This window comes from Centruroides vittatus, unplaced genomic scaffold, assembly GCF_030686945.1.
Source record: "Centruroides vittatus isolate TY-2023 unplaced genomic scaffold, ASM3068694v2 scaffold_576, whole genome shotgun sequence".
In the NCBI taxonomy this organism is placed as follows: Eukaryota; Metazoa; Arthropoda; class Arachnida; order Scorpiones; family Buthidae; genus Centruroides; species Centruroides vittatus.
The window spans coordinates 3,516,683-3,588,771 of NW_027122713.1; the positions used below are offsets into that span (position 1 = coordinate 3,516,683).

At 36.0% G+C, this 72,089-nt stretch overlaps 2 protein-coding genes across 2 annotated transcripts; one reads left to right on the plus strand and one right to left on the minus strand.

Annotated features, from left to right (window-relative positions):
• The first annotated feature begins 5,643 nt into the window (after positions 1–5,643).
• On the plus strand, positions 5,644–16,692 carry LOC136989462 (cholesterol 7-desaturase nvd-like). The gene is made up of 4 exons (XM_067287615.1): positions 5,644–5,842; positions 13,112–13,300; positions 16,201–16,379; positions 16,447–16,692. Exons 1-4 carry the CDS (start codon positions 5,644–5,646, stop codon positions 16,690–16,692), a joined length of 813 nt encoding a protein of 270 aa, XP_067143716.1.
• A 16,831-nt stretch (positions 16,693–33,523) lies between these two features.
• Positions 33,524–46,263, minus strand: LOC136989470 (cilia- and flagella-associated protein 45-like). Its single transcript, XM_067287624.1, has 11 exons — positions 46,149–46,263; positions 45,937–46,028; positions 44,747–44,891; positions 43,249–43,413; positions 42,993–43,171; positions 39,402–39,570; positions 39,209–39,316; positions 37,094–37,207; positions 34,063–34,256; positions 33,761–33,985; positions 33,524–33,694 (listed from the first exon to the last, which is right to left on the minus strand). Exons 1-11 carry the CDS (start codon positions 46,149–46,151, stop codon positions 33,604–33,606), a joined length of 1,485 nt encoding a protein of 494 aa, XP_067143725.1. The 5' UTR covers positions 46,152–46,263; the 3' UTR covers positions 33,524–33,603.
• Between the last annotated feature and the right edge of the window lie 25,826 nt (positions 46,264–72,089).

Below are 72,089 nucleotides of genomic sequence, written 5' to 3' on the forward strand. Positions count from 1 at the left end.
AATAACCGTACTGTACCATAAAAAATGAAAATGGAGTAGTCACCAATTATGCTGGGTAGTCAGATAATGTGAGGAGGTGAAGGAACACTTTCTTCAAACATTGATACAGACACACACTTTTTACACATTGCAGCGGGTCTCTTTTTATTGTTTTTTATTCGGAGTCAGATTCAGGAGAGGCTACCGGGGCTTGCAGGGTCAACTTCTCTTGTTCCATCCTTTGTTTTTTGCAGCTGTCTTCTTGAAAAATATGTCCAAGATGGTCTGTTTCTCTCTTTTTTTAACACCTGTTTTCCAAAATACCTACATCAAGAAGCTTTTCTGAGAAGCCAAGAAGAGAAAAACATCTAAATATAGTAGATTGTCAACGACAAGGGCAAAAGAGTGGAAAAATCATTCGCACTTGATCGCAGAAAGTCCGTTGATCGCCGCACGTAACTGTCGAACGGAAAGTCCGTTGTTTGCAGCCAGTCCGTTGCTCGAGTCACGTAACGGCCAAACAGAAAGTCCGCTGTTCGCAGCGTACGTTATACGCGGCACTACTGTATTTCCGTTACATCCATAAATTAGAAAGTTTAAGAAAATTCGTAAATATATCGACAGTAATATAAAATATTCTTTTTCAATAAATAATTTTTTTGATAAATTTTCAATAAAAAGTAATTTTTTAAAAAAAAATTTGAAAAGATTTTGTAGAATTCATTTTTTTTTATTTCGAGATAGAAACGTGTGTGGTACTTTAACATTATCAAAATTTAAGAATAAGGATTGTTAATGCAAAGTTTTTTTGACAGTAATTCATCAATAAGAGATAATTTAAGTAATAATACAATTTAATTAAAGAGTATTTTACATTTTCAGTAATGAATTCGAATATAAACTTTATGATAGAATAATTAACATTAAATCTTGTGTGTAAGTTTTCGATATACGAGATTGAACTAGGCTATGCCCTTGTTTAGATGTAGATCAGCGATATTTCTAAATATTTATTCTGATAAATATAATCTAAATATTATCTTGAATAACCTGATGATTTATATATAATTTTAATGTACACAAAATATTCAAGAGTTTTATTTTTTCTTGATATAATTGACCGTTTCTAAACGAGTTTTATTAATAAAAAATGTTTTATATTAATTTAAGTTTGTAATTTAAGACTTGACTTAAAATTGAAGTAATATTTCTAGATTTGTCTTTTTTCTTTCTCGTTTTCTTTTAATAATTTCACATTTAATATAGAATTATAATAAATGGATGCTTTTTTTTCTCAAGTGTGGTTTTTTTCCTCATAAACTGTATTTTTCTAGGTGTTTGTTTTCCTGTGTGATTAATTTATATTTTAGTTAATTCAACTTATAATTTCTGTAATTAATTTTTAATGTTTATTAAAATAAATGATTGGAATTTTCGAAAATAGTATTTGTGTTACAATAAAAGAAATGCCTTTCAATCTTTCATGCGATTTCTCAGTAAATTAATAGATCTTTTTGAATAGTATTGTTATACTCATTTCGTGTTTTCCGTTATCGTAAAAATGTCTAAAAGTTACCAAGTGTAATTTAATCCAGGAACAAGTCGTGTAACTTTACTGGCTGCCATGACTTTTTATTTAAAAAACTTTTATATTATTAAGCGAAATAAATAAAACGATGTGTAGCGCCATCTATTATGCAATTTTCTTATAAATTTTTATATTTTTAATTTTATAAAATGGCAAAAACGCTTAATTTTAGAGTAGGGTCGAATTTTTACAAAAAAAGTACAAATGTTAATAACGAATAAAATCTTTATTAAGTCTTATTTTTCTCGAGATATGACCACTTCTTTTTATCTCCCCACTGCTTCGTCCTTTAACCAACAAAATATAATAGTATGATATTCTAGAGGGGTTAATTAAGTAATTAAATTAATTACTTAAATAGTTAAGAGAAGTGGAAAAACCCTGCTTCCTTTTTCTCACCCCCAAGCGATATTAGAATAGATAAAACCAACCAAAATTTGATTTGTGTACACAATTGTTGTTTGTGTTTGCGGTCAGAAATTAGAAGAAAACATTCATATGCAAACCGAAAATCGTTGTTTTGATTTTTACCACTGACAAAAAATTCAGCAACGAGTTCCTTTACCTTCCTGACAACAATTATAACTGCGTGTAGTGGCATCTCCACTGTATCTTATTTTAAAATCATTTTTATATTTCTAAATATTATAAAATGGCAAAAAGCTTAATTTTGAAAGTAGTGTCGGATACTATAAGAAGTCGTGAATGCTAAGACAAAATAAAATCATTATTACGTTTGACCATACTGGAGATACACGCGACCTCCTTTATCTCGTCACTTCTTCGACCTTTAATTAACCAACAAAATTTAACAACATCAATCCCACTAATAAGGATATACCTCCTTACAAATTTTCAGAAAAGCTCGATAAAATGCACAAGAGTTCTTAAGCTTTCAACAGGATGAACAAAATCGTACACAAAAATGTAAATAACTTCGGAGATCAGTTTTTGTCCGATCGCCATACACACCCTCTTTTATTCATAATAGATAGAGAATAGTAAAATCACTGAAATACCTTATGAAGATCAAACTTTTATATCTTATTAAAGTATAAATCTGCACGGCCGACATAAATCTAAGCATTCCGCAGACAAAATATTTTATCGATATAAAAAACAACTTTGTTGATATACAAATCTACGTTCTACACTAGGTTCATGTTCCAATTCCTTGAATATTTATATTAAATTATTACGCGTGGAGTTTACGCACGTTATACTAATCGTTACCATTGAAACAGTGAAGTCAAACTGCATTAATGCTAATGTATTAAAATAATCATTTATAATAACCATTTATCAGCGTTTAATTAATCAAAGCTAACAAATTATTAAACAGTATACAGTAGAGAGTCGTTTGTCCGAATCAATTGGGGACTGGGATTGTTCGGATAACTGATTTGTTCGGATAACCGATTGTGTACGAAAAATATCCCTTCTATGATCGCCTGGCTTTTGTGGTGGTTATTTTCGTGGCATTTTCCCTAAAATTTTTCAAAAAATTTCAAAAAATTTAAGTTCTCCAATCTTTTCGAACTGCAAAAAGTATAATAAATAACATTTTTATTGCGCGCCGAGTTTACTCAGAAAAAAATTCCAAAAAGTGCCGGCTTCTAACAAGCTTCCACGCGACTATGCGCAGTAGTAAAAAATCAAGAAAAAAACGAGTTCGGGATAATCGCTATCGTCATCGCGAGCATCGTTTTCGCTATCAATTCTTTTCTCTCAACAATTTTATTTTTTTTCACTAGATAGATTCATTTTAGCCTGATTTTGAACCGAGATATCGAGATTTATTACTAAACTCAGCGATGTCTTATTATACTCTGCGAGAAATCGCGTTTGTCCGCGCGAGAAATAACAGCGACCAAAATTTTCAAAATTAATATCTTTAATACAAATTGCGCTAATTGTACAATTTTTTTTCTTGCGTAAGAATTTCATATAGATATTGTTGCAAATGCATTTTTTGGTGAAATTTCGAGAATATTTTTAGTTATAAATAGATGAACGCATTTGACATCATGTCGTAAATTGCCGAATTTTCGATGTTCCACACATTATTTTTTTGATTGCTTCATTTCATGCACAGAAAACATTTATATCTATACTATCAACAAAGAATTTTGAAGGATTGAATAATATTTTGAGCGATGTCAAGTTTTTTATTAGATGATCGAGTTAAGCCTAACACACGACTATATCATATTCAAAATTAAAAATAAAATTCATGTGTAGAAATATAAAGAAAATATCTGTTAAATCTTAAATACAACATTCATATGAGTAAAACAAAATAATAACTTTGTCAATTGGAGGATTTACAAGTCAGAAAGAAGCATTTGAAAATACGGTCATAAAACAATCAACGTTTATTGACTTTCGCAATAGGGGGTATAGCAAGGTATATTGGCAAATTTTTTCGCAGTAGTACGAAATTTTTACTGACTTCACTTGAAAGTGTTATATTTCTTCCCCATTTACAAACAAACCCGACGGCGATCGGTGAAACATGAGAGAAAGTACGGCGAGTTGAAATTTTATATGTTTATTTTTTGCGTTTTACGTATCAAATTACATTAAATTCGACACAAATAAAGCATTTGTGTCAATCTATATATATATAATCGAGACGAGTTGATGATGATGATGATGATGATGATGATGATGATGATGATGATGATGATGATGATGATGATAATAATAATAATAATAATAATAATAATAATCAGCGCAGAGCCCAGACGGTTAGAAGTTGAAAGTTGAAATTTGGTACATAGTTAGGGTACGTCACGAGAACGCACTCTAAGAAGGGATTTTTCGAAATTCCTCTTCACGGGGGAGGGACAGAATTAAAGTTTCTATATACATTATCGAGACGTGTCCGAACGGTTAGGAGTTGAAAATTGAAATTTGGTACACAGGGTACAAAATTTAAGCAATTGTGTTACACCAAAGTTTTAAGTAACAATGGAGAACTATAGAAAGCGACGTGCAAGATTTATGGGCGCTAGAGAAAAGAAAAGAAAGAAAGAAAAAAAGTAATATGTTAGAACATATTCGATTTTTAAATTTAAACAGATTAGTTCGGTTTTTTCGACCCTTCTTCTTTAGAACATTCGATGAAAATCGAACGATATAATCCAAACACGTCGTGAAAATCGAACAACATTAGAACATTCGATTTTCAAGTTCGACCTTTCTTTAGAAATACTTAGTTCGTTGATGAAATTACTCTTTTTCTTTTGTGACTATAACGTAATAATCTTAATCTTAATCTTCGCTATCGTTACTTTTGCCCGAGCAACGCCGGGCCTACCTTCTAGTAAGAAAATATTTTACACTGTTTAAAAGTAGAAAAAATAAAGAAAACAAAGATGTAATAATAATTTTTGAAGCGAAGTCGAAAATTTTACAATTTAAAGTTAAAAAATGGATTCTGTTAGAAGCCGCGCGATAAAGGGAGGCTGACATAATCACGTGACTATAGAAGTGATATATTAATCTGTCCGATGTTCAAATTTTTCTCCGTTGCGTGTCGCTTCGTGTTGAATTTTCGTCGATTTTAAGCCTAACGAAAATTTTTATAATAATCATCGAGGCTATTGTATTGTTGAAAATTATTTCTTTATTTTGTACAAACAAAATAAATATATTGAAGAATATAAAAACATAAAAATTATACTTTAGAAGTAAATCTAGTATCAAAAACGTTCGATTCAGCACGACACAGTCCGACTGAAAAGCGTTCGGATAAACGACTCTCTACTGTAATTGAATTTTTCATTTCAGACGTTTTCAAGAGTATAATTCGAGCAAATATGTTCACCTTTATATACGGCAGTCTAGCAGAGGAATTTTGGAAATATTCCTGGTTTCTGAATACGTTTAAATGCATCAGTACGACGTTTGTAAATAAATCGTGTCTACTGATTTTATTTTCTGTTGTTATTCTGGTCATGTATTTTCCATTATCAACTTATAAAAGAGTCATTGTAAGTAGAATTAGACAAATGTTGGTAGATTGAAAAATATTATTTTCATCTCAACAGTAATGTCTATAAATGCAGGACATGACAGATATTGGTTATGACGATGGAAGAACAAATGCGAAAAAATTACGAAGAAAACGAATGCAGTTATTAAAAGAAACAAATATTAATAGATTAAGAAGGTCGAAAGAATATCCTCCCGTATATCCAAATGGCTGGATACCTTTGTTAGAATCTAGAGATCTTCCTGTTGGGAAGTGCAAGCCTGTTACTGCTCTAGGTAAGATATTAAAACATTATATTAATCTATAGTGATTAAGAGTAAAAGAGAGCAGGGTAAAGCGGCCACTCTAAGCTAAAATGATTTTTTACTCATATTTTCTAATTCGAACAAGTGAAACGGCAAGGCCGTATTTGGGATAAGATTATGTCTCGGAGACACTACTAAGCAGGAACACTTCGACGCTCACGGCAGATCTCGTTCTCATTCTCCAATCATTTTTGGTAGCGCTGGTTTTGGGCGCGATCATTCAAACTTCGCCGGCCACAGCCAGCACCACGAGGTCTTCCACGATGCATTTTCATTAAAATTAACCTATCGAATGTTGAAATTGCTCTCTGTTGCATGACGCCCCAGGTTAAATTTTTGTCAATGCGAAAATTTCCCGTTTTTGAAAAAAATAATGGTGGCTATTGTATCGTTCGCAATTATTTTTTTATTTTGCACAAACGAAATATATATATATATATATATATATATTAATAAATGTAAAAGATAATTCTATTTCGGAAGTTAGTTTTAATATAAAATTATAACGACGCGCCATCTAGTTTCAAAAAGTTCCAATGATGAAACTAGATATTTCCGGTCAATCGGTCAAGATTAGCACGTGGCAACCAGAAATATATGGGGAATAACACGGACAGGTAAATGGGTTTTTTTCAACGATTCGTTTGTCAAAATTCGATTTAGCAACATTCGCTTTTCGAACTTCCCAACGCACGTGTTTGTCAAAATTCGATTTCACAATATTCGTATTTCCAACTTACCAACCAGCAACGCATGCGCAAATCTCGCACTACTGCCAGTTTGTATTTTATTGTGTTTCGGTTCTCGGTTTCCTGACTACCTACGAGTCTGTTTTTTTTATACGCGCATGATTTGAGCACCTAATACTCTGTGCCAAATTTCAACTCCTGACATGTACTCCTTCATACTTCTAAGCTGATAAGACAGCAGAACGTACGATTTTATAAACAAGACATAGTCTTGTCATAAAACGATTAACCTAGTTCTGTATAAACTGCATGTAGTGTAAAAGCAAGAAACTTTATTTGCATTAGCACAACATGGATTTTTTTTTCTTTTAATTTTTACAAATTTTTATACGAGAATGGCCACTTTATCCAACCTCGTTGGGTAAAGTGTCCATTACAGTATTGCGAGGTACAGTACATTAAAATTCTTTGCTGCTATAGTATATGAATTTTTATCATTTTGTACAGCATTAATAGCTTGCTGCATGGCATGAGAATCCCAGCCATGTTGTTTGTATTTGTCTGTAATTGTATGGTATTGCGTCATCTACGTGTAAAATATAATTTTCTGTAGGTAACCTTTAGTAATCTTTAATTCTTAGGCTTTAGATTAAATTAGATTTAATCTTTATTATATTTTAAATTACTATATGGATTTATTACAGTTTTATTGATAAAACAATGTAATATAGTTTTTCGGACCAAGTTGCCAGGAAGGTGGTCACTTTGCCCTCTTGGATGCCATTACACAAAATCGTGTCTAGACTAAAAACTGTTCAAGCTACTTCATTCTATTCTACAAGGTTTTAAAGCAAAAACGCTTTGAATGAGTTTAAATTAAATAATTATAAACTTATTACTATCTATATATATAAAATTACTTGTCTTGTTTGACTTGACTGATTGATTCATCATTACCCAGAGCAAACCGCTGAACCTAAAGACGTGAAATTTGGTACATAGTTAAATAAGAAAAGGGTCCGAAAAAATACAAATGAATATGTTTTAAATTTTCATAAATGATAAAAAGTTTAAAAAAGAATTTTAAAACAGTTATAAACTCTCGCATCAATATAGAAATTTGACATAATAATAATAATAATAATAATGTCCTATATATAAATACTAAAATGATAGGAAGAAAAAATTGTATTACACTGCGAAGGAGAACTAATTTGTAAATATAATGAAAACGTCAACAGCATGGTAATCAAAGAGATAACTATTTTTTATTATGTTATAAAAATAGAAAAATTCAGTTAATGGAAAGGCTACAAATTACTGACCACGTTTTCCGTGTATGTAGCCTATGTGTTGTGTAATGTTACAGAAGCAATTATCTCGATTGCAAAAACTATGTATTATATTAGAACTAGTAGCCAGGGACGCTCCCTAGTAGGCATTCTAGCAGCAGCAGTGTCATTCCGTGGTATAAATAATAAATTCATATCAATAATAAATTCCTATCACAAATAACAATAATAATATACTGAATTTATCATGGCGTACACTACTAAAATGCAGTCAAAAACGCAAAAGCACCACATTTATTGTTATTTTAATATTGTTACGCAAAAAAATATTGCTTGGGGTGCCCCTAGTCGCCGTTGTAGGCATACCTTTACAGATAAACTGATGGCTTATATTATTAGATTTATTGTGAATGTTTGCATTATATTTTTCAAGAGAGTTAAATTTTTTATTCCTGCAACTAGTAATCTCTCCAAAACAAAATCTCTAATGACGAAACATAAAAATAATTTCTCATCGAAATTTTTCACAGTAAAAGCCAGATCATTTACAACGAAAACATATAACAAAATTCTTTTTCATTTAAACGAACATTTAATTACTAAACTTCTAATTTTCAATCTTCTTTATAAATGGTTTCGTTTTTGGTTGTCACAATATCCTGTTTTCGACAATGTCTTGCCTATTTGTATGCATGCCGGACGTTTAAAATTGTCACAAAATATATTTCGAAAACATCGATTTTTTTCTTTTGCTGTATTCTTCCAAAGGAGTTTATATTTATGCAGCAATAATATACATAATTATGTACTGTACACTAGTGTTGCAACGAATACTATATTCGGCTTCAGGCCGAATACCGAATATTCGGCCAGGAGCGTGGCCGAATAGCCGAATATTCGGCTAAGCTATTCGACTTGATTAACGCACGTACGAAAATTGGCGTGCAAACCGCATTATGGCAAGGACCCTGCTCTCTATTGGCCCACTGCGCATCGCCAATCGTGTTAATTCTTGACAGTTGTAGCGGACAGACAAGCGCGTCATGGCAGTATGTGATAATTGATGATATCAAATGTGGATAACAATGAAATGACCTACACATGTAAATAACGGAAAAAGAACAGAGAAGAAACGCGAAGTGAAAATGTGAAAATAAATATGAAATTGAGTTCATAACATAATCGAACAAGTCGAGGCATCTTATTGGCGCGAAATTCGCGGCCCTCAATGCCAAATAATTGTTCTCATAGACTTCAGAAGGTAAATGCTTGTAATGAAAGTCAAGCTTAGTTCACATTGAACGAATAGCGAAAGCGAATAAGAAAAGCGAAAAACGAGTTTTATTCGCTTAGCGAAATTGACCCATACAACCAAAGGCGAAAAGCGATTGCGAATTTTAAGGAGTCAATCATTTGCAAGCGAGAGAAAACGTCATCTGGAAAAAAAATAATGGCTGCTTCCCATATTCCTCGTTAACCTCGTTTGTTTATATATTGAAAAAGAAAGTTACGTCAAAAAGAAAACTATGCTGGGTGAGAGAAATATTAAAAATCCGTAATTATAAAATTTACTCTATTGCGTGAGAAGTTTCTGTAGCCATCTTGAAAACAACAAGAACCACGTGACAACTAACGGCAATACGATTGGTGGCGAAATTTTTTCGCTAGCGAATAAGCTCGACGGTTCCGAACATCGAAGCGATTTGCAAAATGGTAAAATTCGACGGAAACGACGTCATGTCTGACGTGTTATTCGCTCTGTTTTTCGCTTTCGCCAGCGAATCGCGCTCAGTGTGAACTAAGCTTCACTTAGCGTGCATGGGCGAAAGCCTGGGGTCGTTCAGGCTACCAAGCTGTCTCGAATCTGTGAAATCATAACTGTGACTTATACCGACGTCCTATCTGTCTCTTTTCTCCGTTATCAGCAGGCTATGAGTCACGTAATTGTAAAATGGGAAATCTATGACGGAAAAGTGACGAATCGAAAGTATCGTGCACACACATTATGATATGTGCATAGGCATACGTGGACTAGAGCGATAGAGGAAAGAGAAAGGGAAAAGAAAAGACGAGCGCTTAAAAAGAAGGATAGGCAGGGTCAGACCCTAAGATGTGCGACGATTCTCGAACGAATAGATGTGTACGTGTGCTGATCTTTGTAATTATAATTTGTGAATACATGTAACTAATATTATTTTGTTTTTTATTTTGTGCAGGTTATAAGTTATAAATAAATATAAACAAACAACACTAACCCGATTACATTAAATCTAAATACCAAAAGGATTAATTTACTGTGTTTTTGTTATTTCTTACGCCTGTTTTTAGGTATTCGGTGTATCGAACAGTGATTAAATATTCGGTATTCGGCCTAATAGCGAAAAATAGGCCGAATAGGCCGAATTCCGAATAGTAACCGAATATTCGTTGCATCACTACCGCACACACTTCCCAGCATTCAAACACTAGAAAGCCAATCGATTTCGTACAAAATGCGAAAATGTCCTTCACTTCTAACCAACAAACTACTCAACCATTAATACAAAAGTAATAGTGTGTATTTGGAACAATGGAAGTAACGGAAGTGTTACAAAGACAAAACACCGATTTATATTTTAAAATCTAGCAAATTATTATAAACTTACAGTATATTTTTAGGTTATTTAAAACTTATTTATAGTTTCTTATCAACGTTTTCAAAGTAGTAAAAAGTACCATTCTGGTTGTAACGTAATAATTTTTATAAGGTTGCTATGAAATTTATGTCTGGACTATTCGCTTGGCCGTTCGAAAAGTTGACGTTTAATTCTAGCAATATTATTCTATCACATTCGCAGTATGGAAAACACATAATATGTACAGTACAAAGGTTCGTGTTTTCCGGAAAGTAAATGATTTTCAAAAAATAAAGGTCCGATACTAATAAGCATTGTGACTGGCAATTTGATTCTCCTTCAAAAAAGCAATTTGTGTTTCGCCGCCACACAAATTGTACAGAAACCCTCCTCCTTCCCATTAGCTGGCTCCACGCAGTTTTAGGATGTTTGTTTAAAACGGGCTAAGAACATTTAATGTCGTCTGGACCATTCGAAATAAATTTATTTACATTCGATAATAAACAGGATTTTAATCTATGGCTTTGTTTACTTCCGCGAATGGTTTTTAGCTACTATATAACTGTTCTAAACTTTGATTTTGAATTCAGACTTTCCTATTTATGTTCTAATCATAAACGTACCTTTTCACTATACATACACTAACAGAACGTTCGTAATTAAAAGTCAACTTGCAGATAATTCACGTTTAAGAACATGTAAATAGCCTTTTAGCTTTACTTATAAACATTGCTGATCACTAAGTTCTTCTTCCCTAATCCGTAGGACCTCTTATTATTTTATTTACATTTCTGTTTCTTTCTATAAAGACTACATTCTTACTTTATGTGTTTATTTGGGATGTAAAACAAAATCTATAAGACTTTATACTTTTCACAATCTATCAGCTTTTCAAATTGTTTATTTCATTCACTTAGGTCAACTTAGCATGAATAAAATTCTCTTTTTCGTGTTCGTGCTTTGTAATTAATTACTTATCAATATATGAATTGTTTGTTTTTTCTGAGTGAAAATTCTTATTTGAAATACAATACGCATTGACATATTGAAATTAGTACAGTAGAGCATCGATTATCCGACTTAATTGGGGACTGGGGTTTGTCGGATAACTGAAAAGTCGGATAACCGAAAAGTATGAAAAAATACATTATTAGTTTAGTACAAGCATGGGCAAATGCGGCTCTTTTTGAGTTACGTGCGGCTCTTGCTGAAAGTGTTAATTTCTGTTTTTTACTATTACTTTTACAATTTTATTTTTATAATTTTGTGAAAATATGTTTATTAAAAAATTCAATATTTGTTTTATATTATATTTATATTATATAATAAAATCGCGCACATTACCATACTATCCACCACAACAGTACAGAACTGCGGCTCCCATGCATTTTGCAAAACGTACATTGCGGCTCCCACTCCAACTCTTTCCGCCCTGTGGGCACTAAGAGGGCCTCTTTTAGTAGGCCCATTATGGTTCGGCCAGACCCACAATGGGGCGACCGGGTGGTGAGGGACGGGGCCCGAACATATCCGAACGGACCACCCCCCGAAAAATTCCTGGGGATTATTCGACCCGTTCGGATTCGATCCCGGGTCCCCCAGAGCGGTAGGCTGCCACCTTTACCGCTCGGCCATCCGGCCTTATTGCCCACCCCTGGTATAGTATATTAGTATATCGCTATTAACCTACCCCATGTTGAAATTTTTCACCGTTGTGCGTCGCTTTGCTTGGAATTTTTAACGATGTTAAGCATATCAAAAAGTTTTTTAAAAATAATAATCGTCGCTATTGTATCGTGAAAAATTATTTCTTTATTTTGCACAAAATAAATACAGAAATAAATAAAAAATAGAAAATTAAGCCTGGTTTAAATACTGGCCTCCTTTTCATGGTCGAGCGAGTGTTTCCAGCTAAAACACGCAAAAATTTAACAAAAATAATATTAAAGTATCCATGACAGCCAAATATTATAGCGCCACATCACTAGCGGACATTTGAATTTGCCGACTAGAACGCGGTCGGTTAACCGATAAGTCAGTTAATCGGGGTCGGATAATCGATGCTCTACTGTATTGACATTTGGTAGACATCTGATGCTTGATTTTAGTAAAAACAGGTAATAATTTCTGTATGTATATTATGTGTCTGTTTTCCCTCTAATCAGCAATTGCTTTAGTATAAATTTCACACATATTTATAGGCATACAGCGTCAAGGGCGTCGCTAAGGGGGGCAGGGGGGCAGGGGGCAGGGGGGCCGCTGCCCTCTCCTAGAAATTCGAAAAAAATTATTTAAATACTATGTTTTAATTAAAATAATCTTCATAGGCTTCTTGTAAGTTAAAAAAATGTTTTAATTAAGATATTTCTTTTCCGGTACATAGTAAATGATTAAAACTTTATGAATCGTTTTTATTTTATCTACATACAATTCATATCCTTTATCAATTTAAATCATCTTTCCCCCTGGCCCATTAGCTGGCGTCGTCCTTGTACAGCGTACTTATTAAACTGTATGTTAATAAATGAGCAAATACAGTCATTGTAAAGATACACGATCTGTATTTACGCGAGATACATTTATAAATCAATAATAATAAATTCGAAAAATTTATGATTAGATATAGTTTTAATTACTTTACAGGTCAGCAATTCGTTATATTTCGTGGAAAAACAGGAACATGTTTTGTTTTAGATGCTTATTGCCCTCATTTGGGCGCTCATTTAGGAACTGATGGTAAAGTTCACGAGGATTGCATCGAATGTCCTTTCCACGGATGGCGATTTGCTGGACAGGATGGTTCTTGCGTGAAAATACCTTACGCCGAAAAAAGTGAGGACTACTAAAAATATATATACTTAGTATATTTATTTTGATTCATACTCAAAATGAATTTTCTTAGCATTGCAGCTAAATAAAAAAGGGGTGCATTAGTTTCACTGCAATGATAATGGTTAAATTGATTTTCTTAAACAAAAGTATCTGTGCAATTAATGCAGTTATTTTGCGGCAGTTTTCTAAGGTCATTATGCAATGTAATATTTTAATATGACAAATCACATAGCATCCGACATTGCCAACATTGCTATTAAACTGGCCGCATTAAATAGTCTGCAAATTGTAGCGCACTATGACCATGTCTTATACGCATGGAATAGATTGCGAAATGATTGATTGGGCTACATGGGAAAACAAGATAAAAAGCACGAGAAGCAGCATATAGTTTCCACAAGCACTTTATAACTACACCAACACCATGAGTTACATGTGACGAATCTCAATGTAAGAAGTTTCTATACTAAAATAAATAGCACAGTCGAGGTCGGACTGATCTTTATTTTAAAATATAGTCATACTTCTAGGTATGTGAGAAAAAAACTACATCATAGACAAACACATGAAAGATTAAGACAAATACATAACAGGCACCTGTTCAACTGCTACTTGCAACAGTCACATGTAGGATTCATGAACTGTGATTACATTGTTGCAATATAGTGATGAATTTACGCCAGGTTACACCAAGTTATGAAGAATATTTACGGATTAACTAGGCACTTACAGTATTTTTAAAATCGTGAACTGACATAATGTGTACTACTGGGAAGTGCGTCACACGTACGCGAAATACACGCTTTAGGTAAGATTTACATTAAAAGATTGGTGTGTTATCTCGGGTGAGAAGCTTGATAGTCTTTTATTGATTGACGTATGATTATTAAACATATATCTTTGACAGTTTGCAAATGGCTGTGTGAGAATCCAGAAATGGATTAATTTAATTTCGTTAAGAAATTGCTAAAATATTAAATTGATGTCAAAATTAACACATTTCTGTCAAATTCGTGGGAAGAGAAATAAAACTTCCTTTGGGAGAGATGTTATCACACATCTCCGACGAACATCTGTCCATTTGCGTCAGAAATAATATCCCGTCAGATGTTACGAATACTAAAACCCAATTTGAGAGGATTTTAGAATTAAAGGTACTAAAAACGCAAACTCAGGGCAGCGGCCGAAGGTTACAGAGACTGCCTTAGAGAAAGGCAACAATCGGGGAAAAAACGAACACTGCCACATGAAAGAATGGATGCCATAAACAGTATATAGTCCCTCTCCGGATCTTCGTCATCTGTCTCCCATTCTTCAGCCAACTCCATATCAGAAGAGAAGATCTACACATCGACTAGACTAAATATACTAGTCTGACAAAGGTATTATTATTATGAGGTGTATTATGGGACCGCATTAAAAAACGCATTAATAATAATCGCACGAAACTTCACGAGTGGCTATAAAAAATAGTTTTTCACAACACAATTAAAAAATATTTTTTTTTATGTGGACAATAGGGACTGCATAAAAAAAGTCTCACATAGAAAATAACTCAAAACCGTACGAAATAGAATTTATTGACAACAGATGTCAGCACTTGACTGCATCGTCTGGTCTATCGTCTGTTTTACATATTTTTGTCCAGGTGGTGTTTTGTTGACGTTAAAAGTAAATTATTTCATTTTTCGCATATTCATGCAATAATATTACTATAATAAGTGCATTTATGCTATAATAAGTTTATTTAGCTATAATAAGTCAACGTGAGACATGACGAATCGCACGAGACTAGTCGCCAACTATACCGCACAAATAAAAATTCGCATTAAAAAATCCGCACATACAAAATCGCACATAAAAAGAGCGCATCTAAACATCGACTAGACTAAATATACTAGTCTGACAAAGGTATTATTATTATATTTATTATTGTAAACTTTCTCTCGGTAGTAAGCAGTTAGAGGTGTATTTAGTTAGGCCATCGACCTAGATATTGTCAGTTGTATTTGTCCTTTGTTTCCCTTAGTTTGTTAAACATTTTATTATTTGTTAATTGGAAGTTGAGAGTTATGCATTACCTTAAGATCGGACACCTATTGACGAACACATCGACACCTCCCCACTCGACATAGATACCCTCCTATTAAGCCATCCACTGATCCTAGTGAGTATGACTAACCGTTCTAAGGACTAGAGGGTTTACCCTTGCCCGTATTCTCACAGCTGTATAACATGCTACAACAAACTGCGGCATGTTTCCGACCAGCTCATTCACATTCAGCTGTGCGTCAATGACTTAAACAGCTGTTCGATAGGCAATTGAATAAAAATACAACCCTGTTCCATGGCCACTATTTTTGATTTGACATCGATGACTTATTCCAGCAGGTTTACCAAAATACTTTAGTGTAGCAGCTCGGTTGCTGTCATACACATTCGTCTTGCGTTGTGTTGACATACTGAGTAGGAAAATTGAAATCGAAGATGCTAGATATGCTATCTGCCATTTAGATTAGAAATTTCAATCGTCTACGTAGTTTTTTTTTTTTTCTTTCTTTTTACTGGTGATGGCAGTCCCTTTAAACATGTACTACAGCAAACTAAAGTTAACGATTTTTGTATTAAATTATGCAATGATTTTATATTTTATAATCAAACTCGTTTTACGTTGTGCTAAATCTTATAATAATTTTTCCTGTTACCTTTGCGATTGACAGAGATAGAAAGTTTTAAATATTGATGCGATGAGTCTTAGTAAACGAATTAATTAATTTTACTCTAAACGTTGCACTGGAACCAATGCACCATACGCTTATATTATTTCAATGCTGAAAACATATCTTTTGCTTTTGGAGTAATATTAAATAGAACACAGTAAAAAATGCATTTAAATTTAGTTCCAGAAGTGGCTAAAATGAAAAGTTGGGAAACCATCGAACAAAACGGATTTATTTACGTGTGGCATCATGCAGAAAGCAAACCTCCTTTGTGGAAACCGCCAGTTATACCAGAAATAGAGAATCAACTAATGCTGTACAGAGGTCGTGGTGAACACATAGTAAATTGCCATATTCAGGTATTTATAACTGACACCATGCCAAATAAGTAAATGTATTATTTACGATTTTATTTATATTCTGTAGGAAATTATGGAAAATGCAGCAGATTTTGCTCATTTTAATTGCGTTCACGGTTTTGGCCTATCGTCAAAAATTAATCTTCATCCAGAAAATTGGTCGAGATTTCTTCACTTCACAACCAACATATCCCGCTCTCCAGTATGCGAAGAAACTTTTTACTGTGACATATATAAAGGCATTGTCACTTTTAAATTGTTCGGAATATCTGTACTACGTTCATCACTTGAAGTTCAACAGGTAATTAATTAATAACAAAATATACGTGTTTACTTTAACACTACGGTCCAGAATGTTTTACGGTATGTAAGAGCGGTATTAAAGAGGAAGAGAGAATCTCTTAATTAACTTATTTGGTTCATGTCAAGTGATATACGAACAAAAATGTTTTGTACTAGGAGAAGAGTTCGAGTATAATCATTTGAAAAATGAAGACATGTCAAAAATTACTTTATTTAAGATTTTCTTTTTCTTCTCTAAATCTTTAGAATTTTTGTGATAATTTATTACTATTTTATTTAATAGTAATAAATTGTATAACATTGTATAACCAAATTTTTCTCCTTATTGTAACAAATAAATTTAAATCAATAAATAAAATAAAGAAATAAAAATTATCAAATATATTCAATTTTTCAGATTGGCCCAGCAATAAAACATTTTTATTTCAAAGGTATATTAGGAAATGGGATGATGGTATTTGGAATTATACCGGAAGGTCCTGTTCGACAGAGAGTCATCCGACATTATTACTCTCCTTCTCGATTTGCAGCCATAATTGATTATATTTTGTTCCTTTTTGAATGTTGTATGGTGAGATTGTATCTTTCGAATCACTGAAATTTCAAAGTATACGTGAAATATGTGTATTAATAATTGGAAATATTTATTTTAATAGTTTGAGCGAGACATTCGCATATGGAATTACAAAATGTTTTTGAAGAATCCAGTTTACGTGGCAGGAGACAAACAAATTGCGAAATTTAGAAAATGGTACTCTCAGTTTTACAGCGAAAACAGCCCGAGGGTTGAAGAACAAGATCTTAATTGGTGACTGGAAGTAATGTTTCTGTGGCAATGCATCCACAAAGGCTGGAAAACCACGCCAACGGATGAAATGGACAGTAGAAATGAACGAGTTTATCATTCGTAATTATTACATTATCACAAAACTCGAAACAAACATGACAGCATACAGACAACAACTACACCATAAATTCACACAACAATATCCTCACCTCACTGTTACCGAACAAAGGGTTGTTGATCAAAAAGGAACAATTATACACAACAACCTTATCTCACAAACAACACTTGAACTTTTCAAACAACAGGTTGTTGATCAAATACATCAACAGACAGAAACATCTAACATTAATGAAGATCACGTAACCTGTCAGGATAATCCAGTAACAAGCATTGATAATAACACACATACAACAATTAGCACTAATGATACTACAGACACTTCCTCATCCATCACTGATAACATAGACATGGATTTAGTTAATACGCTCTCACTTATATTTCAGGAAACACTCACTAAATATACAGGCACAGATCCCACACAAAGACCACGAATACCAAAAATCAACACGTCGAAGGAAGTAGGAAAAACACTAAATTATGTAAACACTCGCTTACTACCACACTACATTCATTCAATTTCTACACTCGCAGACATTCATACATTAGTTTATGCTGGGGCAGTCACAGTAGTGACACACCATGGACTGAAAGTACAATCACAGACAAATACACAGAAAACACAATTCTATCACAAGCCTGCCTGGCAGAGAAGAATAGAAACACAAATAAATGACATTAGACAGCAATTAGGCAGGCTGACACAATACACAAAAAACAACATAACACCCAAATTAAGGAAACAGCTCAAAAACATTTTCAAGAAAATAAAAACACACACAAAACACGAACATCACAACACACGCATTACAGAATACATTGATACACTAAAACAAAAACTTGCTGCCAAAGCACGTAGACTCAAACGATACAAAACATGTACACTACGAAAACAACAAAATAAATTATTTACAAACAATGAAAAACTCTTTTACAGACAAATTAATAACAAAGCAAACACTGATACACAGCACAGTGGCACACCAACAGAAGAAGAACTCACAACTTATTGGTCTTCTCTTTGGTCCAGTGCTGTCACGCACAATGCTGATGCAGGCTGGATCGAGGAGGAGAACAGAAACTTGCACAACATACCAACTATGCCCTGTGCTGAAATAAACATACATGATTTCCAATACACTGTTAACAGAACACACAACTGGAAGACACCTGGTGTAGACAACATTCACAATTTCTGGTACAAAAAGTTCACATCACTGCACCAGGAACTAGCTAAACACCTAACACACATCATCATCAATCCACAAGACATGCCAAATTTTCTTACTCAGGGCATCACCTACATGAAACCTAAAAACAACAATACCACAGACCCCACACAATACAGACCAATTACATGTCTTCCAACACTCTACAAATTATTGACGTCCTGTATCACAAACAAAATATACAAACATATTGAAAAACACGACATTCTAACGGAACAACAAAAAGGTTGCCGTAGAAATCACAGGGGATGCAAAGAACAGTTACTCATAGATTCAGTCATTCTACGGCAAGCACACAAACAACAAACATACACATGGCATATATAGACTACAGAAAAGCATTCGACAGTGTTCCACACAGTTGGCTGCTACATATTTTACACATGTACAAAATACATCCATCACTCATTGCATTCTTTCAAAACACTATGCACCACTGGAGAACAACACTACATCTCAGGGCCCATAACACTTCCATACAAACAAACCAAATTTTTATTAGGCAAGGAATATTTCAAGGAGATTCCTTGAGTCCTCTCTGGTTCTGCTTAGCCCTGAACCCATTATCCAACATGTTAAACAGCACGCAATATGGTTACAATATCAGACATGAAAAAACAACACAGTTTACACTGTCACATCTCATGTACATGGATGACATAAAACTTTATGCATCCACACAAAAACAACTTCATCAACTCCTACAAATCACACATTCATACACCAAGGACATACAAATGGAATTTGGCCTAGATAAATGCAAAACAGTTCACATAGAAAAAGGAATCCTGAAGAAAGAAGATTTTGCGCTTGGAAATGGAGACGTTATTGAATCCATGGAAGAGGGCGAGTTCTACAAGTATTTAGGATTCCAACAGGCCAAACTAACAGAACATACACAAATAAAGCAAAGATTAATTAAAGAATACCAAAGTAGGTTAAATGCTATTCTCAGAACACAGTTAAATGCAAAACATACAGTCAAAGCAATAAACACATATGTCATCCAGTACTTACATATTCTTTTGGAGTTATATATTGCACTCACACAAATCTTGAGCAACTCCAAAGGAAAACAAGAACTACACTTACTAAGCATAAACAACATCATCCTAAATCTGCCACAGAAAGATTAACCCTTCCACGTAAAGATGGCAGACGTAACCTGATTGACATAGTTAACCTTCACTACAAACAAATACAGTCACTGCGAGAGTTTTTCTACAATAAACAAGAAACATCACAATTACATAAAGCAGTAACTCTAGCAGACTCAAATAACACACCATTAAACTTACACTTACATCATATGGACACAACACAACATATAAAAAGCATAGACACCATTAAGCAATCGTGGGCTCGAAAGGCACTCCATGGCAGGCAACCTTATGATCTGGCCCAGGATTTTGTTGACAAAACTGCGTCAAACAGTTGGTTAGCTCGGGGTTGCCTGTTTGAGGAGACGGAAGGATTCATGATCGCCATACAGGATCAGGTCATAAATACTAAAAACTACAGAAAACACATACTCAAAGATGCAACACTCACAAATGACACATGCAGAAAATGTGACATCATGCCAGAAACTATACAACACATCACTTCCGGTTGCAAGCTCTTGGCACAGACAGTTTATCTACACAGACATAATCAAGTAGCAAATATAATACACCAAGAACTTGCAAAGAAACACAAATTAGTAGAGATACACGAACCATACTACAAATACATTCCACAGACAGTATTGGAAAACCACACGCACAAAATGTACTACGACAGAGCCATAATCACAGATAAAACAATTTACCACAACAGACCAGATATTACACTTATTGACAAACACAGTAAAATCACATACATTATAGACATATTCATTCCAAACACTCACAATATACAAAATGCATGCACTGAAAAAATTAGCAAGTACACAGAACTCGCCCAGGAAATAAGGCATCTGTGGAGGATGAATAGGGTGCTTATTGTACCTGTTGTTCTCTCTTCTACAGGTGTCATACCACACACACTGCACAAAAGCCTGGGCACATTACAATTGAATAGAAACACATACATCACACTACAGAAGGCCACTATATCAAATACAAGTCATATTGTGAGAAAATTCTTGAATACACGCTGATACACTTCTTTAATTTATGTTTTGGTTACTATGCCTTGACTCTGGTCCGGCATAGTACATAGCCACCGGTGTTAACCGAGTATATCTCACTTAACCCAACATAATAATAATAATAAATTTCAAAAGTCGCTATTTTTGGCTGATCTGTTTTCAGTCGCCGCTACGTTGCTACGTCCCTCTAAAAGTCGCTATTGTGGCGACAAGTCGCCACGGTTGGGAACACTGGGATAATCCCTTCTGACCACTTACAGGCACAGGTTAAAACCCGACCTCGGAGTCGTTTGGATGGCTGAATTTCGAGTGGCGAGAGGGTGAGGAAGTCGACAGACGTCTCGCGAGCAATAAGAGGCAGGTTCAGGTTAAACAAACAAAGTGTTTATTATATACTTAATCTAACATACAAGAATATACATAAAGAATTTAACGATTAAATGCGGTTAACACATAAGTTAAAGGAATTGGCGATCAATCGCTATGCCGCGTGCCTAACCTTTAGAACGGGAGAGAGAGAGTTTACAAAGGTTTCGACCATAAATTATACCTCTATTTGCTGCCGGATGACTGCATGCGACGATCGTGCGGGAACATGGAAGATGGAACAGTCCTATGTCTTCTACCGTTCTCTTCACGGACAGGACTGGGATGTACTGTACCAAGAATAACTTCTGGGTGATCGCCCTTCCGGGGGCTCGAGCTTTTATCAGATTGTCGTGGGAAAGGCGTCACGTGATCGTCTATGTTGACGATGACAATGCATTTTCTGACACCTATGTGTCAACTTTCCCATTTGATTGCTGACAATCGGGCAGTGCCAGATTTAACAATCAGGGGGCCCTGGGCACAAATACGGTGGGGGTCCCCTTTTAAGAGTAAGCAAATTTGATGATTTAGAAAATTTACACAAAATACTGCACTTTCAAATAGATTTCAACTAGGAAGTTGTAAATTTCATTTAAAAATAAAGTTATTGTAAACATACATATATTTTATTGTGTAAAACTAATTATTTTAATTTAACTAAAAAATACCTATGTGAAATTTTTCCCCGAAATTTTCCGATGTTTCATAGGTTTTTTCCCGGGTTTGGTTTTCTCTGCCTGTGGCCCTCATGATTAGGCCACACTAGACTGTCGCGGTAATAGAAAAAAAAATTATGTTTAAATATAATTTTTTTTTTAGTTTTGTGGGGGCCCCTATTTTGTGGGCGCCCTGGGCACAGGCCCCAAATGCCCTTATGTAAATCCGGCCCTGCAATCGGGGTGAAATCCGATCCAAATCTATTTGATAGTTTTTCTATCGGCGGATGTTTTCAACTCTTCCAAAAAACTCTCGTCAAATTTCTCTCGAAAATACGCGGATTTCACAACTTATTATCTATTGAAATGCACATAGAAATGAGCAATTATTCATTGTGACATCGTCAGACTGCCGGGTTGCAATTTTTTATCATAATTTTGATTTATTTTATCTAAAATTTATGCTCTTTACCTCAAATTAGTAATGGCTTGCCCTGTACATCATAGTTTTCCTTTAACAACACAGTTTTGTCGGTCATCTATCGAACACTTTTTGGAAAAACCTTTTGAATTAAAGTAACATGACTTCTGGCTTTCATCGCAAGTTCTATAGTTAATCTGAGATTCGTGCCCCTAAGCATTCCATATCTGGTCTTGGATCTCGAGATTAAGGAAAGACAGGGCAAACGAGAACGGAAATTTATAAATCTACAAATTTTTACCTATTTTTTATTTATTTAGAGTTCAAAGATTTCACTTTTTAATTCCCAAATTAATTACAAAATTTTACTATCAACAATAATTATAGCCAATTTTGTTTTCTGATTTTCTCACATTTGTGCAAATTCGTGTGTCACTTACTTTTGAATATTAGTTTGTCTGTAAAACAAAGAGAACTGAATTTTTGCATTTAAAAAGTTGTTAAAGTATGATTGCATAGTTCACTATGAACTTGTCGCAATTAATTTAAATATCTTTTTAATGGGTAATTAACAATGCCTTGCCGTCCTTATTTGTAAATTTTAGTTTTTACTGTCTACTTGGACAATGATTATTAGTAGGACGTTAACTGGTGTTTAATATTTGATACAAAACTGACAGTTAGATCAGAAAACAGAACTTTTATTAAATTCACCTGCAGTAGTAATTTTACCTTTGTAATGGTTTCTTACCTGTAGATTTATTTTGATTTTACGCGGACTTTTGAATGCAGCGCCACTAAAATATACAAATTCCTGTCGACAATACAAACCATTCCAAGTGTAAAACTTATTTGTTAGGTAACAGTGTCACTCGGGTATTCCTACAAATGCAATTAAAATTAAACTGGCAACGAGTTGCTCAACTGTTTTTTTAAGATAAAAGATAGTGCCACAAAAATTTTATATCATATTTTATTAAAAAATTTAATATCTTTAACTATTATACTAGCAGATGAACCCTGCGTTGCCTGAGCAAAAAAACAACAACAAAGGTTAAGATTATTAGATTATTTTGTACTTCTAATGTTTCTATTATATTATATTATAGTATTTCATTTATATTTACAAAGGTTTATCGCACCAAGTGACCAATCTAACACATTTTAAAAGTTTTTAAATTGTTACAGTAGACTAATAAAGAACCCTTACATAAGATAATCTTGTAGTTATATAAATCAAACACTATAATATAACAAACATTAAAACAAAAACTATATAAAGAGTTTTGTTATTTTAGCCTACCATTGTCATGTTTATCGCGATACTTAGACAGTAAGAAATGGCACAATTTCATTGGTCAAGTAGACACCAATTGAAAATATACCTTAACCGTAATAAATCCGTAGCACAGTGGTTTTTAACTTTAGCGGCTGATTTTTATTTTATCGTGTATAGTATATCAAGCACCTACAAGTAGTTAGACCTTTAGCACTTTTTAGCAAAACAAAAGAAACAAATTTGTATTATTCTCCATATATTTTCCTTTGAAAGTTTTTAAGTATGAAAGTTAAATTTCTAGGAAAACTTATAGAACTAATATTGTTCGGCATTAAAAATCGTAAATAAAAATGTTTCGAGGCTACAATCCATATTTTAAAGTTAAGCCTAAATGCATTTGGTTTTTATATTTGTGCGATAGAGATAAAAAAATTAAACTATAAACATATTTAACAATCTACTATATAAAACTGAAAAACTGAGCAGCTGTGTCACGGTATGCCAAAAACGGCCAATTGGAGCGCCTCTAGTTACTATTTAAATTAACACTAAATTCAGTTTTTTGCGTTTTTGACTGCGTTTTAGTAAGATATGCATGAGAATGCACATTAAGAAGGGATTTTTTAAAATTCCATCCACGGGAGGAAAGAGATAAGGATTACCCTGAAGAACTCGGCTTCTGCTGTACTATTTTAGATGTGAATTTATATTAAAAATACTTCTGATATATTATTCGCTTGTTTTCTTCGAAATAGGAGCTGTTACTGGCTGTTTTGTATAAAATTCACTCGTGTTTTAATACAAAAATTCTCAAATATTTCGATTTTTCTGACGTATTGATTTTATCTGAACTTGAGGAAATTAGACTGTATTTGCGCGAGAACTATACAAAGACAATACTCTTAATTATAGTCATTATTAACAATTGACTTAAAAAAAACACAACGCCTAAGGTACTTTTGCCTTTTCAGACTTAAATAGTTTTTTGCGTTTTTGACTGCGTTTTAGTAGGGTACGCCATGAGAAATTCAGTATATTATTATATTATTATTTTCATTTCTAATATGAATTTATTATTTATGTCACGGAATGACATCGCTGCTTCTAGAACGCCACTAAGGGGCGTCTCGGGCTACTAGTAATTACATAAGTCTGAAAAGGCGGAAATACCTTAGGCGTTGTGTTTTTTTAAAAAATCGATTGTTAATAATGATTATGATTAAGAGTACAGTCAAACCTGTTTTTATGCGGGGGATAGGGACCGCATTAAAAAAAATCGCACGAAACTTCACGAATGGCTGTAAAAAATAGTTTTCGCAACACAATTAAAAAAATATTTTTTTATGCGGTCAACAGGGACCGCATAAAAAAAGTCTCACATAGAAAATAACTCAAAACCGTACGAAATAGAATTTATTGACAACAGATGTCAGCACTTGACTGCATCGTCTGGTCTATCGTCTGTTTTACATATTTTTGTCCAGGTGGTGTTTTGTTGACTTAAAAAGCAAATTATTTCATTTTTCGCATATTCATGCAATAATATTACTATAATAAGTGCATTTATGCTATAATAAGTTTATTTAGCTATAATAAGTCAACGTGAGCCATGACGAATCGCACGAGACTAGTCGCCAACTATACCGCACAAATAAAAAATCGCACAAAAAAACCGCACAAATTAAAAATTCGCATAAAAAATCGCACATAAAATGACCGCATAAAAACAGGTTTGACTGTATTGTCTTTGTATGGTTCTCGCGCAATTACAGTCTAATTTCCTCAATTTGAAATAAAATCAATACGTCAAAAAAATCGAAATATTTGAAAATTTTTGTATTAAAACATGAGTGAAATTTATAAAAAACAGCCAGTAACAGCTTTTTGTATTTCGAAGAAAACAAAGCGAATAATACATCAAAAGTATTTTTAATACAAATTCGTTTCAATTATTAAAAAGTCGTGTATTATCAATAATTATGCGAACAAATTCAATCGAACAAGAAATTCTGATTATGAGCACAAAATATTTAAAACTGTGTGCACGATATCACCTTCCGGAATAAATAACATTTCTATCTCTGATAACTACAAGCAAAATAACTACTAACAAAGTATACATAGATTACGTCTACCTATTAAATCTAAGTATACTGTATGCACTTGAAATTCTCGGTTACATCGAACCGCGGGAGAAATAATGGAAGCACTTCCGGTTTGCTGTAGACTGAGATTGACGGACTATAGATCACGTGTCGTAAATATGAATCTGACCTGCAATTTTCGATGCTTATTCTTTTACAGGGATGTATATAAGATATACTGTATATATGTTATGGACTAAATGATTAATCTGGACATTACTCATAATGTTCGGTCATTAAAAATAATTGTTTCTACGTCGAAAAAGCAAAAACCATGTCAAATGAAATTGACAAATTCGGAGCAAAACTGTGCTAAGAAAAAAGTCCAGTAACCAGTTTCTTAACTTTGCCGGCAAAATTTCGTGGCGCCATCTGGTATAATATTTTATTTAAAATGCTTTTAATTCCTAACAATTATAAAATGGCAAAATGCTTAATTTTGAGGGTAGGTTTCATAAAAAGAAATTTTTATGCTAATAACGAGTAAAATTGTCATTAAATCTGAATACTGCTGAACACGACCCCCACTATCTTTCCACCCCCGACCTTTAATCACCAAAATTTAATAGCACCAATCCATCTAACAGACAAACGTCCCTGCTAAATTTTAGAAATTTTCAAAAAAATCACAGAGGAATTTCAATGAGGGTGAACAAAATCGTACTCTCTTATACACACACAAATACACTAACATCCCATACATACAGAAAAACTTTTCCCTGAATTTATTTTCGCATTTTTCGATTTTTTAAGGAGTTTGAGTGCAAAAATATAAATATCTTGGGAGATCATTTTTTGACCGTTTGCCATACGAAGTTGTATTCCACACTTATTAAAATGCACATGTCTGCCGCAAGAAAATTGGTAATGTATGGTTGTACACACTTACGTGAACAAGTATTTTTTTTTTGTTTTTTAAAGACTATTAAGTCTAAACACTGCGACATTAATTAACAAATGTGTTTTTAACATGTACATTAAAAACATCTTTTTAACGAACAATTACACCCGATATCGATAAATCATTTTCTCTCAGTTGCCAAGTTTCTAAGAAGTTAAAAATATTATTAATAGTTACAATAATTTCTTAACTTCCATCATTTAAAATTTTGTTCCGATATTTGAATAAAAATACGTAAAAATAACATATTGTTATAATTTTTGTAAATTCATTTAAGAAGAAATAAATGTATAATATAGACGAAGCTTTTGATAATAATCTCGTTAATATGTTCAGCTTTCTAAGCGTTCTTTCTTCTTTCCGAATTTTACGACAGTGTCATAAAAGTCCATTCATTTTCCGTTGCAGTTTCGTAATTTCCAGTAAAAGTCCTGTTAATATATAGAAAGTACTAGTATACAAAATAAATTTTAAATTAAACTAATACAGCTTATCGATTCCTAAAAGTATTTAGTTACAAAACCAGCTTATTGATTTACTATTAATCAATCAGATAACTGCGCGTATATCTCAGTAATGTTAAGTGAAATTATATGTCTCCTTACTGTAAGTTAGTAATTTTGAAAATCACCATAGCCACAGCTTGAGTTTTCTTCTACTATATATCAGAAATTTTCGTTTAACCATGATCACTAATTTCTGAACAATAATCTATGCTTCCATCTATCAATGGATATAAAATTTATTATCTTTGTCGCCTAAGCTTTTTATAGTTCAATATTTTGAACAATACGTGACTTACGTTGTAAGGAGTCAATGTCCGAACGTTATTTTATGTTTTTGGGCGTTATTTTTAGTTAGTTATTTTCTTTTCGGGGTCTTTTTATTTAAGGACAAACTCTTAAACCCTCACGTGAAAAAAAAAATTCAAAAAGCAGATACAACTTTGTATCTGCGGCTGTCCTGTGACAACCAACGTAAATTAGCTCAGTGCAGCTCCGCCCTGCTCTTCGAATAAAAGACGGATCGTCCACTACTGCATGTGGTGTAATTCCTAACGACGACCGTCGGCGACACGTCAAGGAAAAGTGATTAAGCGGAAGCAACGTATACCGTGGTTGAGTATTTCTTTTGGGGTGGAGATTGGATCTTAGCTTGTATTATTATAAGAAATAGACTTTCATTTGTTTAATTGTTTACTCCTTGTTTTTTGTTACTTGACTAGTTGACATTTTTGAAAATTATACTAACTTTGGTTATAATTAATCATTTGTTGTTATTGTTCAACCTAATAAGTAAAGAAATCAACAATAGATATTTAAGTATTTTGAATTTGTATATTTCTTTTTGGTTCCCACAAAGTTCAGACTTGGTACTTTAATTAAATTTGAACCCTAACTTGTGTGACCCCGCCTTGTTGCATCACGCGGTGAGTTACAACATGAAGTATTGTATAAGATGTATGAAATAATGAATTGTAAAGGTAGGTAAAACGATGAATTTTTCACTATAATTTCATAGTTTTTTATTATATTATACTTTAATTCAGAATTTAGCACAAGAATCGACGGAAACAATGGAGAAAGTGAGGTCCATTCTAATTTAAAAACTTACTTCGTAACAAGTTCATTATAATATTGATATTCTTGAAATGATAGTTAGTCTATTTTAACTTTCAGAATATATCTATTTTCTTCTGCTTCTGTAAAATTTTATGTATTAATCCATTTTTGCGCATAGAATAATCTATCCAAACAGCACGTTTTAACATTGAGCTTTATTTAAGTTTAAATTTGATCTTTTAATTTTATGCATATTAAATTTAGTGTATGAAATATGTTCACAATGCAGACAAACATTAACAAATCTGAAAATAAGTATTGCCTTTGCCACTTAATTGCTCCAATAATATCAACACAATTAATTTTTGGAGTAGATTACTTATTACCATGCAGATCATGCAATATAGGGTACTCTCGTAGCAGGAAATGTTCGCTCTTATATGAAATTTATGCTCATATAATAAAGCTGATGATGTGGTTTTGGGCTTGTTACCTTTTTGTTGCCATATTTAATTCTGATATGATCTGCGGGACCGTTACTCTATTTTCTTCAAAACAAGTAACGGCAGTTTTGGCCTTTATAGCTTTATACGTAGCCATACAGTTGAGTATAGTAAATAGAAGGAAATTATCAGGACATTGGAAAGTAAGTAGTTATGCCAGAGAAATGGAATGGGCAAGACAAAACGAGAAGTATTTGATAACAATTTTTGCTTTGTTTTTAGTAATTTGCATGCTAAGTTATTCTGTTGCCATCACTATATATTTTTCTACCTATCCTGGAAATATCCAGGCTTTTGCCTGCATATTTTTTTACCAGATTTGGGCGTTATACGCCAGCGGTCAGACATTATCAGTTTTTACCGGCTGCCTTGCTTCGCTTTTTATTATAAAAAACAGATTGCGGTATCTAGCTATCGAACTGATTGAAGTAAATAAAGATTATATTCATCTAAACGAATTTTTAGAGAGCTTGATCGAAAGACACACCGAAATGTGGGAATTTTTCCAACACATTAATGACAGATGGATTGCCTTTCTTCCTCTCGTCTACGCCAATTTCATGTATGCCACCAGCTTTCTTCTGTACACGACAATTTTTGTTAAATTGAATATTATACAGTCTCGAACGAGTTTTATTAAAATTTCTATCTAAATGAAAAGAAATGTTAATGTTTGTAATTAAAGTTTCTACTTTTACGTTTTATAGATGGTGAGTGGAATATATTCAGTTTTTTCAAATATCTTGCAATTGACAGGAGTTCTCGAAAAAAATGTGTTCCAGTAGAAATACAATAATTCACTGAAAATGTCATGTCAAATGTTCAATAGTTTAGAATAAAAAATTTATTGTTTGACGTTTTCGTGTGAAATAACAATAAAAAACGACTAAGAATATAATTTTTCGTATGGCCATTTTTATAAAGTATTAAACATTGCACCGGTAGAATTATGCACACGTTCCGGCAAATTTCATAGAATTGTTGATATTCTTTCGCTTTTCGAAGATAATCGGGTCTCGAAGTGTTACTATATAACAATAGAAGACATTTTCGGCTTGTAGACAGTGACAAAAAATTTACAAAAATCCAATGAGTTGCTTAATTTCCCCGGCAACGTTTGGTGGCGCCATCTGTTATGAAATTTAATTACTAAAATTTTTTATATTTTTAACTATTATAAAATGGAAAACAGCTTTATTTTAATAGTATGGACGTTTTATTAAAAAAATTGTAAATGCTAATAACAAGCAAAATCGTCATTCATGTCTGAAAGTAGTGCAGATAATAATGATCTCACACTAAAAATTGAAATATATTAAACGTGTAGGATTCTTTACCAAATAATTTTTTTATCAATGAAGAAACTTGCTAATACTCTTTTAACGATGTTTGGGTCCACATATTCGTGTGAAAAAAATTGTTTTCTTCAATGAATTTTGTAAAATCTACCAATAGAAATAAACTTGGAAATGAATTGACTGCGAAATGCGTTAAACTAATGAATACGGAATATGAACCTAATATTAAGAAACTATCTGAAAATAAACAACAGATTTCTCATTAAATGTACTTCAACTTTATTATACACACACATATCTGTAACCACATCTATTAATAAATAATATTTCATAATGTATATGTGATTTTCTTTATTCCTTGTTCACTCAAATACTCAGTGTAGGGGTGACTCCCGACTTGGCATGGTGTCACCTGGTGCAGTAATTCATGGTATCACCCTATTGATATCAGTTTTTTGACGTCGACCTTTATTTTTTGCTCTTCACTTGCAAAAGTAAAAGTTAAAAAACAAAAACGAAACGTACACTTTTTAGAGGATTTTAAAAGTGAGAATCAAAAAAAGTAGTTTTTAACCATCCTTTTCTTCCTTTCCAAGTGACGCCACTGACTTAATGACCCACGAGCTCAGTGCCGTAACCAGCCATTCCTGTGCCCTATGCAAGAATTCGCATTTAGGCCTCTTAACTAATTAGGTTTGGGAAATTAATAAAACAAATACATGCATTTTGGGCCCCCTTTCCAAGTAGGCTCTGTGCGGGTGCACCTGTTGCACCTGCCTAGTTACGGCACTGCACGAGCTAGTACTGAAAAAAAAAATAATAATAATAAACAAAATTTGACCCACTTCTCAAAAAGATTCGCCATCACTGACCTAGAAGTTTGACAATGGTGTTTGGAAAGTCAGTGAAATCATGCTCGACATTCCAAACGCCGTTGTCAAACTTCTAGGCTTACAGGAAAGCGGCGCTGAACGTCAGACGTACACGTTTTCGCGTTTAAAACTTCGGCCTCAACCTCGCTATTGAATTATTACCTTAAACTTTAAAGGGTATACAAATGTGGTCATTTTTACATCTTGTTTAACTGAAACTAAATCCCAACCAGCAATTAATTTAAACAGTTCATTTATGTTACTTAATCGATTTTATAAATTTAAAACAAATTAATATATCTTACACTTCCATGTTTTCTTTGATAACAGAGGAAACACATTTTCAAGATGTACTTGACACAATTCACATACCAAGAAACAGAGTAAAGGGTTGTTGTTTTTTTTCTCTGACGACAGTACTGTACACATGTATACCTCGCTTACTCATTTTTCTTTTCGTATGTAATGAAATTTTATTCTGATTTACTGAGGCGTTAACGTTACTTGACATTCCTGCTCAATAAAATTCCGTCGCGCACAGAACTCTACGTGTGAGATATAACGTCATTCTGCTGATTATTTCCCGAGTTATATCTTTTTCAATTATGAACTTTAATTACGAACATCTGTTTATGTTCGCTAATCTCTATGCAGAATATAACTTCATTTAATTTGTAGATTAGAAATGTAGCTGCTATTGAATACTTCTTAATACGGTAGAATTATATTCAAAGAATTTGCATTTCTAATCCTGCTGATTTCCCCAAAATTTAGGAGGTAAACCCTAAGTTGACGATACTGACTCTAGTGGACTTTGAAGTCACCTTTGCAGTTTGCTTCGGTTTGACTACAAGAAAAAATTAACCCACTGCTTAAAAACACTGTCAACATTCCTCCATTCGTGCTTCTCATCTCATTTGATTTTCATAATACTTTCGGAAGTTTACTTTCCGTATATTTTAATAAATATTATAAAGGTTTTCAGAAAATATAAGAAGAAAAGCGAATCTTAGTAACGAATATAAAAGCTAATTGCACAACAGAGAATAAGCACTAAAATAATCTGAACCAACTTTATTTTATTAGACCTAGATAAACAAGTTCAGAATACTCTTCGTTGATATGCAAATTTTCGTTGTTAATTAAAGAAGTTCTACTTTCCGAGAACTTACGTTACAAAGTTTTTAACATTACAGGTATAGGACTTTAGCTCAGCGTTACTCTACCTTTTACAATGACAAAGGTCCTGAAAAGGCACTTCGCCCATAGCATTAACGGAGCACCACCAAATCATCTGAATATATACGTGGGTTCTTTCTGAATTTCATGTCGGTAAGATGATGATAATCACTATCATCCAGTCCATCAGGTTTTTATCTGAAAAAATTACTTTGTTTTTTTCTGTTTGCACCTTTCTAGATTTTGGTTTCGTCTTCATTTAGTGAAATTTAACTTTATTAATTATGAATTTTTGTTATTTATCAACAATTAAATCTAATCCATATCATTTATCTAGCTTTGTGTTTTTAAAGAAATTTTTCATCTAAACTTACTGTTTAGCATGTTTTTCATTTTTGAATGGGCAGTATTTCATTCCAGAGGATACCAGGGAGCTCCTTGATTTCCAGATTAACTATTAAAAACTAAGAATGGAAACAGAGTCAACACTGCACTAGATATGCGTGTAACATCATCTTCCCGTGTTCACAATTGAAATTGACTAACAAACAAGCGCATCACATTAAATAAAAACTTTTTCCAATATTGTTTACTGTGTCTTTTTACTACAGTTTCATGCAAAATGTTTGTTTTTTGTCCTTTTCCTGGTGGTAATAATTCTATAATTTTTCTAAAAATATATATAGGCAATTCAATTAAACACGTACTGTACCATCCGTAACTTTATTACTACTACTTTAATAACTACCAGGTACCATCCTTTATTTACTATTGACTCGCGTGTGTAAACACACGCGAGTCAATAGTAAATAACATAATTCACAACGTGTTTTCGATTTGTCCCGCGTACAGGGATATTGGGATGATTACAAAATGCAGTTCTTGCAGTGGGTGACAGTCAAATTTGAAAAATACTGGATGAGAGCTGTACCAAGTAAACAGGGCACTGCGTGAATTTCACGAGGCCTGAACTATATCAGAGAAATTTAATTTGATTTTTAATTGGTTTGAAGTTTGATCTGAATCAAATAAATCGATAACGGCTTATTTTCTTGAAACGAGCCAGTCTCCTTTTGTGTGGGTGTTAAGTTTTGGAATTGAAAACAACAAAAACCAGGATAACAAAATCGTAAAGCGTAAAATGTCTGGACCATTCGGAATCGACTAAACTCCGATTTCATTCGTCAATAATTAGAAGTCCATATCCATGATTGGCCAGTCTTTCGTGTGTTTTGGACATCAAATGTTTCGTATCTGATTGGTCGATCCGTTATGTTTAACACAAAGAAAATACGCAACAGTCTACATTGTGAAGCATCGTGTAAAAATGTTTAATATGTTCTGCTTTAAACACTCTTATTTTTCGTAAATTTTATTCATTTTATAAATTCGATTTTTCATAATTTTTAAAATAATTTATTAATTTGGTAATTTATATTTTGCATCCAGATAAATAATAAATATAGATATACTTTATTCCATTCTTGAATTCCTCTTAAGTAAGGAGGGTGGATTGATACTTCGCTCAATATACGCTAGGTAATGAGGTCTGACCGTATATTTTCTGAAAAATATGAAAATTTATTTTATTCCAAATAATACGAAATACTTCAAAGCTATATAATCTTACTGTAATTCTTTAAACTTCTCGGCTTTTATATACTCCATGTTCTTTTTCCTTCTCTGTTCATCTTCATACATTTGTTTCCCCTCGCGAAACATGGCTCTTCTGATAGCAGCGTAACGTTTCTCATTATCTCTTATTTGAGCCAAAAGATCTGATCCATATTTTATGGCTTCTTTCTTTCTACTTACTTCTTCTTTTCGTTCGTTTTCGAGTGCAGATACCAGATGACTACAATAGTTATTTTAATTGAAAGTTAATAAGGATGATACTGTACACGAGAAAATACAAATTTAGAAAGTTCTTACTATAAAACACGATGAAATTCTTCTTTGTCTTTCTGTTTTTCGGATGCCAAAAGAGACATTTTCGTATCTACTTGGTTGTCCAGTGCTTTGCGTAATTCTATCTTTCCCTGTGTTGATTTTTTCGCTTCCTCCAGTTCTCTCTTCCTCCATTTTCTTTCCCGTTCCTCCTGCGCTCTTCGTGCTTTTCGTTCGTCCTTCGTGTATAAAAAAATGGGATATACGCGGATTATTATTATTTTTCTTGATTCGTCCTTTATTCATTAATTTATTGTAAAATGTAATTATAAAAGTGGGTCGAAATATAACCAATAAAACTGCTAGGCAACCAGCCAAAAGCAACAGCATGGCTGATTGTTTCGGCTGGTTATTTACTCATTCCCTTATACTTTTAAGTATTTGATTATAACTATAAGTTGAAAAAATCCTTTTCTATAATTTAACTTTAAGAAATGTTATTCAATGGTCCGTTATTAAAAGTCATTACAATAGGAAAGAGTTTTAGAAAAATTTTAATATATAATTCGAACTTAAAATAAATATAACTTGAATTTGCTGTTAGATTTTAATTGAAAATAGCTTTTAAGTAAGTAAATACCTTTTGATGTCAGTTACTGTTGCAAAATTTCTAATCTGAAGAGAATAAAATCAAACAGGGTGAGGCTAAGCTGGCTGGAGAGTGAAGATTGTCAAAGATGCATTGAAAATGTTGGGATAATGTATCTTGTTTAAATGATTGTGCTACTATTTTAACTTTTTTTCCTACTATTTTGCATATCTTTCATTGTGCATTAATAAATACATCTAACTATTAAGTGACTTTTGCCTTATTCTGTATAAGGGAAAAACCATTTGACAATCATAAAATTAATTGGCTTTACTTTCTGTAACAACCACTGATTAATTACATATAATAACGGGTGGAAGAGGATTACGGTAATTTTGAGAAGATATAACAGAAAACATATGATTTCTTCTTGTGTTATAATATTAGCATGATGAACCAAATTAAGCAACTGTTTGCAACATTTTCAAATCCACATATCCCTTTTGTGAAAATGGAAAATTTATGTACAGTACTTCTAAATGTTTATAAACTGAAAATAGTTAAAGAATACTGCTAAATAGTTTTGTGACCAGAGTCAGTACCTCCTTGCTACCTTGTCAGGACTGACACCACCGTGTCCCAGGTGACACGGAAGCCGAGATGGCATGTTAATTCGGTCATGCAAACAGCCACGTACACAGGTGATTGGATTCAGGATGGCGATGAATTGAGAGACAGTGTACCAAAAGTGAATCACTTGGATACCACCAGGTTAACAACTAATAACGATTTAATTTCAACAGAAAGAAGTACATGACACTAAAATAGATATATCGGGATAGATATATATAGATTTAGCGGATCCATCTAGCGGTCGCGGGTGAGAGAGTTTACACGAGGTTCCCATAGCGATAAATACTTGTCCAGTTGTAGTCTTGCTAGTTGTGCCTTTCCGGTTGTAGTCTTCCTGTTGGAGAGGATGAGAACCAGTTCTGGACATGGGGTTCGAAGACGAAGTTATAGAATAACTTCGTCTTCAAACCCCTTCTTATATGATAAGATATTCCGTTCGCAGACATGACAGGTTCAGGTCAGAGTAGTATAATCTATTTCAGAGGCAATAAAATTAACGTTATCGGGTGAGTGACTGGCGACGACTAAAAATGGCGGTTTGGACCCCACACACACTTTAGAAATTGTGTTGATGACGACTCTCTGCTTGTCATCACCTCCTCCTTTTTATTAGAGGGACTTCTCTTGGGTTTTTTCCATGACTTCGCTAGAATTTTTAGTACATCTGGGCCAATAGTTAAATTTTCATTCGTGGGTTCCAGGTGACACATTGACTGTGTCAGCTTCAACAAGGAACAAAGTCCGCAGGAAACAGTTTTAATTGTCTTTGACTAAATGTTTCCATGTTGTCTCTCTTTAAATTTTTATAGAAAACAACCATGAAACAAAAGGGTTTTTGCACCAAATTTGGCTCTTGCAGTTTCATCATTAAAATGCAAATTAGTAGTTTAAAGTTAAAATACTATCCCAATTAGTTTAGTAGTATCAGCAAGTAATCAGTCAATAGAAAAGAAATATTAAAATAAAGTAACTGAACTCGGATCTGAAATAAAATATAAAGACCACGAAACATTAAAAACGTGCAGCTTTTATGCACGTGGGTATAGAAAATTTTGAGTTGCCTAGTTATAAGCTTTTTTTTTTAAATTGAAAAACATTGTGAATTTAAAATTACATTTAGCAGCCATTACAGATTTTTTTGACATATCCCAGGTTGGGAAATGCAAGATAAATCAAACAAGATGTTGAAATGATGGAAATGCAGTCTAAGATACAAAATGTCTTGTCACGATGATCATTAAACAGAATTTATGGCAAATTAAACTTTGAATATTTTCAATATTTATTGTTATTGTATGAAACAACTTGTTAAAGGGATTCTTCAAATGTAAACCCTGACTGAAAGTAATTATTTCTTGAGTGAAAACATTCAAAACCTTAAGCATTTTTTGTATGGACGATTCCTGAAGATGGGTTTGTAACTTTGGGAATTGGTGAGTTTTTGAAATTTTTCACTCCATAGGTATCAAGTTTTAGTTGAGTATTGTACGAAAGAATTTCTGTTTTATTAATGTAAATTTAATTAAGTTGCTACAAAATGTGATATTAGGAATTAACAAATTTGAATCCATTTGTTTTTAGAATAATAATAGGAAGTCAACTTATACATGAAAAAAGTGAAAATATGTAGGCCTAGTCTTATGAATATGGTATAAATAGAATTCATAAACATTTAATGAAAAGTATTTATATTACTTCAAAACAGAATTCTGATACAAAAGTCTAATATGACAAAAGCCAAATTGAATATATCATTTGTATAAACTCCTAAAATATTCATTACATGTCAAATAATTTAAAAATATTCTCCGAAATACATAACTTCAATTAGTTTTTAATAATTATAATACTAACCTCTTCTGCTAAAATGTCTACCACCTGTTCTTGTTTCTTCCGAAGCTCATCAATTTGTCTCTCTCTCTGTCTCTTTTCTTCTCTTCGTCTCTGTTCTTCTGCTTCTTCACGTTCCTTTGAAAGAAAAATATATATTTATATTTTTAATATAGATATTTTTTATTATAATATATAGATATTTTTAATTTTGTGATAATTTTGACAATAAGAATGTTTATAAAAATGTTTAATATACACACTGTTCAAAGTAAATATAATACATACAGATAAACAATTTTTTGATAAATAATTATTTTATTTTGGAAACAATACTTTAAAAAAGCTTATAATTTTATACTATTTGTGTAAAAGCAATATAATTGGTTATAAATTTAAAGAAGTGCTACTTATTAGTAAACCATAAAGTATGACCAAATGGCTGAGAAGTTGAGGTATCGGTCTACCATCCTGGAGATCTGGGGTTGAATCCAAGTCAGCAACCCCAGGAATTTTTCTTGGGACTTACCAGCCAGAAAACAAATGCATTGGGCTCTCTCTCTTGCCAGCTAGTCATCCCCATTGTGAGCCTAGTTGAACCCATAATGGGTATGGGGGAAAAAAGGGCACTAGAGAGCCCTTTTTTCCCTCAGGCCAGGGATAGAACAAGAAAAAATAAGTAAGGTTTTTATCGAATAATATACTTTGGTTACAAGTTAGTAGTGGAATCTTGTTACTAATAAAATGATGTGAATAGATGTTTAACACACATTAAATGTTACTATTGTGAGTTCCAGAGGGGTTAATTAAAATTAAAACAGACAATTAAGAAAGTGGAAAAACCCCAGTTTTCTTTTCACCTGGTATTTCCATTACCCTCTGATACGATAGATAACAAACGATCGAATGACTGTAATAAATCAACAATCTTTATGATGTTTTGAGTAAGTTTCTACGATGAGTCCAAACTTCTAATTATTGATGACGGAGAACGTCAAAATCGTCTAAATTATGAGGTAAAAAGAGTCAGAACACCTGGCAGAGAATATCAACAATTTGCCTGGGTCGTCAAAGTCTTATGGCCCGCCTCAGCCATACCAGGGACATATCATGAACTTGGAACCACAACAACATGAGTCACCAAAGTCTCATACTCAGGAGAATAAAAAGGACTGACTTCAGAGGTTCAGGGCAGATATACTAGGAGGAGCATAGAAGAAGCTCTACCTGCCACCTCCTGTCTCACCATAGTCAGGTAGACATCCCTGGAAGCAGCTCTACTCACCATTCGCCAGGCCAAACTCCATCTCCAGAGAAAACTGGACCTAACCGGTATGCCTCAACTATGATTGAAGACCTCGGTCACTTTCTCAGAGGTAGCATATTTAGATTATTGTAAACTCTCTCTTGGTTGAAGTAGATATCAGGCTTTAGTATATATCTTTGGTATATTGTTTATGCAAAGTAGGAAATACCTTAATGTTACAGCTTACTGTATTACATGTTTTTTTTTTAAGTTCATTAAACTGTTTTGGTTGTTAAATGAGTCGTGTGTGGATTTCCTGTGAAGAACCAGTCACCCTATCGACTTATCTGCACCTCCTCCCCACTCAACAAATAGCCCTCCTATTTAATAGCCATCCAGTGACATTGTGAGCAGCCATTTTACTGGGTTGACGTCGGAGAAAGGGTTGGGTTTAGCGCCTCCCCAGCTTCTCACACTATTAATGTTTGATGGTCAGGTGGCTGAGAGGTTAAGATGGCAGGCTACTGCTCAGTGGACCTGAAATCAAATGTGGATGGGTTTAAAAAAAACACAATGCTTTCAGAGGATGGACTTTCCAGATATGTTGGGCCCATCTCTCACCTCCCAGCTGCTCCAATGTGGGTGGGCCTGGCTAAAGAGGCTCTCTTAATGCTGACAGGGTAGAAAAAGTTAAAACTAAAGATATTTTTGTCAATTATATAACCATACAAACATATTCAACAGAATGGAATTATGTAGACTAGTTAATGAAAATCACTTCATTTATTAAATTTTAAACTGAACCAAACAGTTAGTTTGTTTATATATTCTTAAATAAATTTATGTGTTATAATTAAATAATAAATTAATACACTAATTTTAAAAGTACGCACAGCTTTTTCATTCATAAATGACAAGTATCTTAATTCTTCAGTCAGTTTCCTTTCATTTTCCCACTTTCTGCGAGCCAGCAGATCCTCTAATTGCATCAAAATGTCTGCCTGAAAATCATTTATTAAAATTATTTGTGTTAATATTAATTAATAATATGCATATATAGAGTTATAATAGTAATTAAATTGATACCATTAATTCTCTCTGATTTTTCTTTTGATTTTGAAATGCTTTTAAATCTTCTAATTGCATTTTTTTAACAAGATGTCTTAACTCTTTATGTTCTAAATATTTCTGGTCTTTATCTAATTCTTTCTGTTCCAAATTATCATATATTTGTTTTCTAAGTAGATTTCCATATCTATGTATTTGCAAGAAAAAACTTTTTATAAAGAATTTATGTAAATTAATTAATTTTTGTCACTACTTTTATCATATTTTAAAATAATCTAGTATGATGGCCAGACAGCTGAATGGTTGAGGTGGCATGAAGCACCAATAAAGCAGAGTTCTATAATATAATTTTTTGTTTACGCTAGAAGAAATTGGAGTGGATTCTTTATTTGTACAAAAAATGATTATTATAGAAAAAAAATTATGATATATTTTATAACTTCAATAAATTTGTATTAATGATAATTGAATAATTTCTCAACATGAATAAAGACATGTTTTTATTGATTCCTTATGTCATTGCTCTCCCAGTATAATAAGTCCTATTAATAAACATCTTCCAAGTAGGCAAGGGTACAAACAAAAGTTGTATTAATAAGTTTAATAGTGAATCTGTGTGAAATATATTTTATTATTAAGAATACTCTTTAATAATATTTAATAACAATTTAAATCTGTTCTTTGCTTCAAAGTATTTCATTATTTATTACAGTTCTACATGATTATGACTATAATTTAAACATAATATCTATCTATAACTAATCTAATCTCTGTATATAGAATATTTTTTGACCTAAATTTGAAAGAAAATATTCTTATACATATATAAGAATATTTTCTTTCAAATTTAGGTCAAAAAATATTCTATATATACCCACTGTGGCCAAACTGCAGCTCTTCTAGACCCTTATTGCAGCTCCTGTATTTTGGACTCCCACCTCTTATTACTTAGGGGTAGGGGTCTGACTTTGAACTTTGATGCTATTCCTCTCTCTCCTATTATTTATATATAATATACATATATATAAAATACTGTTCCAATATAGGATGTGGCTCTCACATTTATACATACAGTCCGTAAAGAAATTATAAACTCAAGTGAAAATTTTCTGTGTTTTAATTTCTTTTCATCCACAGTCAATTGTTGCTATATGAGATGATTTTAATTAGTCTTAAGAATATATAATGAAATAAACAAGTCTTTGTATTGTATCATTTTAATAAACAATCAAAAATTTGAATTGTTATAATTTTTTGTTGTAAACAATTTATAAACTCAAGGGTGATTTAGTAAGTTTTTAATACTTTGTGGACCCTCCCTTGTTTTCAATTACCTCCACAGCTCGTTTAGGCATTGAATCAAGCAGGTTTTGAATTTCACTTAGTTTAATTTTGTCCCAGGCATTATACAATGCAACTGTAAGCTCATCGGATGTGTTGTATTGTTTTCCATGGCGATAAACTAATGCCAAGTTGACTCCAAAGGTTTTCAATCGGGATTAAGGTCTAGACTATGTGCTGGCCAAACCATCACTTCAAATTTTTCATGTGAAAACTACTTTGTAGTACTGGCTGACTTGTGAACAGATGCATTGTCCTGTTGATAGATCCAGTCTTGACCACCAATGAGAGGACCAAATGGGATTAGATGTTCATATAACATAGCTTGGTCTCAGAATTCATTCGCCTATTAATGTGCGCCAAATCTGTTTTCCCTTCATATCCGATTGCTGCCCAGATCATTACTGAACCTCCTCCTTGTTGTCTACTGGATTTGACCCTGGGATTCTTTCATATATCATGCCAATAATATGCTTGGCCATCCGGGCCATCCAGGTTAAACTTTTTCTCATCTGAGAAAACTATTTTTCTCCATTCAGTTGTCCAGGTAACATGATCTTTTGCCCATTGCAGCCTTGTTGTCTGATGTAACTCTGTTAGCTTTGGTTTGGACTTCACTTTCATAAAGTTTATTGTTTTATTCTTTCTCAAGCTTTTCCACACAGTTTGGTGGGACACTGGAGTTGGTAAAACTGCACCTATCTCACGAGTAGACAATGATTCATTTGTTGCAAGACTAGCAATGCAGCGATGATCACAAGGCTGCAGACTGGTTTTCGTCCTGTACGTTTAATTTTGCTATAATTATCACCCTTTTCTAGTACATTTTGTACTGCAGTTTGAGATCTTCCAAGTTTTGAAGCAATTTTACGAGTTGGCCACCCTTTTCCCTTAAAGAAATAGATTTTTTGTATTTCACTTTCAGTTAAGGTTACTCCCCTTGGCATTTTTGTCACTTTTTTAGTTTGAATTCTTAGACTCACCCAAAATGTTACACATACTAATTTACATAAATACATGCATAGTGGATTGTTCCATTCAACGGTAATAATCAGTTTTCACCCTTGAGTTTATAAATTGTTTACAACAAAAAATTATAACAATTCAAATTTTTGACTGTTTATTAAAATGATACAATACAAAGACTTGTTTATTTCATTATATATTCTTAAGACTAATTAAAATCATCTCATATAGTAACAATTGACTGTGGATGAAAAGAAATTAAAACACAGAAAATTTTCACTTGAGTTTATAATTTCTTCACGGACTGTAGTATACGGCTCATACTGTGACATAATTTTGCCACCCCTGATGTACACTTACAATATAGCCTGTAACTAACTTATTACATTGTTATTTCAAAAGTATTATTCATTAACACATTTTTAGCTTTAACATATTGCCATGGTTCCTCTAATTATAAAAATCTTGAAATAAAAATTGCTAACTTCCATCATAACATACAAAAATATATTCAACTTAGTTTTTACTGGATAAGTATTAACATATTTCAATGTTTTTGTGTATATCATCCACTTATTTTATATTGCTTAGAATTATTATTATTATTATTAATTTGTTTCTTTCATATTTGACTCTCCATTCTGTGGAAACTGAAAAGGCTTTTTAATCATACCCATCATGGGTTTTGCCACAATGAAGATAGCCAGGTGGTGAAGGATGAGCCTGATATATCAGGATGGATCATCCATGAAAAATTTCTGAGATTTTTCAACTGCTCAGATTCAATCCCAGGTTTCCCAGAGCAGTAGGGATGCCACCTTTACTGCCTCAGCCTTCCATTCAATGCTTAAAGTTATTTTAAAAACATTTCTTAAAAAATTATGACCTATTCATATAAATCTATTTACTTTCTTAGTGCTTTAATTTAATTTTCAACTTCCTATTTATAAAAATTGCATAAGTTTCTCTTTGGTAAGATAACAATATGTATAATATTTTGTAGTTTAAATATATGTTCAATTATATATTCTTTTTATTTAAAGGAAACTATACTTCCACTTCAATAGTGTATCCAGGATTTTGAGATTATGTATGCCACTCAAGGCAAGCTGGGAAATAAGACATATCCACCATGTTGTTTTTCAGAGAATGTTACTCAATTATCTTAGAATTATTTACTTACTTAAAGTCATGTGATGCTAGATATTTATTACTTCTTATTTATTTTCTATATGTCATGAATGAAGTATACTATCACACATACATTTCTTGGAGCTTTAATGAATTAAAATACTGATTTACCTTTGACTCTCTTCCTTATTCTTTTTATCTTTTTCTTCTTGTTTTTGAATAGCTAGCATTCTTTCTCTTTCCATCATTTCATCTAAAGATTGGTTTACATTCTTTATCTCTTTTTCTATTTGTGCTTTTTCATATACTTGTTTATCTCGGATTGCTTGGCATTTCACATTTTGAATCAACTGTACATGCATGCAAATTAAATATGTTTATCATAAACTTAAGTACAATACTACAAATTGCTGTCTAATTTCTTTACCTGATTTAGATATTTTACTTCCTCTTCACTTTCAATTTTTGTTTTTTCAGCTCTTTTATTCAGAACATCTGATAAATTTTTAGCTTCTGTGTCATTTGAGTTATGGTTCTTTTCTCTTACATCATCATAATATTTCATACAACACTTGCGATTTTCTACAGCTTTCTAAATATAACGTTAAAATAAATAAAAACAGTGTAAGCAAACTTTCTATTATTTTCCAAGTAACTTTTCTATAACCAAAAACACATATTAGTATACTTTAATTAGATGAATATAAACAGTCAAAACACTATCACAAATTAAACATATTATCAGCAGTAGTAGTTTTTACATTTCTGTAAGATACTAGAAAACAAGAAGTTACAAAACCCCTTTTATGTAATTTATATAGTGTAAAAACCTTTATCACACAATACTTCACATTACACAAACTCCTGACTCATAGTATATTCTGAATGTTAAACAAAGAACTGAGATTGACAAGTATATATTTGTCATGTCTGAAACCTTTGAAATACAGAATGCTTGGTAAAGGGTTAGATGGTCTGATCCCAATACCATCAGTGTGATTTGTTTTAAAAAACAGATTTAAGTATTAAAATAATTTCTGGCTTCAATTTTTCAAATTAATTATTTTGTATATCAACATAGTGAAACAGATTGGCTTTTCATACAGAAATATTTGAAACATTACAAAAGTTTCTAGAAATATGAATAATTTCGTTGTGTTTTTCATTTCAGAACATAAATTTGTTCATAGTTTTTCATTTTTTGCAGGATCAAAATTTTTTCTACAAATTAAATTTAGTTGTTTTTCAATGAGAGGAATAATAACATCTACTGCAGAAAGTAAAGTTGTAAATTCAAATGCAGTTCATGATTCTTTCTATATATTTTTACTTTTTCTAAAATTAACTTTTTTATTTTTATTTTTAAATTTATTGTTTTTGCTATTCTTTACATTTACTACTCTCATGCAAAATTTTTTTATATATTATGTAGTAAGTTAAATAATGATTCATACAATAAATTCATAAGGAAATCAAATCTAATTATTTCTACCCTAAAGTGTAAAAAAATTTGAAATGGAATATTGTTAAGTATGGCAATTTCAGATTGTAACTTTAGGCAAATATGGATATGCAAGGCCTCTTTACTGTAAGTTCATATAATGCAAACTCATATTGCATACTTTATGTTTACAACTTAGAGGATTTTAGCTAATATTGAATCAAGATCAAGAATTGATAAGCATACTATTGTCTCCGAGTTCCCTAACGGCATAAAGGTCTTAGGCTTTTGCTTAAGACCTTATATATAAGTTAATGACAAACAACATACCTTATTTATAAATAATGTTTAATGTATGAAATCATATTTTCTCCAAAACAAGATTTGTTTAATATAATTAGTAACTGTATGAATATAATAAAGTATTTGATTACTAAAAATCTTTAATTTCAAAAAATAATTTTAAATAATAATATAAGAGAACCTCTAATGCATCTCTGAATTTTTTCCTTTCATCTTCTTTGATTTTTCTCAGCTCTGGAGATATGTAAAAAGCATTTTGCTGTATATTTTTTAATTCACTAGCAGTCAGTATAGTAGTTTTAACAGTCGGTTCGGGTCGAGGAATACTAAAAATATAAATATCCAGTCATTATTCCGAGCTAAAATCAAATTAAAACGCCGAATATTTTTTCTGAAAATAAACTAACAAAAAATTTATTATCATTAGACCTCAGATGAATGTAAAGCTTTATTTCTTTTATAATTATATAGAGTTGCATAAAGCAATTCATTTTCAAAACACGCAACAACAGCATAGAAATCTACATCATTACATATATATGTGTGTAAACTGTAAGATTTTACCTCTGTTGAGCAACCTCGACTCTCCATTACCTCATAATCCATCTCCATAAGACCAGGCCCGCCGTAAGCGGGCGTGCAAGGCGTGCACTGCACGCGGGCGGCACGTCCAGGGGGCGGCAAATTGGTATTGCTGACAAGCTCAGCGTAGGTAGTCGTAGTTAAACAGGGGCAGCATAATCGGTATTGCACACGGACGCTCAAACAGCTAGCGGCACTGCTGCATAAGACCAAGTGTCTAATGGCAGTGAGCCGTTAAGAGCCTTTCTACTCTAAAATGTTCTTTACATTCCTCCTGACTTAGTAAGAGACATCAAAAATAAGACTCTAATTTTTTAAAGATTCCTCTCAACTATTTACTAGAAAGAACCTTATAATCTGTACATTAAACATAATCACTAATCAATTTGATTTTGTTACAATAGATCGCAAGATATCAATCCCGCACACTATCAGCATACAAGTACTTGTTGACAATTTACGTCAAATCACAAACATTTTTAGTCTTTGTGAAGCAATTTTAAACACCGTTTCGGGATAATCTCCAGTTGTTTCGATTTTAAAATTATTCACTACTGCAGGAAACAGGTTTAGAGCTGAGTATCTGGTGAAAAGTTGCTCCTGGATCTATCCCATTAAGCATTTTGCTTGTATAAGAATAGTCTACATTGCAAGAAGGGTATCAATGATGCACAGCAGAGATAAAAATCTCGATCCGTTTAAAACAAAGAATATAAAGTGTAAAGTGTAATATGGAAAAATATAGTGAATGTAGTGTAAAATAAATAAATGAATTGGTTTAAAACTTACATTAATTTCCTAAAAACTCCATTTTCGAAAAAATTAATGGTATCGGAGTGAGTTTCTTTAAACCTCTGAGGAGAACGTCTTTTTAAGCAGCGCTATATTTCAGAATATAAATAAAATTTCAATCAAATAAACAAACGAGTATAAAAAAAATTATACATATCTAAGTCGAACAATAGAATAAAGATTGACGTGTGAGATACAAAACCATTTACCATTTTCCGATTTCGATGAAATAATCTATTTCAAATTCAAATTTTCAAATGTCGCCATGGTAACGCGTAAACAACAAAAACAGAACGCCCCCTAGCGGCGTTATTAACCAAATTTACAACGAAATTAATATAAATGTCGTATTTATTCAAACAATTCATTTATAATTAGACCTATAATTTACAGCAAAAAATTATACTTGTTTCAAATTTGTAATGTTAACAGAATATGTTTGTAATTTAACGATGCAGAATGCTAGTTGTTTAATTTAATTGACGATACACAGTCAAACCTCTCTAAACAACGGCTACTGACGAAAACATAAGGAGCCTTTTCGGAACCCGTTTGACACCTTACAAGTTGAGGCCCGTTATGCCGTTTTCATATAGGCTATAGGTATAATTTATATGGTAATGCTATAAGAGAAGAAGTAATAACCACGCCCAAACAATATCCTTAATTATATTTAAAATTATCTGATAAAATACCAGTCTTAATTAGAACAGACTTAAATCAAGAAATTTTAAATAAACACTATTTGCAAGGTCCCTGCATCTTAGGAGCCCAGGGCAATAGCTCCTTCCCGCCCTTCTCTAGCAGCGCTGGATTAAGTTTCTAGCGGGCCCTAGACAAAATTTAACTTGGGGCCCCATTTAAATAAGTTGCTTCTAAACAAATCTTATATAATGTGACATTAGCGTAGCTAGCATGGGTGACACCCGGTGCGGATATCGTGGTGTCACCCCAAGTCACACCGTAGTGTCACCCTTTTTAACTCTTTTATAAAACACTATTGTATTGTAATATCTTCGCACTCGAGCAACTTGAACGCTATATCGAATATGCGATGTCGCGACGTATAAGTGTAGATTTAGAAAATAAATCATAACCATCCATACATCAGTACTACCACGAGCCGCGGCCTTAGGAATATTTCTAGATGGCGCGAGCAGTGGCGTGCCGTGACATTTGATGATAGGGAAGCTGTGTTTCTATAAGAAGCCGACTTTCAGGGACAATCAATTAATTGCGCGTCAGGGCCCGTTCGTATTCGTTTGTTCGATAAGTCAGTAAAAACCGTATACTTCTTTAAATGTATTTTTAATAGATTATCTGACGTACTGTACTTAATAAATAAAAAAGTTCAATATAATTACCTCCGTTATTAAATTCAATAAATTCCCTACGCCCTCTAAATGCCAATTCTCGCTTTGAGAAAAAACACATAACATCTATTAATTTAGATATATCTATTAATCGTAATTATCTTGTTATAATTTTCAATATTTATTTTATATTGTCTACCAATGTTAAATTCTATTACACTTTGATTTCCAAATTGCTTCAATTTTACGAAAGAATCGTCATTCGTCATAAATTTTATCGTCAAAATGTCGAAATTTTTTGTTGACGTATTTATATTTAATTTAGGCATTGGTCTTTCTCTTTTAATAATGTTTTCTTTTTCATTATATGGTCTTGAGCCGAAACTTTTTTTTAAATAAATTTTTGAATCACTAGCCACGATGTAAGGGCTAAAATTAAAATTATCAGAAAAACTTACTTGGTAAAACAAAATGTGTGACGAATATACATGCCTAGTACAAAAAGTTCTTCAATTGTATGAATATACTTTTAAAGAAACTTATAATTAAATATAACTTTGTGAAGAAACGTACATAAAAATAACAAAATATTCTTTACTTTTTAAATCTTAAAACAATCCACTTAGTGAAATACTGTAGCTCCCTACGAGTGGATAATGAATGCAATCAGAGACGGTCCAAGTAGGTGTGTCCGTGCCAAATCCCGAGGGTGCCGATATCGGTCAATGTCAAATGCCTCTTTTGTCGCGTCACTAGTATATATCAAAGGACGCGACGGGGTTGTTGTAGATTTTAAACGTTTCTCACCATAGCTGTAAAAATCTAAATATGTTAAACTTAACAGATTGTCCGTCGTTCGTTTTCTAACTACAGTAGAGCGTCGATAAGTGGAACGTCGGTAAGTGGAATGGCCGGAAAGTGGAACGATTTTCAGTCGGACTGTGTCGTGCTGAATCGAATGTTTTTGATACTAAATTTACTTCTAAAGTATAATTTTCATGTTTTTTTATATTCTTTAATATATTTATTTTGTTTGTACAAAATGCAGAAATAATTTTTAACGATACGATAGCCTCGATGACTATTATAAAAATTTTTGTTAGGCTTAAAATCGACGAAAATTCAACACGAAGCGACACGCAACGGAGAAAAATTCAACAGGAAGCGATACGCAACGGAGAAAAATTTGAACATCGGACAGGTTAATGTATTTTTTCGTACAAAGTCGGAAACTGGAACAAATCATTAACTGGAAGGACCCCAGTCCCCAATTGGTTCCACTTTTCGACGCTCTACTGTAATTCGTTTTAGGATCGAGTGTTCACGGAAATTTCCAAAATTTACAATCTTTCGGTCACTCTCATTGAACTGGAGAAATTTCTGTCTTTATTACATCTAATATTACGAAGAGATCAGACCCCACTGTACTCGGCAAAAGATTGGTTCGGTTAAGCTTCTGTTTAAGTAAAATTTCGGCTCTTTTATCGGGGTTTTATTTATGTTTCTAATTCCCTAATTGCTTAATTATTTAACTACTTCTTAAATAGAAATAAGTCGAAACCGGTTACTTTGTACTCGAATATCTGTAGTCTTGGGAAAACAGTGGAAAGAAATTTTTATGACAACGGATACATAAATCGTAAATTTAAGGAAAATAAATTCTAGAGCTTTTTTTGTACCATTGTACGTCTCATTCATTAAATTTGGTTGTAAATGATGCAGCCAAAGTAACAGTTAATTTTTTATCACTGTACTAGAATTGTACACGTTTTTTCTGCATCCCTTTACAGATGGGACATACTAAATCGTAATATCACCGGTTTAACATTGAAATCCGTAAGTAATATAAGATGGGAGAGCGGAATAAACGCAGAATAAATGTATCAAATATTTTAATGGATTTTTTTAAAACTCCTGTCAACTATACAGAACTATCATATAAACATGCCAGTAAATTCCTATCGGTTGGGTTAAGTTATAAATCTAGTCTACGGTGGGCAACCTTTTTTATAACGTGGGCCAGAATAAATTTTACGTTTTTTTCCGCGGGCCGTAGTAGTTAATTGACGCTTTCTTGTGACTCGTAATTTTTTTAGTCTGCAAATATGAAATAAATAAATAAAAAGTTAATTACGGTACTACATTTATTTCTCTTATCATTTTCGAAAATTACAAAGAATTGGAAAAATAACTATTAATTAGTTATTTTTCCAATTTAATAATCTATTAAAGATCTCGGGGACCGGATAGAAACTTTTCGCCAGCCGTAGCTGGCCCGCGGGCCGGGGGTTGTCCGCCGTTGATCTAGTCTGCTCATGATTCACATAATCGGGCGAGGGTGGCCGAATATCTAGCAGGCGGCTAACAGCCCACAACCGCTCCGGGATATAAAGTCGGACTCTTTACGCGTGTGTCGCTTCTACCAGCTAAACCGGGTGAGGTTGGTGCTCTGTAAACCGCATGTGACAATGCCTATATAATCTGGCTGATTGGAAACTGACCCGGTTTCGACACTCCTTCCGCCACCGAATCATTCGAATATACAATAGCAATCTTATCGTTTTTTTTCACATGTAGTATAAAAATTTGTAAAAGATACATAATGCAGTTATAATAAAATATTAATTTTAATTAATGCAAAGTACGTTAAAATATGAAAATTTATATTTTATAAAATACAAGGGAAGGTCATTGGAAGGTGGAATCGGCGCTTCCATCGCTTCCAATGACGGCACGCCACTGGGCGCGAGAGATCCCATGGCGTACTGTACATTACTTCTGCCGCACGAATGGCTGTTGACCCTTTTTTTTGTTTTTTTTTTTTTTACGTAATGGCCAGTCGAGCGGAGCTTAGTAAGAAAAGAATTGTTAAATACAGCCTTTTCTGTCCTATCGAATTTCTTAAATAATTTTTAACTCGTTTTCAAACAGAAATTTTCTGCACTGAAGCCGGGCCCCTCCGAATTACGGGCCCTAGATATTTGTCTACTTTGCCTATTCGATAATCCGGCCCTGTTCCCTAGTTATTGCATTGGAAGTCGCGTTAAAAATCGAACGAGGATACCGGGGAATCCCCCCAAAATTCTCTGGAACAAAAGTGTTTAAAGGCAACACTGCAGGTGTGACCCCCTAATTCAAATTTTCCTGGGGCCCCACGAGGCTATAAAGCTTCACTGTCATTTACACAATTGAATGTAATATATTTAAAGCATTATTTGTCACTTATCATCGAAACTGAAACAACTTTAGCTTATTTTTTTATTCTATTTTTATTTTTCTGAGAAAATACCAAGCTGTTTAACCCATCCATTTCGAATATTTGCATATAACAAAAATGTAATGTGGCAATAATTTTGCTGTATATTTCATCAGCTTCAAATGATAAGCATATTTCATACACTTAATGAATTTACTCGATCAAGTATTTTCGTTAAGTGAAACGTGTGTCAACAGATTTCATTTGCATATCTCACTAGAACTAAAAGACCGAAAACGGGACTTGCTGTCATACAATAAAATAGGTAGTGAGAGAAAATATTTTTTGATGAATTTAATGAATAGAGATAAAATAAATATAGATTCTAGCTAACCACTGATTTGAATTAAATACCGCATTATACACAGGAATACGTGAAAGAAGTTCAGATTCACCACTATAAAAATTCACAGATGCAATAATTCACTCTGTTCACAGGAAGATTTTACGGAAAAATTTTAATTGCAATTGATTTTTACATTTAAAAATGCATGTTTAATTCACACGTTTTCAGTTTATTTTACTACAAAATGTAAAAATATATTTTAAAAAGTTTTCTTTCTAATTTCCTCTTTGCAAAAACGATACTACAATACAGAAGAGTTTTCGGAACTTCCGCATCGCTTTCAATTGTTCTGGTGAAGAATGAATATTGAGAACACAAAAAGAAAAAATATATATTTAGCAACGAATTGCTTGACATTCACTACATTTAAAACTGCGTGTGGCGGCATCTGTTACAATATTTTATTTTTAAAATATTTTTATATTTTTAATTATTATTAAATGGCGAAAAACTTAATTTTGGAGGTAGGTGTGGGTTTTATAAAAAAATTATAAATGTTAGATCGATCACCATACTTTCATTCTGTTATATATAACAGAGTGAGGAAAGTAAAATAGAAAGTCACACGAGTTTATGATACTTATTCAAGATTTTATATTAGAACGTCAAATTTGCAAAGAAAAGATTAGATTTTTGTGAATCGTTCAAGCTACTTGTACTATTGGATGATTGAAACGAAGCAGTCGGAGGAATTTCCGAATCCGATTGGCTGATATCGGAACTGCTGCTGGACATACGAAACAAGCACCTTAAACTGACAATGGACGAGGACAGAGACGAAGAAGAGAATTCCTCTTTAACCACGCTTTCGGATTGTTTACTGGGTACGAGTTGAAGAATATTGTTGATGAATTGGCTAGAATTTTTGATGGGAGTCGCGGATTCGACATTTTTCGCCATTTCTTTATCTTCTCCGGCTTCGATTTTCTTCACTTGCTGAATATCTTTAATCGCTTCTTCTTCATTTTCCTCGGGATTCTTGTTTTCATCACTAATTTCGCTTCTCTCTTCTAGTAGTTTTGGTTGATCTTGCAAGATCGTATCTGACTTGGCCAACGATTTCATCCTCATAATTTGGCTGAATTTACAATCCGGAGAAAGGGCCTAAGTAAAATACAAGTTAGAACTCTATCATGAAAGAAAATACAGGGGGTCCCAAATTAAACTTGATATTTTTCAGCTGACTACAGCAAAAACTATTCATCAGGAACCCACGAACTTTCACGACTTTCTGATGAATATTTTTTGTTGTAGCCAGCTGGGAAATGTCAAGTTTCATTGTATATTATAAAAATAAAAACAAAAATCTTTCTAACTTGAATCACGGTTTTAACTAATTTTGGTTAGTCGGCTTGATAATTGGTTCTCTAATGATAATTTCGGCTTGGAGTTTTTTATAAGTTTCCATTTTCTTAAAGCTTTGTTTTCTCTGATCAAAGTCCTGCAATAGGATACAGTTCAATAATGAAAGCGATGCGAAGATACTTTAAAAATTTGTAAAACCTATTAACCTAGCTTTTCTTTTAAGGATTTCTTGCGCTTCGGGATAATTTTTTAACGTATCCCAAAGACCAGATTTACTAAGAACAAATAAATTAGAAAATCCTTTCGATTGTACATTAGCAGTTCTTCTGTTATATCCCGGAATTCCCAGTAAACTAGAATAGAAGATATTCATATCAGTTGTTTAAAGTCTGATCAAAGCATTGTGATGTGAAAAATTACTTTATCTCTAACAACCCTAAAAAATTTGATTTTATAACTTACAAAAAATCATGTAACGTTAACAAAACTATTAATTATCATTCATATATCACTGATTACATTAAAAAGAATTCTTACCTTATTGAATTAAAAAACATATATACAAGAATATCTGATGATTATAACATAAATTTTGTTTCCAATTCTTTGAGTTTAATATTTATAATGAACGATTATCCGAAATTCATTCTTACAAAATGGAAAACATATTATTTAAAGAATAGGTATAATACTAAGTTTAAAGCTGACAAAACATATAAAAGGTTTCCATATGTTAAAAATATCTTTTGAGAATTGTAATAATAGTATTAATAATCATAACATTTGTTTGGCCTCATCCTTGACTAATAAACTTTCACAAAATATTTGTAGATATATTAATAATAGTAGTAATAATAAGTTAGATTTTTTAAAAAAAGCTGGTGTTGTATATAAACTTGAATGTAATTGTCATAATCCGTGTGTGTATATTGGTGAAACCTGGAGTGTGTTAGAAGTAAGATTCAAAGAACATGAATCTGCCATCCGACTCAAGTACAGTAATTCCCCATGGTTTAACCACAATAATAATAATTGTAACATTAATCGAAATAATATTAAAATTTTGCATGTTGAAAAAGACATGTATAAAAGAAAATTCAAAGAACATATAGAAATAAGAAATCAAAAAAATAATAATTTAATTAATAATTCGAAAGGTATGGAAATTGATTACCACTGGTACAATGTAATAGATGGCGCTAAAATAAATTAATAAGTAATAGGAAGTCATCACGTGATTACTATTGTAATAGAATTCAATGTGGTATACATGAACTAATAGTGTCGTTAATTTGTTAAAGTAATTTATGCTTCGTGAATGCATTATACCTATACATTTGTTTGCCAGCTTATTTAATCATTTGTTGTTTTTAGAGTGTTTATTATACATCTGTGGTGAAAACAATTTTTTAATTTGTGAGTATAGGTGTTGTTTGCAATTTTTATTTAAATTTGCCATACATTAATAAGATATATACAAAAATTGTAATTTTGGGATACCAGTCAATGTGAGGAAGGTTTGTCCTCCCACCCATATAAATATAATGTTGTAATTTACACCAACGTTTATTGTAAGTTCTCTCCTTTTTAAAACTAGTTGTCGTCATACATTGATGTCGTGTTCTAAAAAATTTTCTTGTTTTAGCACTGAAGAGGGGTTGGAATAAATTAGACCAACCCGAAATGCATATGATGTAATTCTAAATAAAATCAATTTGCCAATGACATTGCTGTGAGATTGGTCTACCAATAATTTTTTGGATTACAGAGACTAAATTCGTAATAATATGTTAATGATTTTAATATTATGTAAAACAATTTTTCCAAGCGTGTTTTAATTATTTAAATTAAATAAATTTTATGCGAAATTTTTTGATTTATCTAAATTACGTAGCGAATCGCAATATTTATATTCGTGTCCGGACAATATTGACAAGTAACTCTTAGACATAAATAGTATTATAATTAATGACGATTCGAACAAAGACGTACTGAAAGAATTATATGATTTAATGTCATTAATTTTTACGGTACCATCTACCAGTGGGTCTGTTGAGCGCAGTTTTTCGACCACGAAGCAAATTCATACATTGGCCAGGAACGTCCACTCGGTCAGAGGAAAAATTGTGGTCGCTAGCGTTGCTTTCGATAGAAAAAGAGCTTTCAAATACGTTGATGGAGTCGACGACCAGCGACTTTTATGATAAAGTAATTAACGACTTTGCGGAAAAAAATCGCCGAATAGAATTAGTTTATAAAAAATTAAAAAAACAAGTTTTTCTATTATTGTTTGTATTATATCAATTTGTATTATGGGTTAATGTTACCTTAGGATCCAAGATGGCGGCGGGGGAAAAATATTTTCCCTAGAGTCGAGGCATCGACGACGTGGGGATTTTTTTTTCCCTTCTTTCGGTTTCTACCATGCGTTCGACGTAGCCGAGTTTCTTGTAACCTCGAAACGGAGACGGTAGTGTATATTTGCGACGGTAGAGGGAGCTTTTTCGTAACGTAGTGCGAGAGTTAAATCGACGGGAAATACGTAGGAGTGTTACGAACGAATATGCAAATGCATAATCTACGACGTGTTTTCTGTTCCTTTCTGGGCAATTTTATGCAAATCGACTAGTTTCCACTTGGAATCGTTTACTGCAGTGTTGCGACGAAATTGCGTATTGGAATAATTGCTGTTTTTTTTTCTCGTTACGATATTTCATTTTTTTCCTCCCCACCTCCCCGCGTTTAGTTTATTGCCAATTGTTCGATAATGAGTAGTTTTGCCGATTTGTGTTTCAACGACGAATTTCGGTCGAGTTGCATCACCCTTGATTTCTACATGTTAATGGAAGATGACTTTTTGGAGCTGTTTTCCTCCTCGTATCGATAACGCATTGAAATTTGCTGTAAAATTAGGCATACAGCCGACCGAGTCCGTTTGCATTCCGTGCGATTCTAAATGCAAATTATTTTATCGGAGTAATAGAGAAAGCTGTTTCTTGCGATGTAGTAAGTGCGGAACGAAGACTTCTGCCTTTGAAGGAACATTTAAAAGTAAATTTGGCCACATTTCTTGGGGTTGCATTCTGTCGTTTATATGGCCAAGTAGTAATAAATCGAACGGAGGGAAACGCCAATCGACAAACAAAAGAGCAGCCGAAAAAAACAGGAAAGGAAAGAGCCGCACCAAGGGAAAAGGAAAGTATCGAGGCTGGCAAAACCGAAAAAAGAATGGATCGGATAGGAAAAAAAAAGTAGGAAGTAGGCAACCACCATCGAAAAGTGAGTAAAAAAATTTTTTTTTTTTGGTTATTTCGGTTAACGTCCGCGGAGTCTGCAGAGAAATTCAAGATGGCGGCCGGAAACGCGGCCATCTTGAATCGAGGGAAAAATTTTTTCCCTGTCGCAGTCTCCAACGTAGGGAAAAATTTTCCCTGACGCCAATGGACGAAATCTCCCCGTGCTTTAGACTTGTCAACGCCAATGTCCCGGGGCCACCTTCGATCGACCATCAAATAACCACATCGACGCCCAGGATGTCCGAACGGCTGATTATCCTAAAGCAAACTATTTTGTACATAGTGTGTGTTTATTTTATATTAAAATAAACGGTTTTTGTCAGATACTTGTTTTCCTCTTCCGCCACCTCGCACATACGAATGGACCCTACCTCATAAAGCAACCTCTTGCCCTGCCCCGCCTATTGGCACTACAGAATTAGAAGAGACTATGCCTTAATCATAGGCTTTGGTCTCGTACCGTAAGGTAGTCTTGGACTCTTTTAGTTGGGCCACCGGGTACTTCTTTCGGGCTCCCATCCGTTCCTTTAGGCCCAACGCTCTAACTTTGGCATAACTTTTGTGTGATATATGCAGCCTGCGCCGCATTTTAGCTTTGCTCTGTCATTTTATAGCTCACTTATGTACAATATATTAACGTTCGTACAGTACTTTATAACATTCAGAAATCGGGCAGCGGGGTACTCCTCCCTACGGAGAAAGGGGCACCTCGCCCAGTGTGGTCTGCTGGGGCGTCTAAAGATCAAGTAGATCTGATAATTTTTACCATCAATTCCTTTAGTCTTCTTTAGGTTTCCTTTACTAGCTGCTAGCGTTCTAAGCACTTGTTCAGGGGGCATACTCCAGTTGACCTGGTCGGCCCCTAGGCGGAAGTCCTCAGTTAGAGGACAGTCAAGCACATAGTGTCTCGCGTCTCCGCGAGGACACCCACAGGAGCAGCTACCATCTCCTTGTCCAAATTTGGACTTGAAATGGGGAAACCTCCCGTGTCCGGTCAATATTTGCGTTGTATACCAACACAAACTCACTGGAGTAAGGCCAACATCAGGCACGAAGGCATAGGTTGGCCTACCTACTGCACTCTGAGTCCAGCTCTCTTGCCAGCATGTCATCGATCGTCGCAGCAAAGTACCTTTTATGTAAGTTTCCGAGGGTTCTACCGTCCTCGTTACAAATGGGCCTCTGGCCCCCGCCTTAGCCAGATGATCGGCACGTTCGTTACCCAGGATCCCGGTGTGGCCTCGGACCCATCTCAAAGCAACGTGTCGCTCGTGCCTCGCCCTCAGTACCTTACCTCTGATCTCCTGTACCAACTGGTCTCTGTGGTATCTGTCGCTTAAAGCCTGAAGCGAAGACTGGCTATCTGAGTAAACCATGACCGGCTCAGGACCTGGATGTAATAGGATCCACTGGGACGCCCCCGCCAGAGCCACCAGTTCTGCCTGGAACACGGACGCTTCCTCGTTCAGTCTGACCGACTGACAGTGCACTTCTACTCTGTCAGAGAAGACGCAGTACGCAGCTCCTACTAAGCTACCGTCTTTCGAGCCATCGGTGTATATTTCAACGCCGATATGTGTCGGTTCACCGACATCCCAGTCGAGTCCAATCCGATGGGCCGGATGGATCTTTAGTACGTCTGTCTGACGTCTAAGTCTGACCGGGTACATCTGATTACAATGCTTTGCCTCAACGCCCTCCACAGTTGTCCTGTAGAAGGCTGCCTCTTGGCTTACGACCAAGGGCAACGGGAGCAGCCCGGCCAAGACCAGGGCCGCCTCCGTAGACACAGTTCTGTACGCCCTAGTGATCCGCAGGGCAGCGGGTCTCTGGATCGTTAGCAGCGTCCTGCTCTGTTTGACATTGGCGGAATCTTTCCACCACACCCCACAGGCATAGCAGATAACACGCTCTACACTCATCTTGTAGATGGATCGAAGCGCTTCTCCGCTTAGCCCGTAGTCCTGCCTAGCTAGTCTCGATAGTGCCGCTATCGTCTGGTTTGTTCTTTCACGAACACTCCTCAGATGTGGCGTCCAACATAGTGTCTGGTCGATGATTACACCAAGGTACTTTAACTCGTTCACCCTTCTGATGGGGTTGCCCCGTATCCGGTATATCGGTCGGCGAGCCAACACACCGGTCCGGGCCACCGTCAGGGCCTCTGATTTCTCAGGGCTGAAGGATAGCTTGTGCAGCTGTCCCCAGCGAACGAGTCGTTCTATTGCTTCGTTGCCGCGGGTCTCCATCCCGCTACGGCTGTAACCGGCAACTACTAGCAACAGATCGTCGGCATATGCTTGCAGCTGGACGTCGTCCGGTAGGACTAGTCTGCAGCGCCGTGTCTGCTAGAACGTTCCATAGTAGGGGCCCAATACAGGACCCCTGCGGACAGCCCCTTTCCAGTATCCTCTCATACTTGTTGCTCTGTGTTTCATAAACTACGCAGCGGTTGCTCAGGAAGCTTCTGGCAAGTGCAATGAGGGTGGTCGGCAGGTTCGCCTTCCGCAGCTCACCCACAATGGACGGCCACCAGACGTTGTCGAATGCCCCCTCAACGTCCATCGAAACGAGAGACGTGTGGAGGCCCTGCGAGCGATTCTGGTGAACCAGATTGATCGCTCGATGTAGTGCACGGCAGGTCGACGTGTCCGGGCGGAATCCATATTGTTGCGGGTGTAGCATCCCTCCCCGCTTTAGGTGGTAATAAATTCTGTCACTGAGGATTCTGTCGAGAACCTTCCCCAGGACTGGCAACAAGCTGATCGGTCTGTAGGACCTAGGTTCATTCTTCGGGCGCCTGCTCTTATGAATAAACACAAGACGCGCCCGCTTCCACTGCACTGGGAAGTGACCCAGGAGTAGACACTTCTGATATAGTACACGGAGCAAGCCAGGACGTTCATGTTGCAGAACTTGTACCATTTCGGCCGTGATTCCGTCATCGCCAGGTGCCTTCCTCTTCCTTAGGTTGCCGATGGTGTAGGCTACCTCAGAGTCAGTTACCGGCTCTGTCGACACGGCCTCAGGAACGGGCAACTCCGCATCGCTACGAAGCCGCCTCTGTTCCTCGGTGTCCTCTGACTGCTCATCGCATGGGAAGTGCGAGCGGAGCAGTACCTCTATCGACTCCTCCTGTGTGGAGGTTAGGGTTCCATCGGGCTTTTTGATGGGCCCCAAGACCGTACTACGTTTCAACTTGCCCACCACTAGCTTATAGGGTAGACAGAACGGATTTTCGTCACTTATTTCCTGACAGAATCTGAGCCATGAGGTCTTTTTAGCATCGTTTAATTTGTACTTGTACTCGGCATTGGCCCTCTGGAACTCCAGTTTCCTGGTTGCCCGAAGGTCATCATCCCTACAGCGCTGGAAACGTCGGCGGAGCGCTCTTGCGCGCTTCCGTAGGACACTCAGCTCCTGGCTCCACCAGGGAACTGACCGGTGGTTGCTGGGCCTACACTGCACGAGTGTGCGGTCTCCCGCTCCTCTGATTGCAAGTGTGAGTTCGGCCACAGCTTCCTCCAGATCCTCGACGCTCTCTACCGCGGAAACGCGGTTGATGAAGTCGGCGGTTTTCTCTACGAGGCATTTGCTAAATCGATGGCGGTTTCCTTCAGTTAGCTTGTAGCGCCTGCTCAACCACTGGGGCGAGCCGCACCCCACCTCAAAAGAGATGAAGCGGTGGTCACTACAGCTTTCTGCATCGATAGTTTCCCACTGCGAGGTCAGTCTAAGCATTGCTCCACTCACGATGGTAAGGTCGATCCAGCTCTCACCCGAAGGAGAGGAGAAGGTAGCTATCCCGAACGGATCGTTCAGGACATGCATACCCCAGCCCTCCACCGTATCCTTCATCGCGTTCCCGTCAGGATCGTCTACAGGTGAGCCCCACAGCGAGTGCTTGGCGTTAAAGTCGCCTGCCAAGACCAATTCACTGCGGAGCGAGACAACCCCTTCGAGTTCACTCAGAAGGGCTCCCAGATTTAATGACGGTGGGCGATAACTGGAGACCGCGACCCAAGTGCAGGTGGGCGACCGTATTTCTACGGCCACCACGAGCCGCGAGACGTGGAGAGCAAACGCGTCGACGTCTCTCCGTGTTAAAACGACTGCCGCTCGACAATCATCACCTTCTTGGGCGAAGACGCTCCATTGAAGTGATAGGCCACTAACCTTTCCTTGTACTAAGTACGGCTCTTGTAGCAAGAGAACATCTATCTCTCGCTCGGCCACTTCCACCCTGAGTTGGGCAGTTGCGGCACGGCACTTTTCGGCATTAAACTGCAGCACCCTGCAGTAACGTTCTTTGTCCCTCTGTGTGTATGAAGGTGAGGTATCGAACGCAATGATTGTTTGTTATCCCTGTTTACTGACCGTAGTCAGTCCTGGCCCGAACTCTTTGGAGTTCCCGCGCATAGCACGGGCAGTTGGCACTCATTGCTGAGTGGCCGGAATCCAACTGCAGGCCGAATTTTCCGTTAGCACTAGTGCAATTAATGCACTTCGGGGGATTCTCTTTGCACTCTTTGTACGAGTGTTCCCCCGAGCATCGGCTACATTTTTGAGTTGCCGCCGTACAACTCTTAGCGATATGCCCGAAGGCATAGCACTTGTAGCACCGGGTGCAAGCTATATATTCCCTTACCCGGTTGCGGGTCCAGCCCAAGTGGACTCTCCCCCTTTTCAGGAGGGTGTGGAAGGCCTTGGGAGTGGCGTCAACCACCCAGTTGACAAGCCCTCCCTTTCCCTTCAAAGGGAATTTGACCTGCAGGTCGTCACTCTGCAGGTCGAGGTCGTTTTGACCTCTTAAGGTCTCCACAAGACCTGCTTTTTCGATGTCTGTGCTTACATCGAATATTATGAGCCTCGGCCTGCGTCTTTGGGGCAGTCGGCAAGTGACTGCCTCTCTTAGCGCAGGTGGCCCCTCCGTCAATTCCTGCTTTAGTTTCGTGACATCCTGGCTCTTCGAAACCTCTACCAGGATGCCGTTGTTACGCACTCTGCGCACGTTCTTTATTCCAACGCCCAACTTCGCTGGATTAATGTGCGTCTTTAGGAGTGATCGAGTCTGATCACTATTCATCGTTTTCTCCGACTTAGGGTATACCAGGAGCGTGTGCTCCACGGATTGTCCCCTTTGGGCCTGTGTCGCCACTCGCGGCCGTTCTTGCCGTGGCTTGGCAGCCGAGGCGAGCAGCAACAGTCGCGTAGGACGCGCGACTCGGTGGAGCCTCTTTTCCACCTTCAGGCGATGTGGATGGTGGGCGTCCATCCACTAATCTCTTTAGGGTGGCGTTCTCGGCCTTCAGCGAGGCGATCTCAGCCTCTTGTGCGCCGAGGATGGAAGACACCCTACTGAAAAGATTATAAATGACCGCGCAGGTTGCCTTTTGGCACCTGCTGTCCTGCTTTGCCAGCAGTTTGGTGAGATCGTTATGGATCCCATCCAAAGCGGCCCGCCTGCTCTCAACCGTCTCAAGCTTATCCTGTGTCACCACAGGTGCCGAAGTAGACGGTGTTTCAGCTTTGGAGGCCGGACTTATTTTCCCGGCCACCGCTGCGGTAGGGTCTTTTTTCTTCTTAGACCCGCCTTTAGTTTTGGCAGCGGGTTTCCTCGCCGCCATGGTCACCGCGGGCTGAGCAGCTACCTCTTTCGGCTTGTCGCCTACAGATTTGGCCGCTTTGCCTTTGGCCGCCAGTGCCCGCCTTTGTTTACGCCTAGTTCGAGCGTTACCAGGCGCGGGCTGCCACTCGCCATCTTCGCTAGAAGAGGCGGTTTCAAGTATCTCCCCACTGTCGGGCACAGATGAGTCCGAATCGGACTCACTGGCCGCAATGGGGATCGACACCTTCAGGGTGTCTGTCTGGCCTGTCCCGCTCAGGCTCCCGCTGGTCATTAGCGGGCTTGCGTTTCCGCAAGGCCCGCTTTTCCTGTGGGCGGTCCGTGCACCCACCTTCAGCGGTTTTAGTTTCCTCAACTTCTCCCTCCGAGAGTCCTTCTACGGAGAGTAATGCCACAACAGCTTTGGTTTGCTTAACGACATTTTCGCTTGGCACACCAGCACACAGAGAATCTGCACAACACAAATTCTTAGCCATTGTAATCAAATAAAAATAAAAAGGAGAGAGACTTCGGGGTGGTCCCGACCTTTCATGGGCGCCCCGACTCCTTTCAGACTTCAGGAAATGCGTTTAAGAGCCTGCTCTGGCTTCGGACTTACTGATGGTTCCATTTTGGCCATCTTATTGCCAATACTATTAGGAATGAACCCGTGCCTCGACCGCACCAGTCTCCCTTCTGTCTTGATGTGAGTCTTTTGTGTTATGAGCCAATTCACAGCTTTATTTGCCATCCGCCCAACAAAGATAGGTTCCAGATAGAGAGACAGTATAGAAACTCCATCGGGAGGCCGCGGACAAGCCCACTGCACTCAGATGACTGGCTGCCATGAGACACGACATGCAGACCCAAAGCCTCTGATACTCTGACACCTCTGAAACCTTCGGCCCGAGTTTTGCAACTCCATCGGCGTTTGAGACCAAGACGAGTCTTTTGAGATCACTTACCCCGTCGTCTCTCGCCGCTAGGTCCCCCCCCCGCCGCTGCAAGGCCGGCTTCCCACTCGGAGGGGAATGGACCCTAGACCATTACCGACGCGCAATTAACTGATTGCCCCTGGATGTCGGCTTTTACAGAAACACAGCTTCCCTATCATCAAATGTCACAGCATGCCACTGTTCTGTACAGTGCATTCGTTTAATATAATTGCACAATATATTTAAGAATAAAATATTGGGATCATTGAACATTAATATATTGTTTATTGTAGCAATAAAAGCTGAATTGTATATTATATATAAACAATAGACAATACAAAATTATATAATGATGATTTATTATAGAAAAAAATTGTTAATATGACATAAAATTAGCAGAACGGCAGTGTTACTTTCTGTTGAAATTATAAAAGTCTTCAGTATGTTGAAAAGATATTATTTTATTTGATGTTTAAAAGAGTAGTGTGCCAAAAATTAAAACAATACTAAAAAATAAAAAATCGTAAATGTTTTCTTTGTTTTGAAAAAATAACAAATAAAACGAAACTGTAGAGAAATTATATATATATTATATGTATATATATATATCTTACAGACCGTAAGATTTAAAATACTGTAATTACAAAATAATGCCATAAGTATATATCAAGTAAAAATCAAGAAACGCTCAACAGTAAAGCAAGGCATTATATCTTTATTTACACTTCAAAAAAATTTATTATTAATTATTATATCTACATATCATACAGGTACAGTCTCATGCTTTTGGTAATTGTTCAATGGATGTATGAAATCTGAAGTCTTTTGGGAAGAGATCAGCAGCCCGAGGATACATCAACTTGTAAGACTGACGAATGGTAATAGCAGCCACTCCAGCAACGTCACCAATTTCTAAAGAATAAAAAATACAAAAGTTGTTTCTGTTTCTTTTTCTTAATTTGAAAGAAAAAAAATAATTACCTTTTTGAGTCTTCTTATCTCCAGAGGCCTGACTGGCCAGGTAGATGGCCGCCGCCGCTACAGAAATGGGACTGCGTCTAAAAAAGCACACACACAACTGTTGAGAGGAAAGCTTGTTTGGATATAAATTTAATTCCAAATATAAATATATTATAATATTTACAATTTTAAATATAATAGATAAATTTGGAATGATTTCTAAAAGAATCAGATGAGTCCAAATTTATAAACAGTAATTACAGACTTTTGGCAATTAAGGACCTGGTTAAGTTACAGAAACTTCTTGATATAAAAGTCATATATAAAATTATTATTATTAAGTAAAAACTAAAGTACTTACGTCGAAACTATAGACTAAAATATAAAATTAAAGTGGATCCTTGTTATAGCGCTGCTTGCTATACCGCGCACTCGGTTACAGCGCGGGTGATGTTCGCGACGCCATAAGCTCAAACACGTTTATACAGGTTCGTGCGGCGTTAGTGAGTAGCGCCAGTGGCGTAGCATAGTGAGAGCGCACTTTAAGGAGGCGGAAAAACTTCACAATAAATAATAATACTTAAATAAGGGGCGGCTGACACCCACGCTACGCCACTGAGTAGCGCATTTTATTGTTACTGCGTACTGAGTAATTGTGTATGTATTGAGTTCCTGCAGTATTTTGAATAGTTGGGACTTGAGAGGAGATGTGGCGACTGGTTGTGTGATACATCGGCTCCGCTTCCGATTGCGATTTTACCGTCAATTCTTGGTTAATGTTGGATTCATTCATTAGAGATCATCACTTCCCCTCTCAGGGATCAGTCTCCCCGCACCGCTGACGCACAACGGGGATAGAAACTAGCATACATGGGAATCCTCATTCAAAACGTAACAACAGAACAGTACATACCGAATAAAAGAAAGTACTAAACTGAGCACCCAGCTCAGAAAGTAAAATTAACATCGAAATAGAGCCACTTTGCTCTTCAAAATAGTAGAAAAAAAGTCCTTTAACTTGTTAAAAGTAGTTTCCTTCCTAATAAGATGGTACAACTCACAGGGCCAAGCTAACCCTTCCTCCAAAGCCGTCCACTTTAAGTAATACCTGTCCTCTTCCCATTGAGTACAATCGTACACAAGATGATCAAGAGTTTCAATTTCCTCTCCACAGGCACACGTAGCATCACTAGATAAGTTGAACCTTCTCCGATAATTGCCCAGACCATCATGACCAGAAAGGCACACCAAGATTGTCCGTTGCATTCTGAACCATTTCATCTGACTAAGCCTCTCTTCAACATTGGGTAGAAATGTAAAAGTTCTTCGTCCTTTATCGCTGTGTATCCAATCTTCTTGCCATTCCCTGATTGACAAAATCCTCAGCTCCTTCTTTACCCAGCTGATAGGAACATAATGGAAAACAAAATCGTTACCAATAGCCGCCTCCTTTGCCAAGTAATCCGCACGCTCATTACCAATGATACCGGCATGTGCCCGAACCCATTGGAATTGAACCTGAGCCACCAGATTATTATCACATAACATAGTATGGATCCGAAAGACTTGCGCATGAGTGGAACTCCTATCCAACATGGCCTTCTAAAGCACTCCGACTATCAGTATTTATCCGAACTCCCTCCAACCGATGATTCTTGATACACCAATCCACGGCCTTTTCAATTGCCAGTAGCTCCGCCTGGTAAATGGAGCAATATAATTCCAACGTAAACAAACATTAATGTTGGATATCTGCACATTGTTTGAAAAACTAATCACCGGCTATCTGTGAGTGTTTTCATTTTTTAATTCAGCCGACTTGTTTTTTAGTTACAGCCGTTTGTATTTTTCGGTCTTTATCGGCCCGCATCCGGCCACCGGCCCGCCATCGGACCATTATCCCGACGGTTTTCGACAGCCCGCTGGGCCAGTTTCCTTCTGTGAAATTTTCATATTTCCACGTTTATTACTTTTCGAGTAATTTTAGTTTTAATTTTTTCCCGTTAGTCAAAGGACTGTTTAACGTTAACGTCCTTTGTTCGTCTTTCGGCGAGGCTTAGCCGATTCGGTGTGCTCGGGTTTACCTTACCGTGCCGGACTTTTTGGGCTCTTTGCCTACGGTTTTCGATTTGTTCAATTAGCTTTAATTCTACGCCGCCCGCGTTTCCTATATATTGTTTACTTTACTGTATTTTGCCGTGATTCGCCGTTTGGCTGTTGTTCGCGCCGTTCGGCTTATTAAGAGTTTAGGGTTTTCGGTTTGCTTTTGGCTTTTGTCTGTTAAGGTTTCGGATAAACATTTTATGCTGTGCTTAACGCGGTCGTTTCGCGCATTTTCTTTCCTTTTTTATTATTTTACGTGTCTCACGCCGTTCGGCGTATTTGTCGCCGTCTGGCGATTTGTAGACTGGAAGTGCTCCGAACCTGTTTTGTCTCTACATCATGGCTCCAGATCTACTACAAGATTTCCTAGATAAGGCTTTTCGGATCGCCGACGAAGTGAAGGGCTTTTGTGCCGAAAAGCCCGATCGGCGTTTCGGATCTGTCCAGAACCAAAATTATATCAATGAACAAATGGAAAAAATAATCAACTTGGCTGCTGGCACTATAAAAAAGCTCTGTTTGCCTCGCGACGGTTCTGATGTCGACGGCCACGACAATACTTCCTCTCCAACGGCCTCTACCACTCTCGAGCCTGGTCCAAACACTCCAATTAAAAGTGTCAACATTTCTTCGGATGCTGCCTCCACCCCCCCAATGCCTATTCTGCACCCACCGATTTCGCCTTACGTGTCTAACCCATCAATCGAAGGCCTTCACTGCAAGCTTAAAGAAATCAGTACTAAACTCGACAAAATTGCTGTATTTAGCAATAAAATTAACAACAGTGTGGATTATCTAGTTGATAGTGCTGATAAAGACGCTCCCGCGACCCAAATACAGGGTCTTTCGGACAAGTTGGGTGAACTCCTTGATGAGGGACCCTTAAAACAAATTTTGGATAGCCAGACTAGCATTAAAGCAAAACTTGGTGAGCTTGGATCTCACAACTTTCACCCTAACACCGCTGGCAAAACCTATAGTACAGTGCTCCAATCCGGAAAAATTATTAATCTAAAAAATAATGCGAACAAAGTTAAAACACCTATCAATAGCACGGAGGTTCTGCTTCTTTACCACAACAGCGACGATAAAAGCTGTAATAACTTAAGAAAAATAGTTTATGATCGTATAAAACCATCCCAACTCAACATCGGGATTGAAAAACTACGAAATGTCGGAAACGGTGGCCTCGCCATCGAACTGAAATCAAAAAACGATGTTAACAAAATACACAGTCACATCGAGGATAACATCCCGGAAATCTTGGTAAAGAGACCCAGGAAACGTCTGCCTAACATAATAATCTATTCTGTGCCAGCCTCAATTGCTAAGGAAGATCTTCCCCACCTAATATATAAGCAAAATGACGCCATATCCGCCAACTTTACTGAGGATGAGTTTCAACAGGCCTTAAAAATTAAATTCTCCATGGGCAAGCGTTCAAACGCTCATGTTAGTTGGGTGGCTGAAGTTACCCCTTTTCTGAGGAAACACATGCTGATCCTCGATAAGGTCAATCTGGAGTGGTCTAGATGCCGTGTTGCGGATTTCTGCCACGTCATACAATGCTTCCGCTGCTGTAAATTTGGCCACACTGCCAAATTCTGTAGCTTAACTACCTCCACTTGCAGCCACTGCACCGGCGATCACCCATACAAAGAATGTAAAAATAAAGAATCAATACCAATCTGTGTAAATTGTAGGTACGAAAAAATCGGCTCCACCAATCACAACGCACGGGACAGCTCCTGCACCATTTACCAACGAATTAAGTCCAACCTAATAAAACAGACCGAATATGGACCAACAGACCAATAACTCTATTAGTATTCTTCAGTTCAATGCTGGAAGAAGTATCGCTGCTTCTTCCATCCTCAACTCACTTATGAACAATTACGACATCATCTTTTGTCAGGAGCCGTACTGTCTTCGCAATAATCCGGCCTGCCTTCCCTACAGCTGTAACATTCTCAGGGGCACCGCTGATTACCCCTGGGCTGTTACCATTATCGTCAGCAACAGGTTATCCATCCTCCATCATAAAACCTTAAGTACAGAGTACATCTGCTGTACGGAGTTGTCAACCAGCAATCAAAGGTACATTATGATCAATTATTATTGCCCCAAGGACTTAAATATCGACCAGATCTTAAATAACATCCAGCAAATTATGAACCACTTCCCAAACACCTTTTTCATACTTGCTGGCGACACCAACGCCCATTCCCCAACCTGGGGGGGCGATCGCCAGGACGGTCGAGGTAGAACCCTCGAGGACTTCTTCGCCCACAACGGTATGCTTGTTGTCAACAATCCTTCTTCCCCACCTACCTTTACCTCTACCCAAGGTCATAGTTGGATCGATGTGACAGCCTGTTCTCTGGGTTGTTACACTTCCATCAACGACTGGAGAATTCTCGACGATAACATCGATGACCATGCCTTTATTTCCTTCACCCTTGGCGTCAGCCCTGACGATACCACTCACCAACAGCCGAAGTTTAATATTAAAAGAGCAAACTGGACGGACTTACAAATTTTCCTCCAAACCAATCTCGTTGACTACAATTGTGATAACAGCACCGAAGCCCGAAGTCGTATCAATCAGAACATTAATATCATCAATACTGCATGCAATCTGTACATTCCTAAGTGTGCTAATAAAAGAAAATCCGTGCCATGGTGGACTGAGGAATTGACTAACCTCAGAAAAACTAACATCCATCTAAGAAAAGAATATCAGACTTGTCGCACACAACCTACTCGTGACGCCCTTAAGCAACGTTATTACCAGCACCTGAATACCTATAAAGACGAAATTAAAAAAGCAAAACGAGAATCCTGGAGTAAATATTGTGCTGACGCTGCTAAAAATCCATGGGGCTTTATTACAAGACTGTGTACTGGCAAACTAAGGAAATCTCAAATTCTGCATTCTAACATTGCGGGCGAAACCTTCTATCAGGTGGCAAACAAAAAGATCGATAGCTATTGTCTTCGGGATCGGGACGATCTTGACACCAACACTCAGCAAAGGATTCGGGCTAATGTTTACACCACTATCAATACCGACGATTCACCGAGCTTTCACTATCATGAAATCGAAAATGCCTTCAATACTCTCCGCAACCGCAAGGCCCCGGGACACGACGACATTACCCCCGAGCTTGCAAAGAAACTTTGGAGTATCATTCCATTCCAACTCCTCGATCTCTACAACACCTGTTTAAAACACGGCATCTTTCCGAATACCTGGAAGCATGCCAAGATAATACCTGTCCCAAAGCCCGGCAACTCCGAAGACTGTAGACCAATATCCCTCCTCCCCGTACTGGGGAAAATTCTGGAACGACTTCTCAACAATAGGCTTATATGGCACATCGAAACAAACCACCTGCTCCATACCTCTCAATTCGGCTTTCGGCCGCAAAAATCCTCAGAAGACGCCATCAAGGACGCAGTAGACAACATCAATAACCTTCTCGAGAGTTATAAGTATGTCCTGGCGATAAGCTTGGACATCGCGAAAGCTTTTGACTCCGCCTGGTGGCCTAGGATATTTCAGGGCCTGAGAGACTTTCACTGCCCAGCCAACATCTATTATATTTTGAGGGATTACCTCAACCACAGGACAGCTACGATGCAGTATGGAAACTACACTGCCCACCGAAACGTGGTCCGCGGATGCCCTCAGGGCTCTGTCTGTGGCCCGGTTCTCTGGAATATAGCCTTCAATAGCTTTCTCACTCAGGACTTTGGCCAACATCATATCACAGCCTACGCCGACGACGCCCTAGTGCTCGTGGGGGGCCGTTCTCGCGCCGCTCTTGAGGGCCTCGGTAACAAAGTATTGCACAACATCCTTACCTGGGGAAGTGATAATAAACTACATTTTAATGCGGCAAAAACTAATGCCATCGTCTTCAACAAGCCTGGCCAACCTAATCTGTACCGCAGGGTGCCCACTCTCAAAATGGGTAACCATTCCATCGCTGTCAAGAAAACAATTAAATACCTGGGTGTCATTCTTGACTACAGGCTACTCTGGAACCCTCATATCGATTATGTCACTGATCGTACAGGAAAAATTTTCACTGCCTTTGCACGTGTTGCGAGGAAGCGTTGGGGGCTGGCCTCTGAGGCCATGGATACCATCTACCGCCAGATCTTTACCCCCATCATCACTTATGCCTGCAGCAGTTGGAGCTGGGCCGTGCCCAAGGTACACATAAAACGGAAGCTGGTGGCCGCACAACGTAGAGCCCTCATTTACATCACGAGGGCTTACTCCACCACTCCTAACGTTTCGCTACAAGTCCTCGCAAAAAAGCCGCCTATTGACAAATATATTATTTCATCCTCCATCCTCTGGCAACTGAAGCACGGCCACAACATAAATACAGAAGGCCTCACCGTTAACAGCGAAGACCTCGAGCAAAATATTCCCATTGCTAACTCAAGGAATCCCGCCATACCTATTCAAATCAACTTCTTGCAACCTAACCAAACGGACCTTCAAATATATACCGACGGTTCGAAGACCGGCCTCAACGTTGGTTGTAGCTTTGTAGCCTACAACAATAATACTGAAATCACCTACGAGCGTTACAGGCTCGGCGATAACTGCTCCGTTCTGCAGGCAGAGCTTTTTGCCATCCATATGGCTGTGGCCTGGTCCTCCAACAATTACTCCTCCTCTACCATAGCTATAATTTCCGATAGCGCATCGGCAATCTCTCTTTTGAAAAAGCAAACACTCCATCCCATTGCAGACAATATCCAGAGAGGCATCTTCACCTCAAATAACCTATATCACATCCTCTGGACCAGGGCCCATCAGGGCACGACCGGAAACGAGAGGGCTGATTCACTGGCCAAGTCCGCCAGCACCGATCTTGATCTACCAGTGGCATACAGCAAACTCAGCAGCCACAACACCAAGTTAATTCTCAGGGACCATCTTCTCACCCTTTGGCAACAGGATTGGGATGATCGGAGGCACCCCACTACCCACAGGCTCATTCCAGACATTAACAACTTTATTAAAAGCAAGTGGTACAGCCCCAATCAACGAATGAGCCAATTCCTGACTAACCACGGGAATTTCTACTCCTACTTGGCCAGATTCAAAAACGCACCCGACACCAACTGTCCATTATGCGGCGTGGAAGACAGCTCTACCCACTACCTTCTTGACTGCCCCGCTTTGGAGCTACAAAGGCTTCACCTAAAGATCTTGCTGGAAGCCCACGGCAAATTGTGGCCCAACGACTGCCACGAAATTTTTATTTACGAAGACACCTATAAGGCCCTTAAGACCTTAATAGACAGTTATTTTACCTGTGTCACATTGCCCAGGTAACTGCTCTTTGCACCTACTTTTGTACCACTGTACTTAGTGTATTTTATTATTATTATTATTATGTTGGGTTAAGTGAGAGATACTCGGTTAACACCGGTGGCTGTGTACTATGCCGGACCAAAGTCAAGGCATAGTAACCAAAACAGAAATTAAAGAAGTGTATCAGTGTGTGTGTCTGTATTCAGGAATTTTCTCACAATATGACATGTATTCAATATAGTGGCCTTCTGTAGTGTGATGTATGTGTTTCTATTCAATTGTAATGTGCCCAGGCTTTTGTGTAGTGTGTGTGGTATGACACCTGTAGAGGAGAGAACAACAGGTACAATAAGCACCCTATCCATCCTCCACAGATGCCTTATTTCCTGGGCGAGTTCTGTGTACTTGCTAATTTTTTCAGTGCATGCGTTTTGTATATTGTGAGTGTTTGGAATGGATATGTCTATAATGTATGTGATTTTATTGTGTTTGTCAATGAGTGTGATGTCTGGTCTGTTGTGGTAAATTGTTTTATCTGTGATTATGGCTCTGTCGTAGTACATTTTGTGCGTGTTGTTTTCCAATACTGTCTGTGGAATGTATTTGTAGTATGGTTCGTGGATGTCTACTAATTTGTGTTTCTTTGCAAGCTCTTGGTGTATTATATTTGCTACTTGGTTATGTCTGTGTAAATAATCTGTCTGTGCCAAGAGCTTGCAACCAGAGGTGATGTGTTGTATAGTTTCTGGCATGATGTGACATTTTCTGCATGTGTCATTTGTGAGTGTTGCATCTTTGAGTATGTGTTTTCTGTAGTTTTTAGTATTTATGACCTGATCCTGTATGGCAATCATGAATCCTTCCGTCTCCCCAAAGAGGCATCCCCGAGCTAACCAGCTGTTTGACGCAGTTTTGTCAACAAAATCCTGGGCCAGATCATAAGGATGCCTGCCATGGAGTGCCTTTCGAGCCCACGATTGCTTAATGGTGTCTATGCTTTCTATATGTTGCGTTGTGTCCATATGATGTGAGTGTAAGTTTAATGGTGTGTTATTTGAGTCTGCTAGAGTTACTGCTTTATGTAATTGTGATGTTTCTTGTTTTTTGTAGAAAAACTCTCGCAGTGACTGTATTTGTTTGTAGTGAAGGTTAACTATGTCAATCAGGCCACGTCCGCCATCTTTACGTGGAAGGGTTAATCTTTCTGTGGCAGATTTAGGATGATGTTGTTTATGCTTAGTAAGTGTAGTTCTTGTTTTCCTTTGGAGTTGCTCGAGATCTGTGTGAGTCCAATGTATAACTCCAAAAGAATATGTGAGTACTGGGATGACATATGTGTTTATTGCTTTAACTGTGTGTTTTGCATTTAACTGTGTTCTGAGAATAGCATTTAACCTACTTTGGTATTCTTTAATTCAATCTTTGCTTTATTTGTGCATGTTCTGTTAGTTTGGCCTGTTGGAATCCTAAATACTTGTAGAGCTCACCCTCTTCCATGGATTCAATAATGTCTCCATTTCCAAGTGCAAAATCTTCTTTCTTCAGGATTCCTTTTTCTATGTGAAGTGTTTTGCATTTATCTAGGCCAAATTCCATTTGTATGTCCTTGGTGTATGAATGTGTGATTTGTAGGAGTTGATGAAGTTGTTTTTGTGTGGATGCATAAAGTTTTATGTCATCCATGTACATG

Excerpts from the sequence above, each read along its gene's own strand:
- LOC136989470 (XM_067287624.1), bottom strand. Across the intron at positions 43,172-43,248 it reads AAGTAAAATATCTAAATCAG|TTGATTCAAAATGTGAAATG; the intron begins GTAAAGAAATTA and ends ATGCATGTACAG. Across the intron at positions 33,986-34,062 it reads GAATTTCATCGTGTTTTATA|TCATCTGGTATCTGCACTCG; the intron begins GTAAGAACTTTC and ends TAACTATTGTAG.
- LOC136989462 (XM_067287615.1), top strand. The coding sequence starts at position 5,644 with ATGACAGATATTGGTTATGACGATGGAAGAACAAATGCGAAAAAATTA. Across the intron at positions 13,301-16,200 it reads AATACCTTACGCCGAAAAAA|TTCCAGAAGTGGCTAAAATG; the intron begins GTGAGGACTACT and ends ATTTAAATTTAG. Across the intron at positions 16,380-16,446 it reads TAGTAAATTGCCATATTCAG|GAAATTATGGAAAATGCAGC; the intron begins GTATTTATAACT and ends TATATTCTGTAG.